The 50845-nt window shown below is 34.2% G+C and overlaps 1 protein-coding gene across 1 annotated transcript; it reads right to left on the reverse strand.

Moving 5' to 3' along the window:
* Nucleotides 1-14520: 14520 nt before the first annotated feature.
* Nucleotides 14521-16939, reverse strand: LOC134234619 (putative nuclease HARBI1). The gene is made up of 3 exons (XM_062716696.1): nucleotides 16571-16939; nucleotides 15110-15447; nucleotides 14521-14782 (listed from the first exon to the last, which is right to left on the reverse strand). The coding sequence occupies exons 1-3, from the start codon at nucleotides 16799-16801 to the stop codon at nucleotides 14521-14523; spliced, it is 831 nt and encodes a 276-aa protein (XP_062572680.1). The 5' UTR covers nucleotides 16802-16939.
* Nucleotides 16940-50845: the final 33906 nt, after the last annotated feature.

Genomic DNA, 50845 nt, shown 5'->3' on the forward strand with positions numbered 1-50845 from the left:
GATTTTGTTGTTCGTTTTGTCATTTTTTTAAGATTGGAAATCTTGCAAAATTGTTAAGTCGTACGAAAAATAGATCATCAGAAAGTTATCTCCCTTGCCTTGAACAGCATTTCAACCAATGAAATAATTGAAAATTTTCTCATCATGCAATTTCTACCAATCACAAAAGAGAGGAAGTGCATAGTCCGAAGACTGTAAAAAAAACTTCAACTATACAATACCGTCTTCCAAGGAAGACGGTAATAAGCAGCTTTTCGTATGCATTTAAATAGACAAAACATTTTTAACATAACTATACTCGTGATCACGTGTGTTGGCCAGGGAATCCACCTGGCAATTGTATTCACCGATAGTACAATAAAGGAATTTATCAAGCGTAAAATTCCTGTAGTATTCGTATAGTAACCCATATTTGCAATTCTCATTCATCTGACTTTTTTCAGTTAAAGTCACGCTGGTGCCTCATTTGCTAATCTGACGCCAAAAAATATAGTCTCGGTTCCCATGCAAAATATTTGTCCAAAAAGAAATTTTAATTCATGACAGCAGAAAATTGTATCATAGAGAATACTTAAAAATAATTTAAACTTGAATGGATTCATGAAAGATCGATTGAAGTACATTTAGAATTACATTATAGGGTGGTGAAAACTAAAACGCAACATAACTTTTCTGTTTACCATGTCTCCACGTGCTAGTCACTTCCTAGCCACATTTCCGTGAATAATTTACCCTATCTCGCTGAAGTCTCGCTAGCTCTCGCCAGAGCCACTCTGAACTCACCGGGTTTTATAATGTGCAGAACACCGAAAAATAAAAGGTTCCGAACACATTAGTAGGGGTGATAGTATTTGATTGCGGACTTCACTAGTCGCAAGACACATTACCTCCCTCCCCCTAATTACAGTAGCGAATATAGAACGCTACAAGAATTTTTGCCTAATAATATTCCTGAGTTGGTAAACAGTAAATACCTTTTTTTAAATGTAAAAATACATGTATCTCCATGGTGCCTTTAGTTTAATTAATATTTCTTTCAAAAGTTTTATGTGTGTACTCATGTATTTAGATCTAAAATATTTCATCATGTTAACATAGAACAGAAAATATGTGTACATGAAGTTCTTTCAATGAAAACATCTCCATTTATATTCGCTTATATTTCTTCAAATGCAGATCATACTGCAATCTTGTTATGAAAGTGTATATGTATTTACTTTCATATAAATTGAATGCATGTGTATACCTGTCATTTTTCTGACAATCACTTCTTAAGAGACCTCAAGTAATTAGTTTTAGCTTACCCAAGTCGAAGTTAATTGTGCTTCTTTGATCATAATACAATATTTTATTTAATTTCTTGTAAACCTGTAATGTATCAATTTACCTAATCCCACGTGTCTCAATTGTTTCCATAGAAACATTTTTCTGTTCTGATGTAGATTTTTGTGTAGATGTTTGGTCCATACATGTATATATAAATGTATACACGGACTGCTATATAAGTATCTTATACAAAATGTTTAATTTTGTGACATACATATACAGTTATTCATCGTCAATACTGAATCTATTGCACCTGATCTCACTTCCGATGATTTGGAAGTCCATGTTTGCTCTGCTCCTATTTTGGGGGAAATTGGGGTAACTGGGACACTGGGACAACTGGAACACATGAACATTTTTTCTTTATAATAAATAGCAAGTTGTCGCCCATCGATGGAAATCTTCTTAAATCAACATTGCCTCCGTGTGCGTCCTTGTGAAACAAAGTCAGCCAGCGGGGAAATTTGAATAGACACCTAGAGTGTTTTTAGCTCTACTGGTCAGAGACCAGAGGAGCTTATGCGATAGTAATGCGTCCGGCGTCCGTCCGTCTGTCTGTCTGTAAACAATTTTTCAAAATGCTACTCCTCCTACAGTTTTGGTCTGATTTCAATATAACTTGGCACACAAGTAGAATACTTGAAGATACATAATTCTGTATATCGATTTTTGATTTCGAAGAACGGTGTTGCTGTGGTTACTAAAAAAAGAAATTTCTGTGAAAAACATTCAAAATGCTACATTTCCTACAGTTTTGGTCTGATTTCAATATAACTTGGCATACAAATAGACCACACTGAGATACATAATTCTTTATATTGATTTTTGATTTCGATGAACGATGTTGCCTTGGTTAATAAAAAAAGAAATTTCTGTGAAAAACATCCAAAATGCTACTCCTCCTACAGATTTGGTCTGATTTCAATATAACTTGGCACACAAGTAGATTACATTTAGATACACAATTCTGTTTATCGGTTTTCGATTTCAATGAACAGTGTAGCCTTTGTTACTAAAAATAGAAATTTCTGTGAAATTATTTCAAAATGCTACTCCTCCCACAGTTTTGGTCAGATTTCAATATAACTTGGCACACAAGTAGACTACACTAAGATACATAATTCTGTGTATCGGTTTTCGATGAACGGTGTTGCCGTGGTTACTAAAAATAGAAATTTCTGTGAAATTCTTTCAAAATGCTACTCCTCCTACAGTTTTGGTCTGATTTCAATATTTACTTGGCACACAAGTAGACTGCAATAAGATACATAATTCTGTGTATCGGTTTTCGATTTCGATGAACGGTGTTGCCGTGGTTACTAAAAATAGACATTTCTGTGAAATTCTTTCAAAATGCTACTCCAAATACAATTTTAGTCTGATTATAATATAAAAGTGGCATGCAAGTAGACTGCACTAAGAACATAAAGAGACTTAATCAAGGATCATTATTATGTTCCCGAAAACGAAGTTTGGGAACATATTGTTTTTACTTTTTCTGAATTTTTCTTTGTTCTCTGATACTTTTTTGTCCGCGAGTGTTCTCGTAAACTACTCATCCGATCTAGGTGAAACCTTTTTAGGGTCACTAGGTATGTTATGTAGATATGCGGAACGAAGGTCATTTTGCGCGCTCGTGTGTGCGTGTGCGCACATGTGTAACACGTGAAATGACCAATATGATAGATATAACCGTAACTTTTAAAATTTTGGATGAAATGCTTTGAAACTCATAATATAAGGATATACATGTATTAGTAGTATAGACATGATGATATGGTCAAAATAGCAAGATCTCACGCGCATGCACGTGCGCTTCGCTCCGATTGGCTGAAACTAAAAGTCTAAATATCTTTTTTGTTTTTTGACAAAATCCTTTCATATTTTGAACATAGTCATACATTATGAAGATCTACAGCATGATATATAAGAATAATCATGAACGCACGCACATGCACGTGTGCTGCAATCTCATTGGCTAAAACTTTAAATGCCTACAACTTTCTTGGTTCTCAATAATACAGGGTGAAATTTCGAATATGAATAGATATAATGAATGCCTACATTATACTACTATTAGAAGTAAATGCAAGGAGGTGCATTCACATGCGCCCGCACACAATGCATGAAACGACAGTATACTTGAGTTTTTGATGTTCATGCAGAATTAAGAACTTGTAAATGTCAAGACGTGTAACATACTGAAGCATGCAGATCTTTTGACCCTTGACCTTGAAACTGAGGTCAAGGTCACTGGTAACCTGAATAAAATGTTGATATTACCTATTTACCAAAATCACCTTGACCTATGAACTTGAAATCGACTTAACCTTTGTCCATGACCCAAGGGTAAAAAGAAACATGAAGTACATGTACATGTATCTAGAAACACCTTTCAGAGTTTATTTCGGTTGGCAGGATAGAAGTTAAAGAGGTGGTGGTTTTTTAATAACCTTGACCTTTCATCCAAATGTCACAATCAATATTAAGTTCTTTGAGTAAGATACAAGATTCAACTCCAATGTTAAATAGGTCAAGAATAAAAATACCCCCCCTCCCCCCGCAACAACCACACAAATCAAATTAATGGCAATGTAGAGAATCGCTGTTAAACTCAAATTACACATCGGACCCACATAAAATTTCAGGAAAACTGCAGAAAAGAGCTCGAGGAAAATGTATTAAAATATTTGATTTGAGTTTCCAAAGTATATAGAAATTATTAATTTATACGGAAAAAATTACAAATCCTGTCGTGTTTAAAATTAAAGTGAAGATGAACAAAGTTGGTATAGAAGCCTTCTATAGCCTATTTATTCAGATGTCGTTAATAGCATTCAATTCTACTGATTTGAAATAATATAATACCGAGCATCCTTTGTTTATTTTACCTTTGAAATTTATTTGAATTTTTTTTAGAATTACGCAATCCCCAGAAATAGCGATTTTCGGTATATTAAAAATCAATATACATGTACGCTCCTTCGTAAAAAAAATCAGGTATTTGCATTCATGTAAAAAATATCAATAAGAAGGTGTTAAACAATATTGGTCACATTAGCTGACACGAACGTCTTTTTAAACATCTCTTGTAAACCCCAGAAAGTAGCCCTCTATGCATTCGAAAAGATAAATAGTTCCGGTCAAAAACCTTTATATATTTATTTACGAAGTATATAAAATTTACTAGGCACAGGTACCAGAGTTGTCAAAAAGGCCTGAGAGGAAATATAAAAAAAATTCTGAACAGAAAGGGAAATCCCTTTGCCACGTATGGAACTACTATTGAATAAGTTCATTTCGATTGGTTAGCTATTGGCGTGATACCCTTAGTCGACTTTAACTCTACCTTGTCGTTGGAATAAAACCAACTTTGAGCCCGAAGTTAAAATAAGTAGAGAAATAAAATTTGAATCGATATATTAAAAAAAGACATATGCTTGAAAAATGGTAACTTTTAGATGTATTTTTTTTCTTTGATCCGTGGGATAGAAAGATATGTTAATCGCTTAACCAACATGTCATAATCATCTTGCATATGCATGTACATGTACGTATGCGCGCATGCAAAACGTGAAACGATATATAGTTGATAGTTGATATCATTGTAACTTTTTATTCTTAAATGAGTCCGTAGATACTTAGCATATTTATAAAAAGTCTTAGAGGAATAAGGCACGAAAAGGGACATGGGGAGCGTTTGGGGAACATCTGTAACGGTCCCCGTTACAATTAGCACTAGTTCTATTTATTGCTGTTGAAAAGTTTCAATTTCCAACTGCTTAAGTACTTTTCTCTTCCTTTGCTATAAGTACAAACCAGTAGAGCTTCAGTCTCGACAGAGACTTCTGGTTTGATTTCGATGATGCCTTGGTTACTAAAGATAGAAATTTCTGTAAAATACTATCAAAATGCTACCCCAAATACAGTTTTAGTGTGATTATAATATAATGTGGCATGCAAGTAGACTACACTAAGAACGTAAAGAGACTTAATCAAGGATCATTATTCTATTCATTGCTGTTGTAAAGTTTGAATTCCCAACTGCTACTTTTCTGTTCCTTTGCTAAAAGTAAAAACCAGTAGAGCTTCAGTCTCGACAGAGACTTTTGGTTTGGATATACAGCTGATATCTGATTTTACAAACTAAGTAGAGATCATGGAAACTATCTCTTTGAATGTATTATTTCTCAGAAATTTACTTCAAACAATTGATCATAGAAGGTATAGGAAGGTAGTCATTCGTACAAAGTTGTTCATCAGTTTCCACAGATTTATTTGAATCAGGATATTTTTTTTCGGTATTTGATAAACATATTTTTTGTGTATAAGTATGTATAAGTATGAATAAGTATGAACCTATAAACCTACGAAGCAATATTCAATGTCTATACTAAGTATATATTTGGGGGAAAAGTGGGGGGGGGGGGGTAGCCTCCCCCCTCTCCGGTTCCGACGCCTATGTCATTTTCATAATCGAAAAAAAAGACTTGCAACTAATGCATGGTCAAGCATTGATTCACAACCAAGGGATACTCAGTGAGATATTTCAGTAGCAATGTTATAATATTTTCCTGCGTAAGGTGTTAATTAAATACATGTATACAGCATAGGTGTCGGGACCTGGGGCTAAGAGGGGGAAGGTCATGGTCAAGAGGGAATTACAGTATTCCTTTTGTGGTCTTAGATTTTTTTTTTGCATTTATTCCTTGTTTATGTGGACTTTCTGTATGTAGATTATGAATATTTACTTAAATGTATTTTTCACATTACTGTTTTGAGAAAACTGCGTAAAATTTGATAATTTCATCGCGACCAAGTAGCAAAGCAGTGTGGCATGTGCGTCTACACTCTTCGGACCTCTATAGCATAATACATTTATATACTGTATACAGGGTTATTTTCGCCCCGTTTTATTTTCGCCCTTTCACACTTGCAACCACTTTAGCCCCGTTTTAAATTCGCCTAGTCACAGTTTTGTTTAAGAAAATATATTGTATATTTTTAATTCGCCCCTTTTTAAATTCGCCCAAACGATGTAAGGGCGAAAGGGGCGAAAATAAAACAGGGGCGAATATTTCCCTGTATACAGTAATATTTGTTAAGAGGTTTGCTCAATAGAGTACATGGGTTGTATAGGGAGTAACGTTGATGAACGGGAAATATGGTGGACAATGCCTTTCTACAAGAAGTGTTCAGATCCATGACCGATATATATACCTCAGCTGATTGACAGGTGGAGAACGTTGATGTAAATTAAGAAATTGGAAATTGACTTGTTTCGGGTTTTCAAGGGTAATTTTCACGATTTTGTTACCTGTTCAGAAATCCAATTTTTACCGGTGAAGTAGTGTTCTACAGAAATCATTTAATTAATCTTTGTTAAATTACACGTGTAATTTAACAAAGATTAATTTAATTAAAATTAGTAAAATCGAACAAGATATGTAAATCGGATTTTTTTGATAGTGATAAATTAATAGTGAAGAATTACATGTAAGTACATTTACCGGCAGACCATGTATGTTCTTATCTGTAGATAAGCATTATTTTTTTCACTATTCGAAAAGAATTGTTTCTACATAACTTGAACTAAGTATGCAAAATACAATCTGTTTATAATCTAAAAAATTTTAGGTCACCTGAGTCACTCACTCAGGTGACCTATTGCTATCCGTTTTCGTCCGTCGTGTGTTAATATTGAACATTTTCAGCTTCTTCTCTGAAACCGCTGAACCAATTTCAACCAAATTTGGTATACAGCATCTATGGCTGAAGGGGAACAAAAATTGTGAATTTCATGGTCCCTGCCCCCCTGGGGCAAAAACCACTAAAATTAATGAAATCTTTAAAAATCTTCTTTACTCCTGGACATCAAGCAAGCTAACTGTTAGCATGAATGTAATGTCTATTGAGTCCTCCACCAAAATTGTACAATTCATGGCCCCAGGGTCAGGGGCTCTAGTGCTAGGGCGGGGCTATATAGATTATATAGTGAAAATGCATACATTCTTGAAAAATCTTCTTTGCTCCTGGGTATTAAATAAAACTAAGTACATAGTTATGATGAGCAAGAATGCCTCTTCCAAAATTGTGAATTTTAAGGCCCCAGGGTCAGGGGTTCTAGTGCTAGGGAGGGGCTCTATTGATTATATAGTGAAATGCATTATTTCTTTAAAAATCTTCTTCTCTGCTCCTGTATATTAAATAAACTAACTAAGTACATAGTTATGATGAGCAAGAGTGCTTCTTCCAAAATTGTGAATTTTATGGCCCCAGGGTCAGGGGTTCTGGTGTTAGGGTGGGGCTATATAGATTATATAGTGAAAATGCATTAATTCTTTGAAATTCTTCTTCTCTGCTCCTGGATATTAAATAAACTAACTAAGTACATAGTTATGATGAACAAGAGTGCCTCTTCCAAAATTGTGAATTTTATGGCCCCAGGGTCAGGGGTTCTGATGTTAGGGCGGGCTCTATTGATGATATAGTGAAAATGCATTAATTGTTTGAAAATCGTCTTCGCTGCTCCTGGGTATTAAATAAACTAACTAAGTACATAGTTATGATGAGCAAGAGTGTCTCTTTCAAAATTGTGAATTTCATGGCCCATGTGTCAGACGTTTTGCCATTTGGTATAGGGGGGGCTCTTTTGATTATATAGTAAAAATACATTAATTCTTTGAAAATCTTTTTCTTTGCTCCTGTGTATTATGCTGATGATTCAAGTATATATATTTATGATGAAAAAAGGTGCATCTAGCAAAATGGTTCATTTCATGCCCCCTGGGTCAGAGGTATCGGAAAGGGGGGGGGGGGGTACAAAGTCTAAAAATAAATTAATGCTTTGAAATCTGCTATTTGGTATTAATAAACCATTTATGATAAAATAAAATTTATGATGAAATTTCCAAAATTTTGCAATATGTGGCTCCAGGGGCAGTGGTTCTTTTAGGGTGGGGTGCACAACTGGTTATAAAGTGGAAGTGCATTTTCTCTTTATTACTCTGATCTTCCTATGGGTATTAAGTAAATAGTGTAAGCATGCCAAGTTTATTATTATGATAAGCAATGATGTCTCTTTCAAAATTGTGAATTTCATGGCCTCTGGTTTAAAACACGAACCAAAATCAATTGTTGGAAAGTTGTTACATGATACTTAGGTGACCTATAAGGCCCGTGGGCCTCTTGTTTTAAGCTGTTGCTGCATGTATCGTTTACTGATTATTTGGCTTTTTTTTATGAATAAAAAGAAGTACATGTAGATGTCAATAAGACAACCATTGTGTTTTTATTACACTCAGGTCTAAGACACTCGTTTTAAAAAACCAGAAGTCTCTGTCGAGACTGAAGCTCTACTGGTTTGTACTTATAGCAAAGGAAAAGAAAAGTACTTAAGCAGTTGGAAATTGAAACTTTTCAACAGCAATAAATAGAATAATGATCCTTGATTAAGTCTCTTTATGTTCTTAGTGCAATTGTATTTGGAATAGCATTTTGAAAGAATTTCACAGAAATTTCTATTTTTATCAACCACGGCAACACCGTTCATCGAAATCAAAAACCGATACACAGAATTATGTATCTTAGTGTAGTCTACTTGTGTGCCAAGTTATATTGAAATCAGACTAAAACTGTAGAAGGAGTAGCATTTTGAAAGAATTTCACAGAAATTTCTATTTTTAGTAACCACGGCAACACCGTTCATCGAAATCAAAAATTGTGTATCTTAGTGTAGTCTACTTGTGTGCCAAGTTATATTGAAATCAGACTAAAACTGTAGGAGGAGTAGCATTTTGAAAGAATTTCACAGAAATTTCTATTTTTTGTAACCACGGCAACACCGTTCATCGAAATCAAAAACCGATACACAGAATTATGTATCTTAGTGTAGTCTACTTGTGTGCCAAGTTATATTGAAATCAGACCAAAACTGTAGGAGGAGTAGCATTTTGAAAAATTGCTTACAGACAGACAGACGGACGGACGACGGACGCATTACTATCACATAAACTCTTCTGGTCTCTGACCAGTAGAGCTAAAAAGGACATTATAAATCTCTACATATTGAAAGATTTATTACCACGATAAAATTATTTAAGAAAATTATTTTGAGAACTCTGAAGCTTTAATAGCGTTTTCATATTTCAGGCAAACGGACTATTATTTAATCTTGAAAAAAAAAGAAAACCGAAGGTTTGTTACATTAAATAGACTTAACCAGAAGTCTCTGTCGAGACTGTAGCTCTACTGGTTTGTACTTATAACAAAGGATGAGAAAAGAAGCCATTGCCATCAGACCAAATCTGTAGAGGGAGTATCATGTTAAAGGAATTTCACAGACACTTCTATTTTTAGTAACAATGGTAACACTGTATATCGAAATCAAAAACCGATGCACTATTTTATGTATCTTAGTGTAGTCTACTTGTGTGCCAAGTAATATTGAAATCAGACCAAAACTGTTGAGGAAGTAGCGTTAAGTAATTTCAGAGAAAATTCTATTTTTAGTAACCATGGCAACACCGTTCAACGAAATCAAAATCCGATGCATTATTTTATGTATCTTAGTGTAGTCTACTTGTGTGCCAAGTGATGTTGAAATCAGACCAAAACTGTAGAAGAAGTAGCGTTTTAAAGGAATTTCACAGAAAATCCAATTTAAGTAACCACGGCAACACCGTTCATCGAAATCAAAAACCGATGCACTATTTTATGTATCTTAGTGTAGTCTACTTGTGTGCCAAGTTATATTAAAATCAGACCAAAACTGTAGGAGGAGTAGCGTTTTGATAAATTGTTTACAGACAGACGGACAGACAGACAGACGGACGGACGACGGACACCTTACTATCGCATAAGCTCTTCTGGTCTCTGACCAGTACAGCTAAAAACGGGATTGCAACATCGTTACCTATTCCTTCATCTAAAATTTACATGCATGTTATTAAAAGCGATATATTTTAAACTGTCTCTGATAGACACGGTGTAACACGGGCGCCGACACGGTGCAACACGGAGGGTATAATGGACGAACTTCCTGGACACGGGGGGCCACGGTGGACTTCATGTATATTCTGAATATACACCGTGGCACACCGAGTACACGGTGTAACACAGAGCATTTCACGCGGTGTTTCTTCCACCGTGCGTTGCGGAAAACTCGTGGCCTGGGGCCCGTTTTACGAAAGAACTTACTACTATGACCAAAAACTTCAGATTGTAAAATTTTGCAGAATTAATAATTATGTTTGAAATTGTCAGTGTAAAAATATCTTACCATATTCTTTTTAAAAAGTTAAAAATAATATTTGATATATTGTTTGTTTAAAAGTTATATGAATATTTAAACTTGGTCTTAAGTCGTAGGTCCTTTCGTAAAACGGGCCCCTGTACTGTATATGACGTCATGACGCGCCATTTTTACAACATCATGAACATGTTAACCTTGCACCTGTATGTTTATACTCAAAATGACAAGTATTTTAGAATATTATTGTTTAAAGATATATATCACACATTTATGTTGTAAACAATTGTATATCCACATATTAAAACTAAAACCAATTTTGTTTTGGTTTTTGTTTTAAATTCAGTGTAAACAATTTATTATGACGTCACAATTTAACATATAAAATTGATTTCTTGGTTTTGTTAGCTCTACTGGTCAGAGACCAGAAGAGCTTATGCGATAGTAATGCGTCGGTCGTCCGTCCGTCGGTCTGTAAACAATTTTTCAAAATGCTACTCCTCCTACAGTTTTGCTCTGATTTCAATATAACTTGGCACACAAGTATAGATTATACTAATTAAGATACATAATTCTGTGTATCGGTTTTTGATTTCGATAAACGGTGTTGCTGTGGTAACTAAAAATAGAAATTTCTGTGAAATTCTTTCAAAATGCTACTTCTCCTACAGTTTTGGTCTGATTTCAATATAACTTGGCACACAAGTAGACTACACTAAGATACATAATTATTTTTATCGGTTTCTAATTTCGATAAACGGTGTTGCCGTGGTAACTAAAAATAGAAATTTCTTTCAAAATGCTACTCCTCCTACAGTTTTGGTCTAATTTCAATATAATTTCAATATATATTGGCAGACAAGTAGATTACACTATTTTGATGTAAATAAAAATTCTGTATATCGGTTTTTAATTTCCATGAACGGTGTTGTCATGGTCACTAAAAATAGAAATTTCATTAAAATGGTTTCAAAATGCTACTCCTCCTACAGTTTTGAAAAAACGTTTTGAAGAGAGATTTCAATATAACTTGGCACACAATGCTTAGAAAGGTTAGTTAAAGTTAACACCACAGAAATCACAAATAAATTTTAGATTTATCGGTTTTTCATTTACATAAACATGGATTTACAAGACGTGTATCAAAGAAGAAACTAGTGATAAGGGAGGTAAATAGAAAGAATTTCTGTAAAATTGGAAGGATTTTCAAGAATGTTATTTTCTCGGACTCAAAAATTGTTATTGGACGTGATTCAAGGGTGTATGTTTGGCGTAAGAGGGGTGAAGGGTGGATAACTTGCACACATGCTTTGAGGTCATGATCTGGGTGTATTACTTGGCATGGAAGAATCACGGCTGTAAATGGAAATATTAAGAGACTTGATAACAATCTGTGGCCAGTTATAGCTCGCCATTTTTCATCTGGTGACTATATATTTGACAATGCCCCCGTACATGTAAAGTTTCAGGAATTTATCAGAAATAGAATAACTGGAATGCTGGCCTGCACAAAAGATATCAATATCATCGAGAATCTATGGTTACTTATCAAGAGAAAGTTACAGACACGAGTTGGGAGGATCGCATAACCACGAAATCCAGTGTATTTGAGACAGACTTTGTTAAATGCCTCTACCGATCTATTCCCCGGAGAAAATGTTAGCTAAAAGGGCATCTCACAAAGTACTAGGTAAGTTTCATTATTTATTTCATGTTTTTTACTGCAATATCTATACTCGAAAATTGACCTAATTTGGTATTCCGAATATACATACTGTAACTTGGCAAACAAGTAGATTACACTAAGATACATAATTCTGTGTATCGGTTTTCGATTTCGATGAACGGTGTTGTCGTGGTTACTAAAAATAGAAATTTCTGTAAAATTGTTTCAAAATGCTACTCCTCCTACAGTTTTGGTCTGATTTCAATATAACTTGGCACAAGCACTAGGATACATAATTCTGTGTTCGGTTTTTCTCGTTAAACAGTGTTAGTGTAAAAAAAAATTTCTGTGAAATTCTTTCAAAATGCTACTTCTCCTACAGTCTTGGTCTGATTTCAATATAACTTGGCACACAAGTAGACTACACTAAGATACATAATTTATTTATTGGTTTTTAATTTCGATAATCGGTGTTGCCGTGGTAACTAAAAATAGAAATTTCTTTCAAAATGCTACTCCTCCTACAGTTTTGGTCTAATTTCAATATAACTTGGCAGACAAGTAGATTACACTAAGATACATAATTCTGTATATCGGTTTTTAATTTCCATGAACGGTGTTGTCATGGTTACTAAAAATAGAAATTTCATTAAAATGGTTTCAAAATGCTACTCCTCCTACAGTTTTGGTTTGATTTCAATATAACTTGGCACACAAGTAGACTGCACCAAGATACATAATTAGATTTATCGGTTTTTGATTTCCATGAACGGTGTTGTCGTGGTTACTAAAAATAGAAATTTCTGTAAAATTGTTTCAAAATGTTACTCCTCCTACAGTTTTGGTCTGGTTTCAATATAACTTGCACACAAGTAGACTACACTAAGAACATAAAGAGACTTTATCAAGGATCATTGTTCTATTTATTGCTGCTGTAAAGTTTCAATTCCCAATTGCTTAAGTACTTTTCTTTCAATATAACATAACACAAGATGGACAGACTAGAGAAAAATAAAGAAGAGTTTATCAAGGAATCATTGTTCTATTTATGGTATTAACAAAGTTTGAATTCACCAGAATGCTTAAACTTTTCTCTTCCTGCTATAAGTACAAACAAGATTATTCTCTCAATTTAGTTCATCATTATATATAAAAACTCATTTACTTAAATTTTGTTAAAAAAACAAAAGGCATATGTGTTAGACGGCATTTCTCTTGTTTTATAAACCACAAACTGAATTATTAAATATTTCAAAATTTATAATGGATCATAATTCATGTTTACACACATCACCTGACGTTCTTATTTTTCTTTTTAATTAAAAAATATATATACACATTTTAAGAATAAACAATGTACGATTTACCCGATTTGTAATTTTTAGCATAATTAATTCGTTCAATTATGTAAATCAAATAAATTCCCTGCAACCATATTCTTTCTGTGGCTTTCTTTCGAGGTAAACTTCCGGACACTGCAACCAGAAAGGCGCATCACACTTGCAAATATTGAAAATTCGTCAAATCGACCTACTGGTCGCCAGTAGTGCTTGTTGTTTTTGTTCTTAATAAATTTCGAATTCAACATGTAATTTTTAAGTATTTAAATATCGGCGTGTTTAGTATTACTGTAAATGGGAAAAATGTTTTTGTATAAATATACCTGTAAAATATACTTTTTAATTTTTACAATTTTGAGGAAACAATCCGAAAATTTGACAATTTTTATTGTTCGTGTCGTTGGTCATTTTTAGTGCTTTATATAAATTTCCATCCGTGACCTTGTATCTACTTGGTAGATCCGACATTTAGGATATACAGTGTTGTTGGTTTTTTAGTGTTATATATATATATATATATATATATATATATATATATATATATATATATATATATATATATATATATGATGTAGCTCACAGGAGTGTCTCAAAAATAGATGCTGCAGGATGCAGTTTAAAATCTTTGAATTAGTCTTTTGCGCAAGTCGGAAGCAGTCCTGTTTGCATTGTTACATGTATGATGTTCAATGTGGAATACATCTGCGTCTTCTTGGTCAACTGTTTCCAATAATGGAATACCATTTTGAATTGCCAGGTTATGCAGTCTCATTGTGCATTCTATTATTCTGGTGCACTTTGATGGCCTATATGGCAGAGCTCCTCCAGTCTTGTGCAAGCACCTGTTAAAATAGGAAACATTACATTTATCAATTATTTTTCCCTTCTAAAACTTGAAAATAATGTTCAGTGAAATAATTATTTTCCAAATTTGCAACTTACCTGAAGCGTGCTTTCAGTACACCGAAAGCTCTCTCGATGACGTTCCTGGTCTTACAATGGGCTCTGTTGTATCTCTCCTCCTGTTCAGTTCTTGGGTTGGTTAGAGCGGTCATCAGCCACTCTTTCAGAGGGTAGCCAGAATCCCCTACAAGCCATCCTCCATTCTCAAGGCTGGAAACAACATTTGGTAGAGAGCTGCTCTGCAAGATGTAGGCGTCGTGGGTGGCCCCAGGAAACTTGCAAACGGCATTTGTAAACCTGAGCATGAAAGAAACTTTTAAGTTACAGGCCATGTCAGGATAATCATGTTTGTCAAGTGTGATATTTTACATAAGTGAGATTTCTGATGACCCGTTGTCCGTCCATCCATTCATAAACTTTGAGTTTGATTTTTATCAGATATATCTTGTCAATTTTTTAGGTATGTTGACTTGTCAATAATTTTTCTTACTTACCTATTTTGTAATTTGAAATTTCTTTTTCTGTCTAAGTACCCTTTAACTAATAATCAATCATTACCATATTGCATTTATTTAGTCGTATTTTAATTAAGATTACTAACGCGGCATATAAGAAATGAATTACCTTAAATCGGGATTAACAACAGCCTGCACGTTAATGGAATGGTACCCTTTTCTGCATATATACAAGGGCTCGTAGTCTGAACTCATTCCCTGAATCGGAATCTGTGTACCATCAATGGCACCAACCACACCGGGAAAGCCTGCAATCTTGTAGAAGTGTGCTTTGACCTTTCTTCGTTCTTCAGTAGAGGTTGGAAAATTAATGTTCTTCAGTGTTTGGCATATTGCTTCTACTACTCTCTGTATGATCACGCTTGCCGACGCTTTAGAAATGCCGTGAAGGTCCGCTACTTCCGAGAGGTAGTCGCCTTTTGCTAGGAATCTGAGACATGTTAGAACCTAAAATAAAGAGTGCCCCAGTTGTACTCAATGATCATATACTTTATACATTCTGAATGTACGTATACCCGATATGTTTGTGTGTCAGGGAGGGGGGGGGTCTAATCGAAAAAAAATCTTAATGACAGAAGGAAAACTGGAGGTAGAGATTCATTCAAAGGTAAATACTAACAAGCAAATTCAAAGAATAACTCTGGTCACCCTTCCAATGATTTGGCCGATATATACAGACCCTTAACGTGCTACTACAACTCAAACGAAACGAACTGTTCCGTGCAAGAAGCGTATACAATATCGTTCACAAAGCGAATACATGTATGTCGAAAACTACAAACTACAAAAATAAAGTTGAGCATGAAGACACGTCAACACCTGAAATAATATCACATTCTATATGAGGAATACTATTGCTCCAACCTCTTAAACCATTTTGCCAAATGACATTTTATTTTTCAGATATTTATATAAGTAAACAAGTTCTACATATATTTACATAATTTTTAAGAGAAATATGTTTCTGTTTGAAAACGCAGAAATGCAGCTGTACTAGGGGGAGGTCTGTTTCGGGGTAGGGGCTCGAAATGAATATATGTATTTTTTCCTTAAAGATTTTGACAATAAATATCCACCAGCAAGAAAGTAGATATTTAAAACTTAAATGTACCTGAACCCCCCCCCCCTTCCAAACTAGACATGGAATATTTAGACCGTCAACTTTCATTGGTGCTACCGACACCCAGTGATCCCACCCCCCAAACACACAATTGAAAGTTGCAATGGGAGAGTAGCGTACATTTTGGCCGTGGTTTGCGACGATGATTATTAAAGGGAAACAATTCAAATATAAGTCGGTACATGTACAGTAGTGGCCCTTTGTTTACTCTTCAATATTTGAAAATGGACAAAGTCATGGATCATGATTACAGTATTCTGTGTCATAATATTCTTCTTAATCATTTTCTTCAGGATATTCAGCACAGTAACAGTAAGTTTCTATGCTTTTTGAGTTTTAACATTGTAACATTTGGAACTTTGTTTTGGTGCTATAACTTTATATAGAATTTCCTCTGTCGATCTATATCTGTTACCATACCAGTGGGTTACAGGGAACATAATTATGTACCTGAATGTGTGCAGGTATAGAGTGGGATCTCCAAGTTTTAGGCTGGATGAGGTCTTTCACTTCCTCTATCAAGTAAAGAATGACGTGTCTCGGAAACCTATAGCGCTCAATGAGTTCACCGTCCGTCAAAGTATCTAGAACTTCACTCCTGTCCCTAAAAATCCTGGGGCGACGAGGAGATTTGTCTTCCTTTTCTCCCAAAATATCACGAAATATTATGAAGACAGCCATTTTTATTTACATTTACGAAAAAATCGTAACTTAGGATAGCCCATAGGCTGTCGTAGAGTTACGATAAGATTTTTAACGTAATTTAAGATAAAAAGTTTAGTAAGACAGAAATTTTTCGTAACTTATGGTTACGATCAAATCTTAACTTACGAAGTTTAGTAAAACTGAAGCCAGGTATGGATTTACAACTGACCGGGTATAAGTAATCCACCACCTTCAAGTGACAGACTTCAACCAATCGTAAGCCAGGATTTCACAGAAAACTCAACAGAAGTGGGGTAATATTAGTTACACAGTCAGTTAGTGACCTAATACGGATTCATACAGGGTTTGAAATGGAAATCCGTATTGGGCGAGGCGAAGCCGAGTCCCAATACGGATTTCCATTTCACACCCTGTATGAATCCGTATTAGGTCACTAACTGACTGTGTTACGAATTTATCCCGATGAAGACCTTTTTCAATATAAAAAAAATATTTGTGCGTATTATGAAAATAATATTTTCATAATACGCACAAATATTTTTTTTATATTGAAAAAGGTCTTCATCGGGATAAATTCGTAACACAGGCAGTTATAAGTTACTTTTAATCCAGTAACAATCAACATAAAATATCGTTACAGTAACAAGAAATTTAACTAAACTACCTACGTAAACCGTTTCTTAGCCGCCATTTGTATTTACAATAACAACGCTTCGAACGGAATCGCGTGCCCGATTTTCATATTACGCCTTGACGGAGACGTAATAGGGCGTCATGTGATTAGCTTTTATCCAATCAGTAATCGACAAATTAGTCTGAAGCGGGATAAAAAAATATACATCCTGTTGGGTTTGAAAAATAATGCATTTCACTCATTAAAAGTCACAATCAGGCAAATATAAAGTATGATTAAGTCACAAATGTAAATATAAGTAATAAGGTTTGTACGGGTTGGTAGTTGGTACCAGATTAAATTCATCATAAAGCCCTTCAGGCTTTATGGAATTTAATCTTGTGACCAACAAGTATTTATATCCTTATAGATGTTTAAAAATTATACTTTTTTTCTAAACTAATGTTTTCTCAGATGAGTCTCGGATAAGTGTTTGAATACAAATTTGGGCAGACATACCTGTAAAAAAAAAGTGCATGATAAACATTGACCATTTAGCATAATTAAGTTTTTCATGGCATTTATGAGATCAGTATAAGTGCATTGTCTCTGAAATTTCTACTCAGCTGTTCATAATATTATAGAAAATACATCACAAGACTAGTATAACATTTTAGGATACCTTAAATTTACTTTAACAATGTTTAACAAACTTGCTTGGTAAATTTTAATGTACTGCTTTTTTGTTATTACTTACTCATATATATATTCTGCATCCATTGTCTCAGTTTTGAAAATATTTTTTTTTCTCAAAATAATTTTCCCTACCTACATGACCCACCTACCCTTTTATAGCTATATTTTTTATTGTGGGACAGAAAACAGGAATATATTTTCTTTTGGCCTAATCAATGATGATTTACCTGGATAAAAATTGTTATGTAAAATTTACATTTTACAATATTTGTTGTTTGTGTTGATGTTTTTAATCATTTTTTCAATTTCTTTATTGATTCACCAATCATAATGGCATACAACCATGTTACATACAAAATACAATTAAACATTAAAATACTAGCTGTACTTACATACATGCAAGTTACAATGTAATCAGTTAATAATAATACACATGAGAAATTAAAATTAATTATAACAAACAAGAATCATACAAACTTATATATTTACTTTTGAAAACAATTGATTCTTTTTTATTTATTTTTTTGACATTTTGAGCTATGGGTATGAGCAGACTCTATGTTTGGGGTACGAGTCGGTTTGAGTACGAGTTGACTGGACACCTGTTTATTTTTTGGGGGGAAGGTAAACTCAGAAATAGACTAATCGGAAACATACGACGGCAGGATACTCTACTTCTAATTTTGCTTACTTTTCTTTCTCCTTGGATAAATCCAATTTCTCCTTTGCTTGCATAGAGTGATCAAAAAACTTTTCACGTGTTTCTTCAATTTCAGCTATAAGTGTCACTGCCTCTACACTCGTGACTGGTCGTGGACCAGTTTCGTAGGGTAAAGTCAAAGTAATTGATTCTTTCATTATTTCTTCAAAAGTATGCAAATGGTCTGGCGTGGTTGTCATCTGATACATCTGCCCCCTCCATGCCACCTGTTTTGTTCGTGCAATTAAAGTAGATAAGGGTAAGGCAGCTTGGTCGTAAAAAATTCCCAAGGCATCCAAGTCCACTTGTTTCCATTTCGATACATTTTTTTTTAAAAGTCGGTGTCGGTTCACAGAGGATGTAAGTTTGTATTTTCTCAAACCTTCACTTCTCGATGAGCTAGTACTACTTGACACAGAACTACTCTCAGAACACGAGATGCTTTCTTCCTCAGTTGTTTTCTCACGTGCACACTCGGCCATGATGAACGGGACAAACTAAAAACCACACTTACTTAAGTACCAGTCCAGATAAAAATCAGACAAAACTGTAAAAAAAAAAGTGATACATGAAGGTTTTCAGAATTTGATGATTTTCTACTCATAGATTTATTTTGAAGTATGAAAAATGTATGTAAAATGAAAAATGTTTTGAGTCATGGTAACCATGGAAACCCGGCCAAAGAAATTTCCTTAGCAACAGGCGGATTTTTCAGTGTTGAAGGACAAAAAATCACCTATCTTTGAGGCTTAAAATAACAGGTAAATGCCATGAGAATTATTCTTACTTATAGGTGTAATAAAGATACACATTTATTGTGTTCTAATAATGTAATAAAAAATATTTAGGTCTGAAGTCAGTTCTGTGGTAGACATTGGAAGGTACACATGTTTTACAAGTTTTGCTGATTCAGCATTTTTCGTGATTTTGGCAATATTCAAGGCCAAGTTTTAAAAATGGACAGATTAATACAGTTGTTGCATGTATCTCACATAAAAGCAGAGGTATTTCTCTTTTAGAATTTGAAGTCAAATCCATGGGCTCTTTTGAAAATCGAATCTGTTGCCTAGCAACAAAAATGGGCTCCTTGATGCATTAAATGAGAAACAATGTAAAAAAATTACGGAAAAATCAAATGAACGGTTATTTATGATAAACGAGATACAAATTTTGAAACAGTATAATTAAATTCGATCTCCCTAGCACATTATTGAATATTGCATAATTATTGATCTCCATAGCAACGGCAGGTTTTCCATAGCAACAAGGCAAAGAAAGGTAATTTTGGCATGTATTCGTGTAATCTTATTAAGGCTTATTCAAATTAAGTCAGAAAAATGTGATTGAGCAAAACTGACAATGAACTGTTGGTCAATCTTAATTTTTTTTTCGTCTTTAATCAACACATGGCAACGATTCCCAGCGCATGACGACCAATGTGCCCTATGCCTCCTGTAAAGAGATTTGACTTTTGGATCAGTGTTCATCATGGAAATGAATATAAAATTAATGTGTTGGTGATTATATTTGTGGAGAGTGCTGAAAAAATATATGAAATGTTCCATCAATTGTTGTTATCGCAACAACTACATATGAGTGAATTTAAAATGGGGCGAGTTCAAATACACAGTATAAATTCTTAAACAGAACTGTGACTGGGCGAATTTAAAACGGGGCAAAATTTCTTGTATGTGTGAACGGGCAAAAATCATATGATACCAAATTAAGGATGTTTTCCATAGATAATGTTTTAATGTAACTTGTACGATATTGTGGATTAGATTCAAGACACTCACGGTGCATGGTTTCAATGGCTGCATTTTATTTCCGGAACTGTTTTCATTTCCGATATTTTAGAATTTTCATCTCTGACATTTTTCAAGCAGTATACTTTTCTGCAATGAAAGTAGCTAGGATTTAAGACTTAACTCATGAAAAATATTACAGAATGAATCATGAATAAATCATTGAAATCCAAAATAATGAGTTTTGCAATTGACTTTGGGTAATGTTTTAAACCAAAGGCCATGACATGGGGTGGGGGTGGGGGGGTGGGGGGGGGGGGGTGGATAGGTTCGATATTCAGTACCAAATTTTTTCCAAACAGCTCCACTTTGAATTCCTAATTTTAAACCTATTCTGCAACGTGTGTGTGGAAAGTGGGGGGCTAAACCTACGCAGCAAAGTTCAATGTCTATACTAGGAAAAGGCTAAGCCCCAAGCCCCCCCCCCCCGGTTCCGACGCCTATGTAGTTTGGTAACTTTATAACCATAGACAGAGTAAAGGAATAAAAATAATGCATTTCAACCACTCTAAGTAATATTCAGTATTACTCAGTAGTGTCCCCACCCCACAAGAACCCCTGACCCTCAGGTCCACACATTTCACAATTCTTGCTCATCATAAATGTTTGATTAACATCATGGAGTGGATTTCAAAGAAATAATTCTTTTTTAGTATATAGTCAAAGACACCCCCCAACCCCAGCCCTCTATGATACCCCTGTTCCGGGGGGCTTGGAATTCACAATTCTGGAAGAACGATCATAGCTATATCATAACTATATGTCTGTAGTCAGTTTGTTAAATACCTAGGAGTAAAGAAGAAGATTAATTATGAAAGATTTATTGCAATTTCACCATTTGATGATTAGAGCCCCACCCTAAGGAACATCAGAAATCCTGGTCCTTGCTCCATGAAATTCACAACCTGATCCTTTGGCCATGAAATTCACAATTTTCAAAGAGGCGCTCTTCCTTATTGTAACTACACATTTAGTTAGTTGTTTAATACCCAGGGACAGAGGAGAAGATTTTCCATTTTAAAGATGCATGTTTACTATACAATCAAAAGAGCCCTGCACCCTAACACCAGAACTCCTGACCCTGGGGCCATGAAGTTCACGATTTTAGATGAGGCACCCTTCCTCATCATAACTATGTGTTTTTCAAAGAATTTATGCATGTTAACTATATAATCATTTAAGCCCCGCCCTAACACCAGAACCCCTGTCCAAAGGCCATGAAATTCACTACTGTGGAACAGGAATATTTTCTCATCTAACTATTTACTTAATTAATTTTACCCAGGAGAAGAGAAGAAGATTTTCATAGAAATAATGTATTTTCACTATATACATGTAATCTATTTAGCCCAGCCCTAGCATATAGAACCCCTAACCCTGGGACAAAGAATTTTACTATTTTGGTACAGTGTAGAGGACTCAATGCTTATAACAATCATTCCAACAGTTTCACTGCTTGATGTCTAGAAGTAAAGAAGATTTTTAAAGATTGCATTAATTTTAGTGGTTTTGGTCCCACCCCTCTGGCCACAGGGACCCTGAAATTCACAATTTTGTGCTCCTCTTTTAGCCATAGATGGGTTATTTCAAATTTGGTTGAAATTGGTTCAGTGGTTCCAGAGAAGAAGCTAAAAATGGTCAAATGTCTACGACCGCCGAATGACGTACGACGACGAACGAACAGAGATAGCAATAGGTCACCTGAAAGACTCAGGTGACCTGAAATTCTCAGAGGCACACCTTCCTTTTAAAGTGCAGTTTTAAGTTTAAACAGATATGCAAGGATGGAAATTAAAAGGCATACAGAAACAACTTCTGGTAAATAAAGACCCTTAGTAAGCAATATCGGGGGTGGGATGGAGGTTACAACCATACATTTTCAGTTTGGGCACTATCAACAACCGAAAATTCCTTAGCAAACAAACCAAAAAATAGAAGATCGTCAGATATTATTATTATTGAGGGGGCACATGTATATTGTAGTGAAGTTTTCAATAGTATTCTATAGCTAAGTATCGGCTTAATAGCCTCTCCCTACCCCCCGCTTTTTACACGGCCATAGGAAAAAAACAATCATCGTTGAAGGAATTCTCAAAAGACAGTAGAATGTTTTTTAAAGGACAAGATAGGGTAAGACCAGTATTTGGCCCCCGATTTTGGGTGTCTTTCAGAATGATCCAACAGTTTATCCATGAAAACCTGTTTTCACCCCTGCCACAAAATGAGTGTTGGTTTTAAGATTTAGAATATACAGGGGTCACTGTGAGGTCAGGAAATAGGTCAATTTTCGAAAATTCTCATTTTTATGCAAATTTTCATTAATTTTACAGCACATTTTCTTTCGGAAAACATAGAGCACACGCTTGCCTATCTATCAAATTTATATATTCTATACACTGATATCAGATGCAGTATATGTGTAAAAATCTCAGATAGGCAAGCTTGTGCTCTATGTTTTCCGAAGAGAAATGGTTCCCAAATATGATGAAATTCCACCAGAATTGAGGAAATTCGGGAAAATGTCCTATTTCTGCACCCTCTAGTGGCTTCCATGTAAGCTTTGAATCAAAATTAGTGCTTGTCTTAAAGTTAGCATCAAGTTAACTTCTTAACAACAAACTATCCAGTTTTACCAGTGTTCTGATTTTTAAATCAAATAATGGGCCAGATTCGGCTGTTACCCTATCTTGTCCTTTAATACGAAGACATCACAATTACCGGTACGCCTGTACATGTAGCACAGGGAAAGATATTAATATAAGTATTATTGCTACTTGTATAAGTATGTATTGAATTATAAATATGTTTTTATTTTTTGAACATGAAATAAATTTATTTAAAATTTATTTTCCAGCTGTTTTGCAAGCAAAAAAAAAATGTCAGAAAGGGATCCTGCAGATATCCAAGAAATACAAAAAATGTCCGAAATGAAATAAAATTGTCGGAATTGAAATTTTAAGCATGTCGGAAATCCTATGCTAAATACTGGAAATTAAATACAGGGAAAGAAAACATTAATATGAAATGAGCAAGCACATGTGCAAAATTGTGTACACCTAATAAAACCCTTAACCCTGGTAATGATTATCTAGCATATATTGTGTTCATTTGAGATAATTTCCATTTTTCAAAAGATAAGATATTTATAAGCTTGTATCTTTAACTTGTTGTTCGGAAGCTGACACTTATTCAGTTCACAAGGAATCTGTAGCTCTGGAGCTTCAAACGCTATTACCCAGAGAACAGTCCCATAGCAACGCGTATCAAAGTAGTGGGAGCAACCTCAAACATCGCTCACCTGAGCACATGGGCTAGGTAAAAACAAATCAGCTCAGCACTCGAAAGTTTACTTGGGGAAGGGAGGGGGTGGACTTGAATTTTATACTTCTTGCCACCATATAAATATAAATTACTGGTATTAATGTAAAAACTTTGGGCCAGGAAAGATGAAACTTATGCAGAAGCATCCTCAGGTAGTGTACATTTAAGTTAATTCAAGTCATGACACCCGGTGGTAGGGTGGGGCCACAATGGACGACCATTGTTTTACATTAGGAATATATAGGAAAAATCTTCTTAATAACAGCAAAGCCGTGATTGGTCATGTTTATATGGAAGCATCCTCAGGTAGTGTAGATTCAAGTTTGTTCAAATCATGACCCCCGGGGGTACAGCCACAATGGATGATCAAAGTTTTACATAGGAATATATAAGAAAATAATATATAAATATCTTGATTGGTCTTGTTCAAATGTTAGCATCCTCAGGTAGTTTAGATAAAGATTTGTTAAAATCATGACCCCCAGGATTGGGTGGGAAAACAAAAGTACATAACTTATTTGGAATAAAGCCAGAGTTAATCAAAAAATATGTAAGCACCCTTAGTTAGTGTAGATTCAAGTATGCATAGATTCAAGTTTGTTCAAATCATCCCCCCCCTCTTTTATGATCGGGACCACTTAGGCATTTACTGAATTGATTTTTCCTAGCCACAGTGCTCAGGAGAGCGATGTGGCCCATGGGCCCCGTGTTACATGGATGAGTTCGATGTCAATTGTTTTGTTTTTGTTGCATAATATTTCCATTTTAAGACATGAACTAACCGCATACATGAAGATGACCCTCTCACCATCGTTTGCATAATTTTTGAAATATGTTTGCACTACATTAATGCAAATCTCATCAAACAACATTAAAAAATAAAGTTTCTACTTGTGTGACTAGCCATATTTTAAATTCATTTGTATTTGATCTAGCTTTGAACATCTTGCAATATTTCTTTCAAATGGTGTAAACTTCAATTTTACCTATAGAACCGTAACTGACTGCGATGCGACTTTTCTTATTTTGATTTATTTTAATGTGCCGCGTCGCCCTCATGGAGCAGTGGTTAGAGTGTCTTCTCTAGAGTCACGAAGTAAGGAGCTGATCCTTACGTCGCCGGTTCGAATCCCACTGTGCAGCTACATTTGAGCTACCGCGAACGGTTCTTTTCGTTTGGAAAAAAAACTTTCCAATCTGTGACAAGTATCAATAGAATAATTAAAACCTGATCTTCCTATTCAATCGGAAATATCATTGAAAATGTTTCCATAGTGACGTTATTCATTTAATTTATCTATTTATTCTCATGAGGAATGAATTCATACATTGTAATACTTTCTGAGAAATCTGTGACGAGTGCCTAATCTTTCAATATTATGAATAACGACTACAGAGTATCCCATACCGAAACCGTACAATTGTTTTCTATGTGCTAGAAATAGTTATTATGGATTAAATGAGTTAAAAAATACTTTCGAAAAACAAACCATAGGCGCTCCCCATGTAATTCTGTAAATGACGTATGATAAGTACTTCTGTAAACCAACTTTTATTCGCGACGACTTTATTTCGCGATTTACCGGGAGTAAACTAGTTGGCGACGATTAATTTTCGCGATCAAGCCTTTTTCGAAACTGTTTTTAATAGAAACAATGACTTTAAGAACCCGTTCGCGGCGAGAAATATTCGCGATGACGAGGCTCTCGCGAACTTCGCGAAAATTTCTCGCACGCGAATAAATGTTGGTTTACAGTATGTATATAGGTCTACCCCTCTATACTATAAAATAACTGGATGTTTTATAGTATAGAGGGGTAGACCTATATATATATTTATCATACGTCATTTATAGAATTACATGGGGAGCGCCTATGAAACAAACATTTCAACATCATTTTTTTCTTCATGACGTGATTTAGATAAAGATTTACAGGTAACATGAATATGCGTCAAACTTTCTTTGTGTCGTTGCTGGGGGAGAAGAGTGGTGTTGTTGCTATGGAAATAAGTCATTGAACAATATTTAATAACTTGATACAACATTTTAAAGTCTTTCCGAATTATCACCATGCAGTTATCAGCATATTACTTGAATATCCAATTCCATGACAAACAATACAATCCCAAAGTCAAATCTGTTTTACAGAAGACATAGGAACTTTGGTTGTCATGTACACGGAATCCTTGCCATATGGGTTGATTAAGTACCAAAAAAATAACAATAATAAAACCAACATTTCATTGTCACTTTTGCTCAAGCGGATTTTTCTGACTTATTTTGAATAAGTCTTAATAAGATTACTTTATTACACCCATAAGTAAGAATAATTCTCATGGTATTTACCTGTTATTTTAAGCCTCAAAGATAGGTGATTTTTTGTCCTTCAACACTGAAAAATCCGCCGGTTGCTAAGGAAATTTCTTTGGCCGGGTTTCCATGGTTACCATGACTCAAAACATTTTTCATTTTACATACATTGTTCATACTTCAAAATAAATCTATGAGTGAAAAATCATCAAATTCTGAGAACCCTCATATATCACCCTTTGTCTGATTTTTATGTGGACTGGTACTTAAGACCTGATGCATTATCAACTTCCTAAGGTGCTATAATTAACCCGATTGCGCCCAATTTGACCCAAATAGAACATAAAAACTGTATTCTGGGTGTTTACAGAGTAGGAGTGCAGTGAATATTGTTTCATAGAGAAAATGATATTTATATCTTTGGATATGAATATCACATTTCTTCCTTTATACCGGTATGTTTAATATGCTGTGAAAATAATATATTCTCAATAATATTTTGCAAGTTACAAACAATTATTTAATATCAACACTGAATACAATGCATGTGAAAAGTGACTATGTATAACACTTACACTTTAAATATTAATTGTCTTCAGTAGAGGAATCAGGAGCTAGTATTATTTTTAAAATTGCTTAAAAATGATTAGTGTTGAATGTACAGTACCTGGTCATAAGTGAGTCATAGTTTTTAAATTTTCCACTATATATTTCATTGAAAAATGCATTTTTCTAAAATACTATTGCAGTGTTATTATGTTCCCCAAACGAAGTTGGGGAACATATTGTTTTTACTCTGTTTCTTATTATTATTAAGGTCTTCCGTTTCCAACGATTTTTGTGCACGCCAGTTCTCGGAAACGGCTCGGTCGATTTTCACGAAACTTTCAGATCTGATAGATATTGGTCTGAACCTTATTGGAAATTTTTTATAAGTACGTCGTCACTTCCGGTCGTGAGATATGGACGATTTACTGATTTTAAGAGGGTCAGCTTGTCCGGGCAATCACTAAAAAACGAATGAAGATATTGACTTGAGATTTTCAGTGAAGGTAGAGGAAGGATTGCTAAATTGCTTTTTTGAGTCTATATCTTTCCAGCGCAAAAGGATTTGAAGCTCGCCTGAGCTCGTTATAATTATTATTTTTCTGACCATCAAATTTTGTGCACGTGATTTCTAGAAGACTACTGGACGGATTTTTATGAAATTTGCAGAAACAATGTGTTGCTATCTGAAGTTATTATATCCTGGAGATTTTTTGGAAATTCTTTTCTGGTGCCAAGTTACGGACAATTTTCTGATTTTAAATTGACATTTTGTTCGCGAATAATCTAAAGAACGGTAGAAGATATCACTGTGAAACTTTCAGGGATTATAGATCGTGATAAGTACTATCCAAGACGCGATCATTTGTACGTCGTCTCTACTTCCTGTCGTAACGGAATGCAAAGAAAAAAAGTCAAATTTTTAAACTTTTCTGTTTTTCAATATTTTCGAATCATATTTGTATGGTTGAAAGAAATATTTCTCATTAGGCTGAATATATATAATTTGTTTGTAAATTGATGAATTCGAACTCGAGATATTAACATTCAAAAGTCTGAAGCGGGATCTTAATGGCGGCGGTCTCTGTCAATTCCGACATTTCGCAATAGGGGTTTACAGAGGCAGCCGAGCGTTTGCTTGAACGAAAGTAACATAAGGAGCAATGAAATGTGTAGGGATACTCGGATTGTCACGTCGTAGGTTCGTTGCAATTTGGTGTCAAACTACATTTATTATCCAAGGTCTACTTACAAGTCTTCTTTTATTGGTTTTGGTTGTTTCTCAAAGTAGAAATAGAAAAGAATTAATGTGCAAATGAAGTACAGTATCTATATCTTTTGTTTTGCATCACGGTAACACATAGCTTAAATCATACTTATAATAAATAGTTTTTCAAGAATGTAGTAAGTAAAAAACGTGACCACTGTTTTCTAATGCACACTTGTGTCATATTAAATCAAAAGAAAGAACAACTGTTACAATAAGAAAATATTTTATTTTTAAAGATAACAATTTTTCAAAAACCGTTTAATTGACCTATATAAACATTTTATTTTCTCAATGCAAGTTATTGAACATAATGGAATCTTATTTCTTGACCCTCGTAGGGCGATCGAGGCATTTTTTTTCGGTGAAACATACCACCTTTTTCATGAAAGTGTAAGTAATCGGAATAGTCAACTTTCGTGATTGAAAATTGAAAAATTAACCATTCATAGCTGTTTCACTGCTTTAGTGTTATTTGCCTATATACGATTGATTGATTGATTGATTGTATACTGTTTAACATCCCTCTCCAGAATATTTCACTGATATGGAGACGGCACCATTGCCGGTGAAGGGCTGCAAATTTGGGCCTATGCTCGGCACTCAGGGCCATTGAGCAGGGAGGGATCTTTATCCTGCCACACCTGCTGTGACACGGGGCCTCGGTCTATACCGTCTCATCCGAAGGACCATGAACATTCCAAAAGAAATTCGCTAAGATTTACTCGTTGCGTTTGGCGCGAAATTATGAAGTGACCCTTCTTTCATAATTCCAAGACAGATTAACTGTTGCAGAATTATATGTACATACAAGTGAAGTAAGAGTAGTTGTTCAAATAGCGTAATCGATAAGCGTATTGGATTTTCAAGCTAGTGACCCATTTTAATTACCAGTGTGTCCAAAATATGTTTAATCCATTTTCAGCTCGATTTTATGGGTTATTTTTCGGAATCGGACGGAAGACCTACTCGTTGCTCGCAACGAGATCGTTTCTAGTTAAGGTCTTCCGTCTTCACGGAAGACCTTATAGTTATTCTATTGTTTCTTATTATTATTCTTTTTTTTTAGACAAAATTTTGTGCAGGCGATTTCTCGTAAACTATTCGGTGGATTTCAATGAAAATTTCAGGAATTATAGGTCATTATATGAATTTTATATAAAATTCCGTTTGTCGGAAAATTCGCCACCAGTGCCAAGTTATGGGCAATTTCCTGATTTTGAAATGCAATTTTGTCTTCGAATGTACTCGAAAACGGATCAAGATATTAACTGGAGACTTGTTAGAGATGATAGACCATGAGTTATAGATGTGCAAATTTGCCTTCTTTTGCGTCGTCAGTACTTCCGGTCGCTACAAGAAGCGAATTCAAAATGTGCACTTTTTCAACTTTTTTTGTTTTTCAATATTTTTCTTTGATATAATTAATGGTAATTAAGATCCTACTGGAAAGGCCAAATATATAATTTATTTAAGAATTGATCAATCCACACACTAGATATTCGCATTTAAAAATCTGAAGCGTGTCCAAGATGGCGGCGGTCTCCGTAAACTCCGCCATTAAGCAAGTCGGGTTCTAGAAGGTCAGCTGAGCGTTTAGATGAATGAAACTTCTACCAAAAAGATTTATGAAATGTAAAGGATTCTTTAGATTGCTACATCGCAATTACGTTGCATTGAGTATAGTTTTTATATGAGGATTCCTCAAACTTGTATTGAAATTGCTTTTGTCTGCATCTCATAGTAGAATACAACATGACTACAAGTGGAAATACGATGAATACAGTCTTTTGTTTTGCACCAGGGAAAACTTATCCTAAACCATGGTTATAAGTAATAGCTTTTCTAGAAACTTGCCTGACTTAATATTCACTATGTTTCTGAAGTATTACTTCACTTCTGTTTATTTTACCTCGCAGTCTTATGACATATTAAATGAATAGAAAAGACAAAAATAAGAAAAACATTTTTTTTAAAAGATAGTTTATTAAAGGTAATATAAATATTCTTGTAATAAATGCAAGTTATTGAACATGAAGAGTATCAGATTCCTTGACCGTCGGAGGGCGAGTGAATTTTTTTTCAGTGAAACATTCCAGTCTTTTCATGAACGTGTAACTCATCTCCACTTTGGGGGTAAACAGGATACAAAATTCGTGGAAAAACTCACCGAATTCACAGCTTTAGTGTTACTTGGCCGTATACGATATTATATTTGTACCATGTGATAAATATACTTTCTTACGCTCGAAATTACGGTTATAAGAACATACATTTCTAATTTTCATTGAAGCTATCAGATCCATTAAATAGATCAAACATTTCAAAGGAATAGCGCGAAGAACTACTTGTGACGTTTGGCACGAAATAATGTATCATGGCAGACTTCAGTAGTAGACAAATGGCGACAATAGTGCAGAAATATATAACATTGGCATGTCTGTATATGGTTTTGCATGGAATAAAAAGTTGAATACATATCGAATAAAGGAAAGAAAACAGTATCATCTGTTCATCACTAATAAATTATATATCCTAAAAATTACTGTTAAAACTCAAGTAACAAGTTCCGATGTGATCATCTTGAGCAAGTTTGGCGCGAAGATTAACTCGTGGCATTTAACGCAAAATTATGAATAGTGACCGCCTTTCATTATTCTAAGACAGATGAATTGTTTCAGAAGTAATATACAAGTAGATTTAGAGATGTGGTCCCAATAGCGTAACAGTAAGCGCTTTATATTTCCATGCTGGCGACCCGGGTTCAATCTCCTTTGTTTCCATAAAAAGTTTTATCACTTTTTCAGCTCGATTTTGCGAAAGGGGGGGGGGGGTCAGAATCGGACGGAAGACCTCTCGTTGCTCGCAACGAGTTTCTTTTCTAGTTATTATTATTATTATTCTTTTTTTTTAGACAAAATTTTGTGCAGGCGATTTCTCGTAAACTATTCGGTGGATTTCAATGAAAATTTCAGGAATTATAGGTCATTATATGAATTTTATATAAAATTCCGTTTGTCGGAAAATTCGCCACCAGTGCCAAGTTATGGGCAATTTCCTGATTTTAAAATGCAATTTTGTCTTCGAATGTTCTCGAAAACGGCTCAAGATATTAACTGGAGACTTGTTAGAGATGATAGACCATGAATTATAGATGTGCAATTTAGCCTTCGTTTGCGTCGTCAGTACTTCCGGTCGCTACAAGAAATGAATTCAAAATGTGCACTTTTTCAACTTTTTTTGTTTTTCAATATTTTTCTTTGATATAATTAATGGTAATTAAGATCCTACTGGAAAGGCCAAATATATAATTTATTTAAGAATTGATCAATCCACACACTAGATATTCGCATTTAAAAATCTGAAGCGTGTCCAAGATGGCGGCGGTCTCCGTAAACTCCGCCATTAAGCAAGTCGGGTTCTAGAAGGTCAGCTGAGCGTTTAGATGAATGAAACTTCTACCAAAAAGATTTATGAAATGTAAAGGATTCTTTAGATTGCTACATCGCAATTACGTTGCATTGAGTATAGTTTTTATATGAGGATTCCTCAAACTTGTATTGAAATTGCTTTTGTCTGCATCTCATAGTAGAATACAACATGACTACAAGTGGAAATACGATGAATACAGTCTTTTGTTTTGCACCAGGGAAAACTTATCCTAAACCATGGTTATAAGTAATAGCTTTTCAAGAAACTTGCCTGACTTAATATTCACTATGTTTCTGAAGTATTACTTCACTTCTGTTTATTTTACCTCGCAGTCTTATGACATATTAAATGAATAGAAAAGACAAAAATAAGAAAAACATTTTTTTTTTAAAGATTGTTCATTAAAGGTAATATAAATATTCTTGTAATAAATGCAAGTTATTGAACATGAAGAGTATCAGATTCCTTGACCGTCGGAGGGCGAGTGAATTTTTTTTCAGTGAAACATTCCAGTCTTTTCATGAACGTGTAACTCATCTCCACTTTGGGGGTAAACAGGATACAAAATTCGTGGAAAAACTCACCGAATTCACAGCTTTAGTGTTACTTGGCCGTATACGATATTATATTTGTACCATGTGATAAATATACTTTCTTACGCTCGAAATTACGGTTATAAGAACATACATTTCTAATTTTCATTGAAGCTATCAGATCCATTAAATAGATCAAACATTTCAAAGGAATAGCGCGAAGAACTACTTGTGACGTTTGGCACGAAATAATGTATCATGGCAGACTTCAGTAGTAGACAAATGGCGACAATAGTGCAGAAATATATAACATTGGCATGTCTGTATATGGTTTTGCATGGAATAAAAAGTTGAATACATATCGAATAAAGGAAAGAAAACAGTATCATCTGTTCATCACTAATAAATTATATATCCTAAAAATTACTGTTAAAACTCAAGTAACAAGTTCCGATGTGATCATCTTGAGCAAGTTTGGCGCGAAGATTAACTCGTGGCATTTAACGCAAAATTATGAATAGTGACCGCCTTTCATTATTCTAAGACAGATGAATTGTTTCAGAAGTAATATACAAGTAGATTTAGAGATGTGGTCCCAATAGCGTAACAGTAAGCGCTTTATATTTCCATGCTGGCGACCCGGGTTCAATCTCCTTTGTTTCCATAAAAAGTTTTATCACTTTTTCAGCTCGATTTTGCGAAAGGGGGGGGGGGGGGGTCAGAATCGGACGGAAGACCTCTCGTTGCTCGCAACGAGTTTCTTTTCTAGTTAAGGTCTTCCGTCTTCACGGAAGACCTTATAGTGATTCTATTGTTTCTTATTATTATTACAATTATTCTTATTTTTCTGACTTTCTAATTTTGTGCACGCGATTTCTCGAAAACTACTGGATGAAATTACATGAAATTTTCAGGACAGATGTGTTGTAACATGAATTTATAATATCTGAGCGAAAATTTGGAAACTCACTTCCGGTGCCAAGTTACGGACAATTTTCTGAAATTAAAATGACATTTTGTCCACGATTAAACTCGAAAACGGTAAAAGATATCAACATGAAACTTTCAAGGATTAAAGATCGTGATATTTACCATCCAGGACGCGACTCTTCGTTCGTCGTCGGTACTTCCTGTCGTTAGGAGAAGCGAATTGAAAAAATCGCATTTTCTAACTTTTTTGTTTTTCAATATTTTTTATTAATTTTTGGAATGATAATAGAGACTCTTTGATTGATGCTTACTATGTAAGTTGTTTGGATATTGGTTTGTCTGAACTCTAGATGTTAACATTTGAAAATCTGAAGCGGGACCAAGATGGCGGCTCTCTCTGTCAACTCCACCATTTCGCGAATAGGGGTTTATGGAGGCAGCTGAGCGTTTGATTAAACGATTCTGACATAAGGATACATGAAATGTAAAAAACTACTTCGACTCTAACGTAGTAGTGAAATGGTTGGAGGAGTTACCTCCCGTTACTTGTTTATATTATATAGATAATCAATGTAAATATAGTAATTAATTGGTCAATTGACAAAAGAATTATACAAGTTTTATTGATAAATGATGTTCTGTTAGAAAATGATAATAGTGTTGCCAAAAGAAAGGCAGTCTGTAGTATTTTATCAATATGATATCTGATAACTTATGATCATTGATTAAGTTGAGGTACAAGAGGGCAGTACAGCCAATTGGCTTGTGTCTTCACTTTGGTACAGAAACCAATTAGTGTATCAATCAAATGGAATTGTGCAAAGTTGCCGTAGTCAGTGACTAGTTAAAATATAGCTTTGTGACGTTAGCTATATGTTTGTCATTGGGACAGAGAAGCTCTTACAAAGTTAAATACCGTGTAAATATATTGTAGCTACTTGGCTAGAGTTATATAGGCAACTTGGTAAGCAGTAAGACACCAGGCAGGTTGGACTTTCACGTAGTAGTACGTTGCAATTCAGTGTCAATCTTAAAACTTAATTTCCGTTTCACTGCTTTAGTGTAACTGGGCTAGATACGATATGTATTGTGTACTATGTGTTGAATATACTTTCTTAATGTCGAAATAAAGTAAACGCGCGATAAGAAGTTGTTTTATATAATTTAATTTCGTTGAAGTTATCACACCTATTTGATAGATCAGTCAAAAGAAAAGGCACGAATATTTACTTGTGGCGTTTAGCGCGAGATTATGAATAGTGGCCCACCTTTTATAATTCTTAGACAGGTGTACTGTTGCAAAATTATACACAAGTATATTTATAGCAGTGCTCCCAATAGCTTAATGCTTTGCCTGTTCGGGATAAAAGAGAAAAAAAGCGCATTCACGTTGGCGACCTGGCTTCTATCCTCCTTGTGACCAAAATTCTGAATCACTTTTCAGCTCGATTTTACGAGTTTTTTTCCTGAATCGGACGGAAGACGTCTCGTTGCTCGCAACGAGAACGTATCTAGTTAAGGTCTTCCGTCTCCAACGGAAGACCTTCTTGTTATTCTTCGGTTTCTTTTTCCCTATTATTAGGGTCTTCCGTCTCCAACGGAAGACCCTACTATTATTCTATTGTTTCTTTTTCACTTTTATTATTATTATTCTTTTTTTTTTCTTTACAATTTTTGTGCAGAAGATTTCTCGGAGATGACTCGACCGATTTACCTCAAATTTTCGGAGAAGGTGTATCTTTATCTAAAGCTTATACGTTTTTTTCATTTTTTGGAAATTCACTTCCGGTCTAGAGTTATGGCCCTTTGATCGAAATTTTGATGACCTCCTTGTCTGTGATGGAACTCAAAAACGGCTCAAGCTAGAAAGCTGATTTTTTCAGGCATGATAGAGGACATGTTGCCATATTGCAGCATGGTCAGGATATTTTCCGGAAGTGCCTAGTATGGGAACTCGGTAGGGGTCAAAATTTAGGACACGAATCATGACCGATTTTTTGAGACGTTTCGCATCATATCTTTTAAAGTATAAATATTTTGTTAAAACATATTGAACATCATTTGTGCAGAACATCGAGATCTTTCATATTATACCAAGAAAAAAGCGCTAACTCATCACATTAAGGGCAAAAAGGGGCCAGAAGTCTTTAATCGATAACTCTTTAACAATCAATATTTTGGTATATATTACTGAACAAAAAATGTTAAGCTTAACAATCTACAACTATATATTATGATATTCATGTCGTATGGTAAATAATTAGGGGCCACAAGAGGCCAGAATGCTAAATCTTTGATGCTTTTATATCTCGAAAGGGAGAAATATTTTGATAAGCAATATTGAACAAAAGATGTTCAAAATAATGTTCTGAACAATATGCAACCTTTCATTTTTTGCTAAACGTCCCCATTAAGGAGTTGAAGGGTTGGCCCCTAAATATTTCTTTTGCTATTAGCTCAAAAACGAAAAAGAATTTCTGAATAGTTATTGAACAAAAAATGTTCAAAATCTTAAGATCTTTAAGATGAGATCTCAAAATAGGGGCTGTGCACTCGAATTAGGGGCCAAAAGGGGCCGAAAGTCTTTTTTCGATAACTCTTTATCAGTTAATATTTTGTAATACATTACTGAAGCAAAGATGTTTATCTCAACCATCTACAATTATATATTATGGTTTTTATATCGTATGGTACATAATTAGGGGCCACAAGGGGCCAGAATGCTTAATCTTTGATGCTTTATATCTCGAAAGGGAGAAATATTTTGATAAGCAATATTGAACAAAAGATGTTCAAAATAATGTTCTGAACAATATGCAACCTTTCATTTTTTGCTAAACGTCCCCATTAAGGAGTTGAAGGGTTGGCCCCTAAATATTTCTTTTGCTATTAGCTCAAAATCGAAAAAGAATTTCTGAATAGTTATTGAACAAAAAATGTTTAAAGTCTAAAGATTTTTAAGATGAGATCCGGAAAAAGGGGCTGGGCATTCGAATTAGGGGCCAAGAAGGGCCAAAAATATTTTTTCGCTAACTCTTTATCAGTTAATATTTTGTGATACATTACTGAAGCAAAGATGTTCATCTCAACCATCTACAACTATATATTATGGGTTTTATGTCGTATGATACATAATTAAGGGCCACAAGGGGCCAGAATGCTTAATCTTTAATGCTTTATAACTCGAAAGTGAGAAATATTTTGATAAGCAATATTGAACAAAAGATGTTCAAAATAATGTTCTGAACAATATGCAACCTTTCATTTTTTGCTAAACGTCCCCATTAAGGAGTTGAAGGGTTGGCCCCTAAATATTTCTTTTGCTATTAGCTCAAAATCGAAAAAGAATTTCTGAATAGTTATTGAACAAAAAATGTTTAAAGTCTAAAGATTTTTAAGATGAGATCCGGAAAAAGGGGCTGGGCATTCGAATTAGGGGCCAAGAAGGGCCAAAAATATTTTTTCGCTAACTTTATCAGTTAATATTTTGTGATACATTACTGAAGCAAAGATGTTCATCTCAACCATCTACAACTATATATTATGGGTTTTATGTCGTATGATACATAATTAGGGGCCACAAGGGGCCAGAATGCTTAATCTTTAATGCTTTATAACTCGAAAGTGAGAAATATTTTGATAAGCAATATTGAACAAAAGATGTTCAAAATGATGTTCTGAATAATATGCAACCTTTCATTTTTTGCTAAACGTCCCCATTAAGGAGTTGAAGGGTTGGGCCCTAAATATTTCTTTTGCTAATAGCTCAAAAACGAAAAAGAATTTCTGAACAGTTCTTGAACACAAAATGTTCAAAATCTAAAGATCTTTAAGATGAGATCCCGACAAAGGGGCTTGGCACTCGAATTAGGTGCCAAGAGGGGCCAAAAGTCTTCAATTGATAACTCTTTATCAGTTAATATTTTGTAATACATTACTGAAGCAAAGATGTTTATCTCAAAAATCTACAACTATATATTATGATTTTTATGTCGTATGGTACATAATTAGGGGCCACAAGGGGCCAGAATGCTAAATCTTTGATGCTTTATATCTCGAAAGGAAGAAATATTTTGATAAGCAATATTGAATAAAAGATGTTCAAAATAATGTTCTAAACAATATGCAACCTTTTATTTTTTGCTAAACGTACCCATTAAGGAGTTGAAGGGTTGGCCCCCAAATATTTCTTTTACTAATAGCTCAAAAACGAAAAAGAATTTCTGAATAGTTGTTGAGCAAAAAATGTTCAAAATCTTAAGAGCTTTAAGATGATATGAATAAAAAGGGCCGATTCTTAAAATTAGGGGCCGTTAGGGACCAAAGGCCGATTTTTAAAGTCTTAAATGTTCAATGACTTTTTACAGATTGTGGTAAATCATTATTTTAGAATGAAAATCGCAATCAAAATCTTATCTCATCTCATCAAGAATTGGACGGAAGACCCACTCGTTGCTCGCAACGAGATCGTATCTAGTTATTATGTTCCCCAAACGAAGTTGGGGAACATATTGTTTTTACTCTGTTTCTTATTATGTTCCCCAAACGAAGTTGGGGAACATATTGTTTTTACTCTGTTTCTTATTATTATTTTTCTTCTTCCTGGGTACTTATTTGTCCGCGAATGATCTTATAAACTGTTCATCTGATGTAAGTAAAATCTTTTTAGGGTAAGTAGACATGTTATGTAGATTTGCGGAATCAAGGTCATTTTTCGCGCACGTGCTTGCAAGGGCGCGCACGTGCAACATGTAAAATGACCAATATAATTGATATAGCCGTAACTTTTCTATTTTCTGATGAAATGTGTTGAAACTCAGAATATAAGAATATATTAGTATTGTAGACAAGAAGACATGGTCAAATTATCATGAACTCACGCGCATGCACGTGCGCTTCGCTCTGATTGGCTGAAACAAAAATCTCAATATCTTATTCGTTTTTTGACGAAATACTTTGAAATTTAAAACGTAGTCATGCATTAAGATAACTTACGATATGATAAAAAATAATTTTCATAAAATCACGCGCATGCACGTGCGCTGCAATCTGATTGGCTAAAACTTTAAATGCCTATAACTCCCTTGGTTTTCAGCCAAACGGGATGGGATTTAGAACATAGATAGTCTAAGTGGACCCCTACAAGAGGCTATGGTCATCATGCACATGCGTGCACGTGCAATACGTATAATTACAAACGCACTTGATTTAGCGTATTTTCGAATATTTTTTGATTAAATGCCTTGATATTAAGTACATTAAAATAAATTAATAGTGTAGATACAATGATATGGTCATTCCGCATGTGCGCACGTGCAATGCAAAAATTTGCTATATACTTCGTATACTTTAGGAAAAACGTTGTTAAAGTTTAAGATGCATAGGGTTTAGTTTATTTGATGAAGCTTAGAGGGAATGAGGCACCAAATTGAAGTTGGGGAGCGTTTGGGGAACATCTGTAACGGTTCCCGTTACAATTAGCACTAGTTATTATTATTCTTATTATTTTTCTTCCTGGGAAAATTTTGTCCGCGGGTGATCTTGTTAACTACACATCCGACTTAGGTGAAACCTTTTTAGGGTAAGTAGGCATGTTATGTAGATTTGCGGAATCAAGGTCATTTTGCGCGCACGTGCTTGCAAGAGCGCGCACGTGCAAAACTTAAAATGACCAATATATAATGGATATAACCGTAACTTCTCTATTTTGAGACGAAATGTTTTGAAACTTATAATGTAAGGATATATTAGTAGTATGCACAAGATGACATGGTCAAAATAGCAAGATCGCACGCGCATGCACGTGTGCTTCGCTCTGATTGGCTGAAACTAAAGTCTCAATATCTTTTTTGTTTTTTGATAAAATCATTTGAAATTTTGAACATAGTCATACATTAGGGAGATCTACAGCCTGTAATATAAGATTTTTCATGAAAGCATGTGCATGCACATGTGCTTGCAAGAGCTCGCGCGTGCAACACGAGAAATGTCCAATATAATTGATACAGACGTATACGTAACTATTAAAATTATTGATGAAATGCTTTGAAACTCATTTTGTAAGTATATATTAGTAGTATGCACAAGATGACATGGTCAAAATAGCAAGATCACACGCGCATGCCGTGTGCTTCGCTCTGATTGGCTGAAACTAAAGTCTCAATATCTTTCTTGTTTCTTGTCATAATCCTTTGAAATTTTGAACATAGACCTACATTATGAAGATCTACAGCATGATATATAAGAATTTTCATGAAAGCATGCGCATGCCCGCGTGCAGCAATCTGATTGGCTGAAACTTTAAATGGCTATATCTACTTTGTTTTTTGACGAAATGCTTTGAAATTTAAAACATTGTCATGCACTAGGATATCCTACAATATGATATAGAAAAAATCATGAAATCACGCGCATGCACGTGTGCTGCAATCTGATTGGCTTAAACTTGAAATGGCTATAACTCCCTTGTTTTTCAACCAAACAGGATGGGATTTAGAATATAGATAGATGTAAGGGACTCCTACAAGAAGGTATGGTCATCATGCACGTGCACGCACGTGCGTGCATTTGGAACGAGTGAAATGAAAAATACACTTGAAAGAGTGATTTTTCATACTTTTGGACTGAATGCTTTAATATAAACTTCTACAGGTAGGTATAGTCCTCATGCACGTTAAATGAGTAATATTAAAAATACGCTTAAATGAGTGTATTTTTTAATACTTCTGGATTAATTGATTTGATATTAAGTATATTAAAATATATAAATAATGTAGACAACATGATAATGTCATTACGCACATGCATTCAGATAAGCACGCGTGCAATGCTAAAATTTAAATATATTTTGTATTCTTCGGGGAAAAAGTGTGTCTTATTTAATAGCGCTTACAGGTAATTTGGCACCAAAAGGGTGTAGGGGAGCGTTTGGGGAACATCTGTAACGGTCCCCGTTACAATTAGCCCTAGTTATTATTTTTCTTCTTCTTCTTCCTGGGTACTTTTTTGTCCGGGAATGATCTTGTAAACTGTTCGTCCGAGGTAGGTAAAACCTTTTTAGGGTAAGTAGACATGTTATGCAGATTTGCGGAATCAAGGTCATTTTGCGCGCACGTGCTTGCAAGAGCGCGCACGTGCAACACTTGAAATAACCAATATAATAGATATAGTCGGAACTTTTCTATTTTTTGATAAAATGCTTTGAAACTCATAATGTAAGGATACATTCGTAGTATAGATAAGATGGCATGGTCAAAATAGCAAGATCTCACGCGCATGCACGTGCGCTTCGCTCTGATTGGCTGAAACTAAAATCTCAATATCTTTCTTGTTTCTTGTCATAATCTTTTGAAATTTTGAACATGGTCCTACATTATGAAGATCTACAGCATGATATATTAAAATTTTAATAAAAGCATGCGCATGCGCGCGTGCTGTAATCTGATTGGCTAAAACTTTAAATGGCTATATCTCCTTTGCTTTTTGACGAAATGCTTTGAAATTTAAAACATAGTCATGCATTACGATATCCTAAAATATGATATAGAAAATATTCATGAAATCACGCGCATGCACGTGTGCTGCAATCTGATTGGCTGAAACTTCAAATGGCTATAACTCTCTTGTTTTTCAACCAAACAGGATGGGATTTAGAACTTGGATAAATATAAGGGACTCCTACAAGAAGGTGTAGACATTATGCACGTGCTTGCACGTGCGTGCACGTGAAATGAGTAAAATAAAAAATACACCCGAATGAGTGCATTTTTTAATACTTTTGGATTAAATGCTTTGATATTATTAAAATTTTAGATAGTGTAGACAAGATAATATGGTCGTTACGCACATGAACACGCGTGCAATGCCTATTTTTTTAAATATATTTTGTATGTTTCTTGGAAGACCTTGATTAAGTCTAAATTCCATAAAGTATTTCTTATTTAATAGAGATATCAGGGAATATGGCACCAAAAGGGAGTTGGGGAGCGTTTGGGGAACATCTGTAACGGTCCCCGTTACAATTAGCACTAGTTTGTTGCTAATTTTTTATGACTAAAACACTATAAAATGCAGAATTCGATCTTTGTAGTTTCATTATATTATTTCAAATAATATTTTATCTTTAGGCATTACATACATGTACTAGTCTAGTGAAATCACAGGTCAAGTGCAAAATAAAATTTTTAAGACTTCAGTTTTCTAAGAAATCTTAGTAATTTGATGTTAGAAATTTTTGTCTTGACAATTTTATAATTTATTCTCAGTGATTTGAGACTTTGAGTATGATATTTTGTTTATCATTTTAAGGTCAGACAAGACGTTCCCCAAAAATCTGTTTTGTAGATCTCCATAATGTATGAAAAATATAAATTTTTTAAAATTACATTCTGATTTCTAAACCGGTTTCTAATTGTTTTTTAAAAATTTGAAACAATAAAAATGCGATTTTGGCAAAGTAAGTTTTTTCCTTAAGGATTATATAAGAAATGCCATCCTCTAGCTGGTATCTCGCACAAATGGTCAGTATAAAGGTACCTCAATTTTGTCAGTAAACGTGTTAAAGTAGTAATTCTTCAATGACAAAATCTTGGAAAAAATTATCTATTATTGAGGAACTTAAGGTCTGTCCTTATTAAAGACAAGAAAATTTGAATAATTCTGCATGATTGATTTAAAAAATCTTGAAAATTGAGCTAAAATTGACACAAGAAGTTTTTATGAAAATTGAAATCAGACTATATAGAAATAGTAGCATTTTGAAAGTATTTCACAGAAATTTCTACTTTTAGTAACCACGGCAACACCGTTCATTGAAATAAAAAAGCAATATACAGATCATTACGTCAATATGTTATATATTATGAGTACCTCGCAGTTATCTAATTTACTATCAAGCAGTTACTATTCCACAATTATGCAACCTCTGAGGAAATTAACTCAAAAGGATGTGAAAACTTGAATCTACACTACCTGATGATGCTTCCATACATGTATGAGTTTCATCTTTCCTGGCCCAATAGTTCTGGAGAAGAAGATTTTTAAAGATTAAATTTTCCAATATATTCATAATCAAAAAGAAACCTAAGAATAAGAGGCAGTATTAAAGCATTCAGCAATCCTCAGCTAATTCTGTCACCTTCGAGGTATTGAATCCACTTTAAAGCTGACATGAACTCTTAAAAAGGCATCAATTTTCATCTTTGTACGACTTACTACCTTCCTGTACGCCTTTATCCGCCATATTTCTTCGATTCCGCCATATTTACTTGAAAATTTTTGGCCACCTGTACCTGTTATATAAAGCCTGGTAAATGTGTTTCACTTGAGTGATTTTCTAGCCTGGCTGTCGACATGTACACATCTCCGATAGCATAGTTGTCATAAATCCATAAACTGAACAAATACATGTTTTAAAAGTTAAAGTCCAACAAAAACAAGTAATATACTGAGAAGTAAATTATTTTTTAATGCACTTGCTGCAATTTAGAAAAAATAACACGGAAAACAGCAAAAACCGTTTGGATATGCACGCATGCAGGTCGAGAATACGCATCGAACGCAGTGATAAAGATATTTACCTGAATAATGCTATTGTTACAGGGATGTGCACATGTCGAAAGAGATATCCTATTTTACTTTTATTGAAATATGCATCTCAGAAGTCATGTAATCCATTGCTAACTGAACAGTAAAACATTGTCACCACATAGCACTTGGACACACGTGGTCCACGACGATCAGCTATTTGGTCAGGGGAAATTTCAATGGTGGAAAGCTTACTGATATTTTGGTAGATTGAAAAAATGCAAATAATATTTTTTCAAAAATAAATATTGCTCTTGTCTGTATATGTAAATGTAAAAAAAAAAATTATAAACATGGCTTAACTACATTAAATTTATTTTATAGCATGCAACATTCATCCTTTGACGAGATTCTCCCGTGAAAGGGGGGAGGGGGTAATTTTAAAAAATGCATAACGCTCTCTGAGAAAGATAGGATTTTATTACGATCAAATATTTTCATTATACTGTGTATTGGCTTTACTTTTTTAAAATATAGATCTAATATAACTTGATTTAAATTTATTTTATAATTTTATAAACAATAAACGAATTTGATTCTATGGTACATGAATGATCAAAATATAATTCATTGGCGGATCCAGAGGTGGGTTGGGGTTCCGGGGATTTTCGCTGATTTGCTTTCCTCCGTGTACCTTCAATCATTTTTCAATCATTTATTTGAATCTCTTCATCATTTTACAAAAGTATACAGAGACCACAAAAATATATAGGTGATTTTATACATAACAGTAGATCTATAAAGCATGCGGGAATAATAAACTAAACAAAAAAAAATGCTATAAATGTGAAGTATGGGAATTTAGGCCGGGGGCATATTTTATATTTCATTTTTTTTCTTTATAAACGAGCACAATTTTCTCAGAAAACAGTGTTTATTGTGATTCATAATGTGTTTAAAACTAATTACATTCTGAAATTTTATGTTTTTTTCTGTTAAGCAATTTGAAAGCATTCTTTCTGAAAGTAGCGAACTGCACTTTAGTATATAATGAAACTCATCTCCGAGTTCTTTTAAATTACAATGGGGACAAATTCTATCTTGTCTTGGTAACCCTGGCTAAGGGCTCCAACCACCCACAAGTAACATGCAAGGAAGATGCCAGCGAACTTTAGCTGTACCATTTATGACCATTTTCAGTAGTAACTAAATTTTAGAAGTATGCATGGAATATTTCGATTCAGTGAAGATAAAGATTTAAAATGTTCCCGTAGTATGCAGATGAGTGGGGGTGGGGCTCACTTTTTCTGAGGATAATCTTTTGCTTTTGCAGAAAAGTTACAGGAAGCCCCCTTCTATCCCCTACCAGAAAAGGATTTTAGAATGTGGTGCATAGGTATTTTGGTGTTTTTTTTTGCGTGTGTGTTTTTGTTTGTTTTTTTTTTTAATTTTGCTTGTAAACTGATTTTGGATTTCCCAAACAATATAAATTAAAAGTGGCTGTGATGTGATATGCGCGGATTTAAAGGAAGGTGGGGGGGGGTCCCCTCCCGGCATTTGCAAGGTTATTAAATTTATATACTAAAGCAAGAAAAAAGTTACGTTGGACCCCCTTCGGAATTCCGACGCAGACTCCCCGGTAAACGCGAATTTGTGTTAAATTGATATGAAAAGTCTAAGGTTTGAAGCATTAGAAGTTTAGGTTTATTTTCTTGTCAAAAGTAAAATTATTATTTCAATTTTTGAACAAGTTTCGTCATCCCCGCCTGAAAAGGAAATCTTTGATCTGTCCCAAGATCTAATAAATGGTACAGCACAAAATGCATATGATTTTATATCTATTATTGCGCTAACGGATGGTTACAGGAGGAGAGAAAGAGAGAGAGAGAGTTTAATGAATAAAAGAGTAATTAAAAATTATCTGTTTTCAACCAAGTTTCAAGTGTCCCTACCTTAGATTTTAAAAATATCCCCCAAATATTGAAACAGAAATTGTTTTTGTTTTTTAAAAAAAGCTAGATTGTCGGACAGGATACTGAAATCTCGAAAGACTTCCTGTAATAATTATAAAACAGCCACATTCCGCAAAAATGTACATACTTTGTGGTCGAAGTGAGACAATAAAAAATCTCAAAAATGGATTTGGCAAAAATTGTCTGTCTTCCAAGAATATTTAGGTAACGGTCATGTCAATTATTTCTGACCCCCCCTCCCCCCTTTAAAATACAAATGCCTAAATGCACATCTAAACAGGATGTTTTTCGCGTGTGTGTTAAAGAACGTACAGATGTACACATAAATTTTGTATTCTGGTTAAATGCTTTTAAGTCTTGAGCTAAATAATTACCGTATATCAAATCACTTGGTATAGATTTGAGATTAGTACTAAGATAATCAGTTGTAATTGACAAATGAATTTTGCAATGTAAAAACTGCAGACTATATATAGAAAGTTTATTAGAACTAGATAGACAATTTTCAGCTATACCTTATAAAGCCGTTATAATTACATGTATACTTTAGCGCACCCCCCCCCCCCTCCCACTTTCAGCTGCGCAAATACCATATAACTTCTTTTTTCCACTTGTGATATTTTCCCTGACCAAAATCTGATCAGCACGGACTAAGTGTTTCGATGTGCTAGGCTGTAAAGAGTAGTAACAGTGTGTTTACTTTTTTATGGAGTTTATTTCTTTTTTGTGATGCATATATTTCAATAAATGGAATTCAGGGTGTATATCACTTGACTTGTGCACATCTTCGAACCGATGCAGTGATCTTATTACCAGGTATGGGTACGTTTACAGCGTTCGACGCATTTTCTAGACATACATCAAACACTGTCAAAGTCTGCATAAAACCTGCAAATCAAAAACGCTGGTTGTTTTGTTCCATTCAAATAATAATCATTTCAAAGTGTGTTTACGGGTTTTAGTGCTTTTTATGTCATGTTTATTCTGCATAGATTGGCGCTGTGAAAAAATGCGTACTCGTGCAACGAAATCTTTTTTCAAACTTGCATTTTCTTTTTTTTTTTATATAATTACATTTGATTCAAATCAATGATTATTCAGAAATATGATTACTATGTTGCTTGTTGTGGTTTTGCAATGTCTTGATCAACCCATGTGTTCTCAAATGTTTTACCATCGGAGATGTGCACAAGTCAATAGCCAAGCCGAAAAATCATTCAAGTGTAACGAGGGCATTGGGGTATATATCGTTACAATAAGACAAGGTATCTGAAAGAAATATGGCGGAATACGGCTATCGTTTGTATAAGAAACAAGTCGTACATAGATGAAAAGTTGCGTTTTTAAGAATTCATGTCAGCTTTAATAATTAGGTATGTGGAGAAGAGTGTCAAGGGTCATAGGTATGAATCCACTGAAGTGTGCAGAGTGCAGTATAAGGATTTATTGTATGAATCTGCATAAGTGTGCGGAGTGCAGTGTAAGAATGCATCTATGGTATGAGGGTTGATCCAAAAGTAATGTCACAACTTCGATAAAAACGCTATCCGTCGACGTAAAACAACAAAATTATAAATGATGAAAGCTACATTTATTTCAAATGAGACCTGAAAATTTCAATTCAACATGATTTATACTCTTTAAAATATCGGATCATATACAACGTGCGATTATGGTAGTCGTCGCACCTAAATAACGTCATATGTCGGATACGCAATGTCATACATTTAAACGCTTCACTTCGTTTCATTAAAAAATAATTGATATTTGATATCCACGAACACATTCACAAATTTCACTTTCTTACCCCTAGTACCCATCGTACACTCACTCTTTCCATAATTTATTCCGTCAAAATTCATTGAACAGTAGTAAATAACCAACTTAAAATTTCACATATCGCTCTATCCGTCTGTCTTTTCGACAACGTCACGCACCATTGAACATTTCCATCTGCCCTCCCATTTTGCGGTTTTCTTGTCATCTGCTCAGCATTTAATGACCCATCCCCCACCAAAATTCGCTGAAACCATCTAAACAAGTCTCTTATTTACATTCTTTCCTCCGAAAGTCTGGTGAATCGACGTAACTGTCTCTACTGGTGATTTCTTCATTTTGAAGCAAAAATGCATTACAGTTTGTTTTGGCTTTTTTGTCCATTTTGACATTTCCTTTTTTCAATGCAATAAATCAACGATGTTTTTCATAAAAAAAAGCAGTGATGTCATATAATTTTCAATTTAAGACAAGAAAATGATGTAAAGTTTTGTCTTTTAAAGTATTTTGTGTTTAGGCACTTTTAAAAGATGTTTTTTAAGTGTTTGTTTTTTTTATACTAAAAAAAGTACACTTTAATTTGTGACGTTCGGTTTTGACGCGGCGACACCCCCTTTCTTATATGTTTTAAACATCTATAAAATAAATTCAGTTAAATATTATTGAATGAAAAAATTAAAGTTTAATTAAATTTATATTTGTGCATCTTTTGGTACATAATATTTGAAAATATGACGCCAAAATATAAAAGATATGGACACTGTGACATTACTTTTGGATCAACCCTCGTATGAATATGCTGAAGTGTGCGGAGTGCAGTATAAGGATCTATGGTAAGAATCCACTGAAGTGTGCGGAGTGCAATATAAGGATCCATGGTAAGAATCCACTGAAGTGTGCGGAGTGCAGTATAAGGATCTATGGTATGAATCCGCTGAAGTGTGCGGAGTAAGGATGGATCTATGGTATGAATTTGCGTGGTTATTCCTTACATTTACACGTTTTAAAAATAGGTTATCAAAGATTACAAAGCTCACCTCTACAACTGTTTTCAGTTTAAGTACTGTAGATTCCTGAATATACAGGAGGAATTAATTTTAGTGTAATTTTGCAAGAAGCGTCACTCTTGAAAAAATATTACTCGCTTTTATTTTCATGGTGCTGAAATCTATGTAAATTCTGTTAAACAACCATCCATTCGCGATGTTACAAGTTACACAACTTGTATATTGAAATCGGACCAAAACTGTAAAAAAAAAAATAAAATACAGATAGGCAGACAGACAGCTAGAAAGACGGATACTGTAAACAGGGTTATTTTGCCCCGTGTTATTTTCGCCCTTTCACATCTGAAAAAAAAGTTTGCCCCATTTTAAATTTGTCCAAAAAGGTTTTTGTTTAAGATATTACACAGTTTACTTTGAATTCGCCCCGTTTTAAATTCGCCTATGCCAGACTAGGGTGAAAGGGGCAAAAATTAAACGGGGGGGGGGGGTGAACATTTCCCTGTATACAGTATCTTACTATCACATAAGCTCTTCTGGTCTCTGACGTGTCGAGCTAAACATGAAACCTCCGATCATCACCTTAATTGCTGCAAAGAAACTGCTTTCCTTTTTGGCATGTGTTTACCTTCTGCTAATTAAATATGATGCCTTTGTCTAACTGAAATATTCATCCAATTTAAAATACATGTTTGTATACTATATGGCCATGTGTGATAACTGGATGTAGCTCATTGACACTCTTGGCATGAGTCCCCCAGCATCAAGAATCAAGAAGCTGACACTATCTGAAGGGGTGGGGAATTAAGATGACATTTTTAACATATACATATCTGCATGTTCTTCTGTTGTGAGAAGAAAAAACAGCAAACAAATCATTTCATTTTTCACAAAACTCTGCTGATCATAAGCCACAGTTGTTATAATTAGACATCCTCATTGAAACTTATTTAAAGTTAATACTTTTCTCTTTTACTGATGAATTTTACAACAAAAAAGTCGAATTATTTAAATACATATCTTCAATTCTGTTTTAATCAGTGCAACAAGTATTTACCCTTCTTGAAAACTAAAGTTCTCTCTACTCTGTACCATTAAGGAAGCTCTAAACACTAAGGCCAAAGTTTTTTTTTCTCTTGGTTTACGATTCCGCCGACCCTATTTTTCCCTATTTACGAAAATAAAAATGTGTCTGGCTCAAAATTTTCTTGACCAAACCAAAATTTACAACACATCTTAATCATTAACCCAAATGCACAAGCATTCAATACAGATTGTCAAACCATATTGCCAATGACCAATGCATCGAATACTCCGTCGGAACTCCTCTAGATTTTACACTTCCGGGTATGAAAAAGTCCATCGTTACAAATTATACACAACAAGACGCAAAACAGCTGGACAGCTATCGATGTCATGCCAAAGATGTTGGAGAAAATTTTAGATCTTTATTATTGTCAAATAATTAATTCATGCTTGAATACAGACATATTTTTACTGATAAATTGTGAAGTTATTAGCTTTCTAAGAAGTTACACATCAGAAGACAGATTCGATAAACATAAGTAGCTGTTCAATCGGCATGCAGGTGTGCATCAAAACCTTTATTAGAAACAGAATTTTATTTTGAAAACAAGTTTGAAGAGAAATTAACAAAATTATGACTATGCCAAAAGTCTGGAAATCTAATGAGAAGAGAAATTTTAGAAGTTTAAGATTGTACTACTATATAAGAAATGAAAAAAAAAATGTTTGATAAACAATTAATCTGACAATAAGAAACTTTTACAGTTTAATAGTAGTAGTAGTAAATTTTATTTAATGTCAATGCTGTTTTATTTTTTTCTTCTAGATATTTATACACCTTGTAATCGGGGGAAATATCTTTTAAGATTCTTTTTATCTTTTTTAAATCATTTTAAATACAATGTTTATAAAGAAAAATGTTTGAAATGTAATGTAAGTTTTAAACAATGAAATAGTTTTATAACGATTAAAGTGTGCCACGTATACGCACCAAGAAGTCTCCCTAAATTTCCAAACTTCTCCTTAAATTTCTTTGAGGGAGAAGTGAAGTCTCCTTAATTGGGTGGGTCTAGGTTGGTCCCTGGATACACATATCTTAAGGTAAAGGTTTGTTGTGAAAGCAATCACTTTCGGAGTTTCCAAGTAATTTTTCGTAAGTGGAAAGGCTGACCAGAGGATAGCCAATTTGCTTAATTTTACCCATATTTGTCCCAGTGCAATATATGTGTCCATAATGGAAACTCAGACTTGTAAGTCGGAAGAATGAAAACCATCAACAGTAACAGAGCCTGATACTCCCATTTCTGTTCTTGAGTCATTTGACGTGTGATTCATTTTTCTTGACTTAAAACCGAATGATAAGAAAAAATAATTTTAAAAGTTGAAAAATCTTGTGTGTTTATTTTATTTATTTAAATACATTTCAATGCTACTCAAGAAAAAAATATGTCAAGGTTCCAAATTATTTTTATTTTTCTTAAAACCGAATGATAAGAAAAAATAATTTTAAAAGTTGAAAAATCTTGTGTGTTTATTTTATTTATTTAAATACATTTCAATGCTACTCAAGAAAAAAATATGTCAAGGTTCCAAATTATTTTTATTTTTATTTTTCGACCACCCAATGCATATTTTTTGTGTCAAAAAATCGTAAACCAAAAAAAAAAAAAAAACTTTGGCCTAACAGCAACTGTTTTTTTTTTACTCGGGGCAAAAATATATTCATATAATGATACGCATATTGAGACTTTTTCATTCATTTAGAACATAGGGTACATGCCTTTTTTGTACAGGAAAAATGTTCAAAGACAATGGACTATTTGTGAGCAGAAATCACCGTTGTTTACTTACATTGGGAAAATTAATGAAAATAATTAAATTTCTTACTCTTGGTCTTATGTAATGCTAAAAATATTTTAATCTATTATAAGTTATATTTAAATTAATAAACGGTAAATAACAATTTCTTTAACTGCATAAAACTACCCAATAAAATAGAGCTCTCTAGTGTGCATTGTTTAGAGCTCCTTGACTCATGCACTCTTGTATTGTATGCAATTCAGTTCTGAAGAACTAACTGAAAAGAATCTAGAAATCAAGTGTCAGTTCAAGTTTCTGTCAACTGTATTATCTGCTCAAGGGCAGGGGTATCGCCGGGGCCCCCAGGTTCATTGTTGCTCATTCAGAAGTGTCCATGTTGCCCTACCAGATTCTTACTACATGGAGACACTTACAATGAGCGAAATGTCTGTGCAGTATTAAAATGGATTTACTATATATTGTGTAATTATAAATATTTTCTAATTATTTTAAAACTGAAAATAGAAATGAAATCCATCATATTCAATATCAATATACTACCTGCATACGGAGTTTATATATCTCAGTTGAGCAAAGAGCATGCTCTACGCACGTTCAATTTCTATTTAAAACGAGGTAAATTATTGTCAATATTGACAAACAAATTAAAGGGCTACATTATTGCAGCTAGAGTAAAACCTTTAGAACTAAGAGATGGTGTACATTGATCAAATACCTGGTATGGTTATTTTCAAAATAATGTGCAGGAGTATGGAAGCGTCTGGGGGAACATCTGTACCC

This window comes from Saccostrea cucullata, unplaced genomic scaffold (genome assembly GCF_032062105.1).
Source record: "Saccostrea cucullata isolate Sc308-1 unplaced genomic scaffold, CSIRO_AGI_Scuc_v1 ctg6582, whole genome shotgun sequence".
Classification (NCBI taxonomy): Eukaryota; Metazoa; Mollusca; class Bivalvia; order Ostreida; family Ostreidae; genus Saccostrea; species Saccostrea cuccullata.

Excerpts from the sequence above, each read along its gene's own strand:
- LOC134234619 (XM_062716696.1), bottom strand. The coding sequence starts at position 16,801 with ATGGCTGTCTTCATAATATTTCGTGATATTTTGGGAGAAAAGGAAGAC. Across the intron at positions 15,448-16,570 it reads CTATACCTGCACACATTCAG|GTTCTAACATGTCTCAGATT; the intron begins GTACATAATTAT and ends TCTTTATTTTAG. Across the intron at positions 14,783-15,109 it reads GTTGTTAATCCCGATTTAAG|GTTTACAAATGCCGTTTGCA; the intron begins GTAATTCATTTC and ends TTTCATGCTCAG.